Source organism: Rosa rugosa, chromosome 6 (genome assembly GCF_958449725.1).
Source record: "Rosa rugosa chromosome 6, drRosRugo1.1, whole genome shotgun sequence".
NCBI classification, from domain to species: Eukaryota; Viridiplantae; Streptophyta; class Magnoliopsida; order Rosales; family Rosaceae; genus Rosa; species Rosa rugosa.
Window position 1 is genome coordinate 54053855 of NC_084825.1, and position 68755 is coordinate 54122609.

A 68755-nucleotide genomic window follows, 5' to 3' on the forward strand; every position below is an offset into this window, starting at 1 on the left:
CGTTAAGTAAAAGTTGAAAATTTCTTAGCATCTGTTTTACTCTTCACATCTGCTCAATTGTTACTGAAATTTAAGAATAAAAAACTCTCAATCTCAATGCTATAAAATCAAGACATTATCTGCTTTAGAGGATAAAGGTCCTAGTGACTAAACTCTCAGTCTCCCAGTTGCAACATTTCACCTGCAATATAGAAACTAAATAACTGCATCTGTGGCTCATGACATAGATTTGCAGATATTGTTTCATTGACATAGATTTGCAAGTGATATCTGTTAATTTTGTAGACAACAGATGATAAGTGGCTTTCCGTTTTGGTGTTTTTGGCTTGGAAGCAGGGCAAAACAGGAAGTGGATTTGTAAGAAACATAAAATTTATTAAATGTAGATAGTGGGAAGTGAAGATTACAATTTGGGGGGAAAAACTCTCAATCTCAATGCTATAAAATCAAGACATTATCTTCTAAAGAGAATAGAGTTCCTGGTGACTGACTCAGTCTCAATGCCGCAGTTTTGCTAAATACAACTGTTACAATTTAGGCACAAATACTTCCATACTTGATGATAACGGCAAGTAGAAAAATATGGCAGGCAAGTTAGACAAGTAGAATAAGGAATTTATTGTCATCCTTTAAAGGAAGTTGGATAGATTTGACAATATATCACCCAAATAAATATAAAAAGATGTCAACAAAGATGCAATGCGAATGAAGTCCTCTATTCTGGCAGTTTTTACTTTTGAAGGGTTCCCTATTCTGGCGGTTGCAACATTGAACCTGCACTCTCCTTTACTTTTATTGTCTTCCAAAGTCGATGAACTTTAAGTTTTGGCCCGTACAGTCGGACAATCCTTTTCTTCTGGTTCAATATCCTTATTGTCTCTGGATTGGAAAATAAAACAACAATCAGCCATGATACTAATAATTCATCAATAGAAGCAGAGAATCACAATGTAAGAATAATATAAGGAAAACAACTTACGGTGTAAAGGCGAAGTTAACAGTAAAATAACCACCCTTGATGTTGACTTGATAAACAGATGAATGAAAGGTCCTGACCTCCACTGCTCCTCCTTTGCGAAGGATTTGAAATTTGGTGGCACACATATATTGATGCTCAAGAGAATATTCATTCTCGCCCGTCTGTATTAGGCAAAAGAATTGCCCCCCCAAATGAACCAAACAATTAGTTCTCCATCCATATAACGGGTTTGGTGGATGTGCGGTGTTCATTACTTGCAAAGACGTGGCGGGGCCAAGAAAACAATTACCATCTGAATCTCCGGAAAAAGAGAAGGCTATAACTTGGTTTTGACGCCAAGAAAGGGCATAGATCATACCATCTACAAGACTACAACCACTGCCCTCCCCCGGAAAGGATATGCGTCTTTGGACTGGCAGACTTGGACTGGATGCCACTTTTGTGTATCAATATGAAAAGCCATAGCTGAGGATTCCTGGCGGTTGTAAAATGAAATCAATATGTAGCCATAACAAACGGCAAAACCAAGTATTTACTTGCCTGGACCAGGCATTGTCTTATATGGACAAGGAGGCAAGCGTCGCCAAGAATTGGTGGCCGGATCATAACACTCAAACGACGGCTTTGGCATCTCAGGGGCGCATGATGGACATGCAAGATAATATAGCATCCCACATGCAGAAATAAAAACACTAACTGACTTAGCTGCTTTAGGTGGAGAGGTGCAGTGCTGGAGCTTTAAGGCTGAGATTGAGTTTGAGTTGACTGTGTCGAAAACAAAGCACTTGGGGATGGTGAGGCGCTTATTGTAAGGCCAAGGATTTCCATTTGCGATTAGATAGAACTTGGAGCTATCAAGCCTCGCACCCCCAAATAAACAATGTTTGGGAAGTGCTAAACTCTGATAAAAAAAACTTGAATACCGGATCAAGTACTGGCAAAGGGGAATCAACTCCAGCTTCACCCGCAGCTTCTTCAGATTCTTTACGCTCAAATTTTACTTCATATAGTGCCCCATCGTATGAGCAATCATGGCACTGCACCAGAACAAACACAGATATACCCATCTTCGTAGCCAAGCTGGAATGAAGGAGCCATATATATAGGGATTACAAAGTACATAATCTAGGAATACAAGGATTCCTACTCTAACTAGAACTCGGAATCTGGAACATTCTATCCTATTACACTAGAGTCAATATTCTTCAACAACTTTGAGTAAATTGGTCTGGGTCGTAAAGAGAAACAATTGGGTCAGTGGAGTTGCGAGCTGCCCAATATCAAACTCGGTTACAGACACCGACCAATTAAATTCATATATCGACTTCTCGATATGCTGGATTTTGTGGCCGGTAGTGGTGTGGTTTTTGGTGTACCAATATAAGTTGGTACGGTACATGATATCGCCATAGGCTCTGGTACCGAACCGAGCCCAGCCCTAGAAATCGCGGATATGTAAGTACTTACATTTGAAATTGATCTATGTACATTGTTTAACTATTTTTTTTTAGGATTAATTTCAGTTTACCCTGACGTTTGGGGGTGTCATCACACCCCCTCTACTCTCAATTTTGAATTTTTACCCCCCAAGCTTTCCAATTTCAGTCAGCCGTGTCCAATTTCTCAGATTTCGTCCAAATTGAATGTTAACTTTGACGATCTAACCTACTTTGAGGGCTAAAATGGTCATTTCAAGACAAAAAAACCCTATCTCTCTCTCTCTCTCTCTCTCTCTCTCTCACAGATCTGCAACTCCAAAAATGGAAATCAAAACCCAAACGAAGCAAAAGGCACAACCCATGGCAGCACTAGCATACAGCTATAAATCATCTCTTATTCTATTCATTCACACATTTAGTGTTTTCTCAATAACCACAATCGAATCGAAACACTAACATTGTTGTGAAAGATAGGCCATTGTTGTGTTTCTCGAGGAATACAGGCACGTCCTCGCCGAGGAGGCCTTTGGGGCCGAATCGGTGGGGATGAGGTGGCAGAGGGGGCTGAATTGGCTGCAAGACGTGTCGTTTTTGTCGCCGTCGTCTTCTCTGGCCTCGGCAGAGGTGACGAGGATCTTGATATCTTGGGCGCGGCAAATTTCTTGGAAGAATTGGCGGCAATGGCCACAGGGGGCGGCGGAGACGGCGACGTATTCGAGGCGGGGCTCCGACTGGATCGAGAGATTGGTGACGAGGAACTGCTCAGCGTGGACGGAGTAGTGGAAGGGGAGGCCCGAGAACTAGAGGTTGACTTCGAAGAAGACCCAACCCAAGGACCCGTACCCGAGGGCTCCGACAGGGAATTTGGAGATAGGGACCCGGGTGAGGGCCTTGGCGGGCTCGACGAAGGATGGGAGGAGCTGGACGATGGTGAGGCCCTTCTGCTTGGCCATTGACTCGGCCTCCGAGGCTTCGATTACAAATCTGGGTCGGTCCATTTTAGGGGAGAGGTGGTGTTTCTAGTCGATCTAGGTTTCGGGAGTAGGGGATTGGTTTTTGGATCAAAGTGAGGATGAGGAGGAAGAGCGAAGTGAGGGAATGTGTGCAAATTCGATTTTTGGAGTTGCAGATAGAGAGAGAGAGAGAGAGAGAGAGAGAGAGAAACCCCTGAAAGTGAAAAAGATTTTGAAATGACCATTTTAGCCTTCAGAGCGGACACGGTTGACTAAAATTGGAAAGCTTGGGGGGTAAAAATTCAAAATTGAGAGTGTCATTGACACCCCCAAACCTCAAAACTGAAATTAATCCTTTTTTTTATATGGATTGATGGATATGTGTAATATAACATCTTTATTTTGTTTTTGTTTTAGGGAATCGATATTTGAGAGGAATTTGCTGTGTATTCTCATTGATAATAGGGGCCTCTTTATATAGAGGATTACAATGCATAGAGTCTGAATCATACAAGAAAAGATAATCTCTAGATTCTTCTAATTAAACCCTATTACCATTAGGTCAAGTAACTTAGAGTTTGGGCCAAACACAAATTAGGGTTTTACTTGAACACTCCCCCTTGTATTGCCCAAACGCGGTGCTTCTCTCGTTGCCTCGCTAAAAACCTTACCGAGTAAAAAAAACCCAGTGGGACAAAAATAACCTCGGTCGAAGGGGAAAAAGAGCACAACACACCCTTCACGCTTCGAGACGAACATGTAGACATCTCCCCCTGATGACTACGATCATGGGAGTTCAGATAATTTCCGCAAGCCAATTCTTGCCACATGTTTCTCGAACATGGATTTAGGTAATGACTTAGTAAACAAGTCTGCCACATTGTCCTCAGATCGAACCTGGTTCACTTTGATCTTGAGGAGCTTCTGTTGTTGCTGATTGTCCTTGGTGTTATCGTTTTTGATCTTGACAAGTCTGCCACATTGTCCTCAGATCGAACCTTTGATCTTGAGGAGCTTCTGTTGTTGCTGATTGTCCTTGGTGTTATCGTTTTTGATCTTGACAAGTCTGCCACATTGTCCTCAGATCGAACCTGGTTCACTTTGATCTTGAGGAGCTTCTGTTATTGCTTTCAATTCCAGTCACTTTTCATAGCATGATAGTGCTTATATAGGCATCCAGAAGAGGGATCCTCTCGATGAAAAGGAAGTTTGACAAGTATTGGCTGCAACTTGAAGATTTAAACAAAATTCTTCTTATTGCCGTGGTTTTAGATCCAAGATACAAGCTATTGTATCTTGAATTCTTCTTCCCAAAGCTGCAAGCAGATCAAGGATGTGTGCAAGTGATGATCGATGACATGAGGACAACCTTGAGCTCACTGTTTGATTTTTATGCAGGTAACTCTTTACTGTTTTTTCTGTTTTCATATTTTTGATTTTATCTCAGTTTATAGTACAAGTATACACTAATTGAACAATTTTTTCTTGAATTGCAGACGAAGATCCAGCTGCTGCAGCAGCTTCAAGGAATGTGACAATGCCAAGGATCGAGTCTACACATCAGCAAGCTGATGAGGATAGTCATGCAGCTAATCTGCATCAGTTCAAGCTTTTGCGGCAAGAGAAAGATGTTGTGGTGATCAAGAATGAGCTGGACAAGTATCTATTGGAAGCTTCAGAAGACCCTTTGAACCCCAAGTTTGAAATTTTGGCTTGGTGGAAGGAGAATGCTCCAAGATACCCCATTTTGTCCCAAATTGCCAAGGATGTGTTCGCTGTACCTGCTTCAACCGTGGCGTCCGAATCTGCATTCAGCCTTGGAAAGAGAGTGGTGGACCCTTTTAGAGCTTCTCTTACCCCTAAAATGGTTGAAGGATTGGTTTGCTTAAGTGATTGGCTAAGGGGAGCGGGATTTGATGCATATAAGGAACCAACCAAAGATGAGCTGCAGCTTTATGAGGAGTTGGAAAAGCTGAAAATTGGTAAGAGTTTTCAACTTTTCATGTTTGCTGTTTTGCAATGGTATAATAATGGCTTGTTCAGTTTCTGTTTTGCACATGTATAATGAGTTCATTGAGCTGCAATGTTGGCTTACTTGTTTTTGTTTTTCTGTTTTGCAATTGTTGGGAATTTGATGGATAGATGGAGGAGCAAGTGTTGTTAGTGATACTGAGGAATGAAGTGAAAGGCTGGATTGCTTGGAGGAAGATGGAAGTCGGCACTCGGCGGCGCTGCAGTTTGGCATTTGCTTGTTTGTTCTTTGTCGGACTGCCATTTATTTTTCAGTTTTCTGCATTTGGTGAATTTAGACTTTGGGAATGGTCTGTAATTCCTTTTCTACATTTGGTTAATTTGAACTTTGGGAATGCTCTGTAATTTGAATCTATTCAGACTTTGAGTGTATTAGACTATTAGTAGTTGGTCTGTCCGTCTGTATGTTTCTTCTAGTGTTTGCTTATATTTTTTCCACATTTGGTTGATTAGTAGTTGGGAATTTGGTTTGCTGGAAGTAGAATGTTTCAAGTTTTAGTTGATTTTTTTTTCTTTCAAATTTGGAGGCTGCCAAATTTCCAGGTTTTAGTTGGATGTTTTACTATGCGGTTTGGGTGCAAACCGCACCGCACCGATAAAACGGTGCAACCGAAAATGTAGTCCAAACATTGTAAAAGCGGTTGCGGTGCGTAAAATGAGCCCACCGAATAATGCAGTGTGGTTGCGGTTTCAGGCCCAAACCGACTGAACCGCACCGAGCCCAACCCTAATTGAGATATATACTCTATATATCTAGCTAGATAGATGTTATCATCTCTTGATTCATCTAATATAGTCTTGTTCTGTTTTACATTGATTGCTTGCGTCATAAACCGGAGCGAGGTAGCCCCGCCGTGATAATCGACATCCACATTCCACCTCTATATATGTTGATGGTTTTTCCAAATTTAATTACTAGTTGGTGGTGTATTTATTAAACTTAAAAAGTCTTGAATGAAATTTGGGCACAAGTACGAGAAATGTTTATTAGCATCTGAAGTTCTGAACATAAAACAAGTGGTAGTGGTCTGTGGGTCCGCCACTGTCCCTACTTCTACAGCAGAATTCACAGCCAACGCCTCCACAAACTTCTCATTCTCGACGTACAGTATCCGGCAAAACCCCACCGCCCTCATCTCCCTCAGCAAAACCCTTCCCCGTAACCCATTTGTTCAAAAGTCCCCTCTACTCGTTTCTCTCTGAAAAAGGAGGAAGCTGTGCCGAAATGACGCCGTATAGAGCCAATCTAGATCTGGATCTCGCTCTCGTCGCTGTCTCTCTTCATGGGCTTCCAGTAGACTCCGACCAGTGGCATTGAAAAGGGTAAGGACGGGTTAGCTCTCCCTGTTTTTCTTATGGATCTTTGGACATGCTTACACTACTGACCTTTTCTTTTCTTTTTGTTTTTTTTTCTCTGAAAAGATACAAGCTTTTCAATAGCCTAAAGAGATCAATATCTGATCCATGAAGACACTATTTTTGAAAATATCAAGACCAAATATGAGCATACTCTCAACAAGAAAGAGGTATTGTCCTTTTTTTTTTTTTTTTTTTTTAAGAGATCGAAGGTATTGTCATGTTTTCATTTCGGGAAGAATAACAATTGACTGCTTAATTATAAACAGATAATCTTCCTAGCATAGGACAAGATATCCCTTTTATGTTCAAAAGTCAAAACCGACAAATGGGGACAAAGAAACTTTAGATTAAGTTTCAAAAAAGAAAAGAAAAATTCATGAAATGATTAGAGGAAAGTGTATTGGTGATAAGAGAGATGTAGTAGAGTCTGTGCTGTAGAGAAACTCAGCTTTTAAACAAATGATAAACACCAATGTTTATCTTCCTTCAAATAAGGATAAAACGTGTCATTTTGGTCAGTTAATAAAAGAAAGAAAAAGGGTATCACAGAGCAGCAAGCCCCTCTTTCATGAAATTTTTTCTGCAAAACCTTCAGACCACAAAGGCTTTTCATGCCACCCCCTAAATCCTCCCCTGCTAACATAACTCCATCACATGCAGTACCTTGACTCGCAACACCAGGGCCAAGTCCATCTATCTGAAATGGAAATCCCTTCTCTGGATACTTTGTGTATGCAGCATCATTACTTTCATGCATCCCACTCACACAACTCTTGGCCGCCCTCTCATGATCATGCTCTTTATGAACCCTCAACTCTTGACCCTCTTGTCTTTTACTACCTTGAAGAAGACGAGATATGAGGTCTAAATCCTGCTTCTGCTGGGGTTCTCCTCTCAGAATAGAGTCCGACCATTCCAACCTTTGTCATGTTTGATTGTATTAGTTATTTCCTGTGCATGTTAATGTGATAAGGTGGAGCATGATTGGAAAATTTTGTTATCTGTAGGTAATAACCTTAACCACCACAAGGTACGAGTTGCACAACTACAAGGCTTCAAAATCATACTTTACTGGGAAGATATTCAGTGCAGCTTCTAAGTTGAATGATGATGGAATTTTAGCGCCTCGATTCCTGAAGTATAATGAGCAGAAGAAAAGTTGGATTATGTGCTATGACAGATTTGATCATTTTCTGACTGCTGATGATGCAACAAACATATACACAGAATCATTTCAAAGATAAGGAAAAGACGCCGAATCACCGATTAGGTATGTGCAACAGTCTTTTGATCCCTTTTGATCTCTCTTGGATGCTTTTTATACTAATGATTGTGTATGCAGCAAGCTCATGATGTCTATGAAGTACATACATGGACGTCGACTTTTTCATGGGCATCTAAAGGAAAGATGCAATTACGTTCTGATATCTGGTGAAATCAAGATTGTTTTAGCTGGCAGCTTGCTTACTTGGGAGGACTTGAAAATTCCTAAAAATTCATCTGAGAGAAACGAGTAGAAAGTCAGAGTCTCCAAGACTTGACAGATTTTAGGGTCATGCTAAAAGATCTGATGTCGGATGCCAACATTGATTGGAAGAGTCAAGAAACATTCTTTCAATTTTTTGATAAGAATCCAGACTTTTGTTAAGAGACACACACGCATATGCTCAGTTAGTTTCTTTTATCATCTCTTATACGTAAAGCATACATACGTATTATTAACTTTACAATTTTCTTGTTTTAGGTACGGGTACGACCACTTTGTTGATAAACTGATCGAGCATCCATCTATGAAGAATTCCTTTGACAAGACAAAGTATTTTGAAAAAATAGAGTATGACATAGTAACAAATCAGCTTCGCAAACCTAATGTACATAAATCTTCCTAGCCTTATTCCCATCAGTACATTAGGTTTGCGAAGCTGATTTGTGACTATGTCATACTCTATTTTTTCAAAATACTTTGTGCTGTCAAAAGAATTCTTCATAGATGGATGCTCGATCAGTTTATCAACAAAGTGGTCGTACTCGTACCTAAAACAAGAAAATTGTAAAGTTAATAATACGTATATATGCTTTACGTATAAGAGATGATAAAGGAAACTAACTGAGCATATGCGCGTGTGTGTATCTTACCAAAAGTCTGGATTCTTATCAAAAAATTAAAAGAATGTTTCTCGACTCTTCCAATCAATGTTGGCATCCGACATCAGATCTTTTAGCATGTCCCTAAAATCTGTCAAGTCTTGGAGGCCTCTGACTTTCTACTCGTTTCTCCCAGATGAATTTTTAGGAATTTTCAAGTCCTCCCAAGTAAGCAAGCTGCCAGCTAAAACAATCTTGATTTCACCAGATACCACAACGTAATTGCATCTTTCCTTTAGACCCCTATGAAAAAGTCGACGTCCATGTATGTACTTCATAGATATCATGAGCTTGCTGCATACACAATAATTAGTATAAAAAGCATCCAAGAGAGATCAAAAGGCTGCTGCACGTACCTAATCGGTGATTCGGCATCTTTTCATTTTCTTTGAAATGATTCTGTGTATATGTTGGTTGCATCATCAGCAGTCAGAAAATGATCAAATCTGTCATAGCACATAATCCAACTTTTCTTCTGCTCATTATACTTCAGGAATCGAGGCGCTAAAATTTCATCATCATTCAACTTAGAAGCTGCACTGAATATCTTCTTAGCCCTATTCTCTGACATATTGGGTTACTTCTATGACCATGAAGATGTCGAGTACGACGGCGAAAGAGTGAGGGATCTTATCCAATTTCTGGCAAATGCATTCACGCATTTTGAGTCAGAAGACTTTATTTCACTTGACTGTGAGATCACGAGCTTATATCCCGACTTCTTGAATCGCTTGCACAAGTACTTATAAAGGTACAATTTATTTTCCATGTTCAAGGGTTTGGGGTATTTTTCTGGAATGAAAGTGTATCGCTAGGGAAAACAGAAGCTTCTGCATTTTGTTTTTGAACTAGTTTCTGTTTTAGGCTTCTGCAATTCTTTTTGAACTAGTGTTCTGTTTTAGTTGGATAGTGGTATGTTATGTGCCGGACCAGTAGATGGTGGCGCTTCTTTTTAAGTTTAGGAAGGGTGATTTGACATCTTGTTACTATGATTTGTTGTGCCAATTTCTAATGGTGAAATTGGTATTTGAGAAGTTAAGTTGATTAAATCAAATGTATGTGGTAAGAGATTCAAGTTGTTGCTTGAGCTGATGGACCTGAATTACTAGCTTAAGAGAAATGCAGGGTTTATGTATGTTTGCGTTTCTGAATGATGAGCCTTTATGTCACTCTTTGAACTGCCTAAGACACTTCTTTGGCTTCATGATATTCATCAACCTGAATAACAAGTTTCTGATAAATGCTATGTTTGTGTCATTATTGTATTTTTAGATGACAAACACTTGTATTCTGTAATTGGTTAAACATGGATTCCACTGAGCTATGTATGAACTATCTTTGATACTGTTGGCAATGTTAGGTTTATATTGTGTCCTGTCGTTGATGAATTATGGTGTTGCTCTGTCAGGTGAGAAAGGTGGATATGCTTGATGGTGTTTCTATCCTCCGATCTGAGAAGGTGAAGGATGAGCTGATATTGGATGGCAATGATATTGAACTAGTTTCTCTGTCTTGTGCTCAGTCATGTGTTCTCATGTTTGTTTTGACAGAAATGCCATGTCAAGAACAAGGATATCAGGAAGTTTCTTGATGGTATCTATGTTAGCGAGAGGGCAACCATCAATACCGAGGAATGAAGGCTGTATTTTTCTTATGTGGTTTTGTTGAAGTAGCCTTTACTTTACTCTTATGGATTTCGGTAGTTTTCCTAATGTTGCAAATTTCGTGGACAACCTCAAAATCTTGTTTCACATTGGATCTATAATGTTGTGTTTTGCAAATTATATTTCGTTAGATTTTTGGTGATTTTTATATGTAAGTGTTTGGTATGGTTGTTAATGCTTACTTAGTGGGAGTTTGGGACAAATATGCTGTGCGGTGCTCAGTCTATTAGCCTTATTTATATGACTTGCCAAATATTTTGATAGAATAGAAATGGTCAAATAGGTTTCATACACCACCTACAAAGAAAGCCAATTGCTCTGGAATGTATGGCTAGTCAGTCCTCTGAAGAATTTGGCATCTTGCAGTTCCTTTAAGCAATTTTATGGTCATCCATCATTGGCTCCTGGTATAAACTGGTTTGTACTCTTGCGTCAAGACTGGTTTGGTTGCTCATATAAAGTCGGCACAACCCTAATGCTTCTTTAGCGAATGTGGATTTTTGTGTCAATAAGATGATTGATTTGTCTTTGTCCCATCAATTCCAAATGATTGAAGAGTGACTGATTTCTGACCCAAAAGTTCAGAGATGCAAATTTGATATCCCTAATAATTGTGTTTTATGCGATTTGCTAATAAGGTGCCTGGTGCTGGTGGTCTATAACAAAAGCCATAAAGATCCAAAATGACATTTGTGGTGCCAAATTCATCTAGCTGAATTGCGACACAGACCATTGGTATGGAGACAAACAGGACTTGCCAGGTAACAACAGTCAACACTCCAAGATTGCAATAGGCATTCATGGTAGCTACACAAGCAAATACTATGCTGAATGGAATATCAGGATCTGTGATGCTCAGATCAGATGAAACCTAGGCATGAAACAATGCAGTACATAAAGCTATTAGTATATATCTTTCATGCCTGCTAGTCTATAAACCAAAGTTTCTATTTATAATGCATACTCGACTAAGTATCCTTCCCAGTGATGTTGAGTCATAGAATGATATGGCTGCACGAAAAAGGGAGTTTAGTAATTGTAAACAAAGACTTTGATGTCTCAAGACCCCCAACAACTGCTGCAACAGATCTAAACAAAACATCAAATTATTGCAAAGAATCCAATTGACAAGTAAACCACGAGCAGTCGCAATGTGCTAACATTCGGATTACCAACATTAGCAGCCATTCAAGAGTTCTGTGCAATCAGCTGACTCATAATGAAAGTGAAGTGTAGACAAATAGCGGTTGAGAAGTACAAGAACCCTTTGTTCTGTTTCAGATACAGTATATATGGCTTGAAACCTGTGTCTCCTGTCTCTCTCTCTTCTAGTTTAATCAGTTGATCACCTTTACTTGCTTTCAGTGGCTTCTCCACGTAAGTCTTCTTAATCTCTCTAGATGATATTCCAGAGTTTTGAGCAGAAGTGACATCTGAAAGCCTTTCAGAACCAGCAGTTTCTTTGTGTGCATTAACAAGGTCCTGAAATTTTTGGCTCGAGGCCATTAAATGATATAAGGAGCTGCTTGTAGGATCTCCCCATCCAACATCAACTGTTAACAAACCAACTTCTCTACTGATGTTAATATTCATGAATAACACAGAACATACCAGACATGACTAGCCCCATGTGCAAAATAAGTTTGAAGTATATTGGTAATGCGTAGGGAAGCAGCTCAAGGTCCTTTACTAGTGAGCATCTCTCAAGCGTCTCCCGGTATCTCTGACTATCCATACCAGAACCCCAAGAGAATATTCTCTTGTATTGTTCCTGACTGGAACCATGCTGTTTGAGAAACACAGGCATCTTCCCATAAACTTGAATCTGAAAGTCGATAAAGAAAATGATATGGTTATATTTATTACATTTTTCTTTTTAAAGAAATTTACAACTAGATTGACCCCATTTAGAAAGCTAACAGAGAAGAGTAGCAACTTACATTTCCTTGCACATTTGGAATTTCTCCAAGAATTGCAGCTAGAAGGCTTGATTTGCCTGAGCCAAATTCTCCACATATAGCCACCTTTTCACTAGGTCTGACCTCTAAATTTATATTTCTCAGTATGGAACTATGGATTCGAAAAATTCTCTTCCCATGAAAATTGGCTGACTTAATTTCAATGGAGTGAGCTACATTCTTCATGTTGCAGTTCCGGACATTTGAAGTTTCAGCTCAGGTGCCTCAAGGAATTTCACAATATGGGTAAATGGCTAAATGCAATCTTGGCTTGAATGACAACCGCAAAAACATCAGGTATGGATCGAATGGGGCCATGAACAAGCCGCAAAGTTGAGATGAAAGTGAATACATTATTTGCATGTAACGGAATTTTGAGAAAATAGCATGCTCCAAATGTTGCAGTAGAGACAAAAACAGGAGTTGACCAAACGAGATAAGTACTATATGCTCCCCTTAACAGCATTGAAGATATCCATTTGTGCTCCTCCTTCGTTAACTTTTCTATTGCCTTCTTGAAATGCATTCCCCATGCATATAACTTTAAGACCTTCATGTTCACTAGAGCCTCAGAAGTGGAAAGTCATCTTGTGCCTTCATAAGCTTAGTCTGGAACTTATGTTGTAGCTCAGCAATTGAAGCATAATAAATCACACTCAAAAGTATTCACTACCAAAAGGCTGCAAATGTAGCTAGCCGACTGCGCGTAAAGGATTACCAAAGAAAAACAGGGCTGGATGCTAGTAGTCCAAGTCTGATGGAACCAAAATGGAAACTCTCCAATCCCAAGCATCCACAGTAACATAATTCATTCATAATCTGACAGCCTGAATGTGTCAACTTAGCAGCATTAGATAATCTCAATTGCTTGTTGTCAATGGCTACTGTCGGCAAAGACCTAACTTTCAAAGCAATAAGCCTGCACCTGAAGTACCACTGCCTTCGTGCTCGGAACTTTCATTTCCCTTTGCAACCCTAATGAAGGCATTGAGAAGCAAAGGACCAGCAGTCCAGCACTTATAGTAAGTATCTTCAGCAAAGCAAACAAACCAGATAGTGAAATCTCCTTCCAGTGGAATAGGATTATAGTCTTTAACACTGATGACTGGGAAGATGGCTCAATTTGTTTCTGCTTCCTCAGTTGCTCCAAGAATTTCCCATGACAACTTTCTGCTCGATCTTCATCTCGCAACTTCGGTATATCTTCATCCTCCTGAGTTTTCTCCCTACCTTTTTTCATCAATGAATTTAACCACCAAAATGACATTTTACTGAACAATCCAGCTTTGCTAAATGGGGTTGCATGATCATTACCTTTACTAATTCCATTGGACTCACCATTAAGAGGGGTATAAAGGCCATTGTCACTAGATCTGATTATCTCATCACCATCTTCATACTTATACCCCTTGAAAACACATAACAGCAACAATGCCGCTCCTGGAAAAGTATCTAGTACCATCTTAACTGACATTTCATTTCAGAAAATGACGGCGAAGAGCAATAGAGCACAGACAACTCCAGAGAACAAAAATGCAAGGACGGACAACAGTCTGGATTATAGTCTTAGAGTTCAATATCAGCCTCCTCAACCTCTACCATTAGTCCATTACTTCATCCCTGTCACCTACCATAGGTTCCACCCCATTTGCGTCAGAGTGAAGTTTAGGTTCTTCACTTACTTTTTCTGATTCATCTGTCTTTTGCAATACTGAATGCGGACACGGATCCAGTGAAATAGTCAGCATAGATGTCACCAATAGGCTGTTCTACAATCAAGAAAAATACAAGTGGTAATGCTATGAAATAAAATATAAAATATAAAATACAAAATCTAATAAAATCAAACTAATTAATGAACTTTAGAAATGACACCCTTTAATTTACAGGGAGAAGTTTAACAATTTCCCCCTCAACTGTTGGTGTTTTGTCCTTTGCACTATCAACTAAACATTTAGCTCAGAAGCCTAAACTTTGAAAAGAAACTATTAAAGTGGAGGAAAACAGTGTAAGGTTTTGGGTTAATATACCTTTTCTAGAGCTAGAGCAAGCCTTGAGAGATTCGGGTAGATGCTGCGCGCATCCAATAGGATCTGCTTGACAAAAAATTCAAAACAAAAATTATATGTGGCAAACATATATTTTGTGTTTTTTAATCATATTTAACATATCAAATAAGCAAAAGACTTGCACTCATTATAACAGTCTACAATGAACTCAGAGGGTACCAAATGATATTGAAATACCACAGGCTTTTCAGTAAGAAATAATAGTGGAACCATCTAACGGGTGCACAAAGATGAAAGGAGAGACAGGGATAGCAGTTTCAGAAAGGTAGCTAATGTAGACAATTTAACACAACTATCAAAGTGCTTGAAAACTGTTAACAGTGAGACGCAGAACACAATAATTAAGAATACCTGCTGGACATTTTCATCACAAAAATACACACTATAAAGTTGAAGTGATCACCTCTCAAAGCCTCTGAAGGGTAAACGGAGGACCTTCGGTAAAACCATGAAGAGCTGCAATGAAGAAACATACTATAAACAATTGCCATAAAAACAAAAGTAACTGAAAATCCTATGAAACTATAAATCCCATAACACCATAAACTAAACTAGCTTATAAAAAAGAAAATATAAACTAAATTAAAAGAGAACTGCAGCTTCAAGTCTTCCACTGTGAACGATTATCCCCCTAGTCATCCAGTGTTTAGAAAGCCCAGATTCGATTATCAGTCAACCCAAGAACCCCGAACCTTGATTTGCCATTAGCAAGTACCATCCAACCCATTTTCACACAAACCCAGAATGGCCTAGATTGTCAGTACATGAGATAGTGTAGGGTGTAAAGATCACATGGCTCTCAAGGAGTAACAAAAGGGAGCAACAGATATAAGGACATAACAATAAATTGGATATCATATATGATACAGGCGAATGAGGATACCTTCATCCAACCTCTTCACCGGCCAGTTCTAGGTAGGTTTCTCCTAAAGTAGTATTTTGCTGCTCAATAGTCTTTTCTGCATCAGGATACTCTGACAGAACCTTCATAAATCAGACAATCAGGAAGAGAAATCATAATCTGGGAGATAGAGACAAGAAATAGAATCATGCTTGTGCCCGTGTGTACATGAATATATGCGACAACCATAAATACTTGAAGACCCACGTACCTGCTTCAGCTGAAAGGATAGCATGCTCTTTAATTGATTTGTCCCAATCATGCCTGTAAGATGTACATAACAAGAAAGTCAACAACCAAGCAAAAACAAATGTACGTTTCTTTTCCATGCATCTTAAGTCTTAACTGTTGAAATTCATGGTAAGGTTGATAAAAGCTAAAGAAATCTAGAAAGAAAAGCTATAGGAGCTACTGAGAATGAAGAAGAAGAAGAAGTTTTGTGTTCAAGTTCTATTTCACACTCTGCAGATAATAGCAAGGATCTAACTTTTTCTAAATCAATATTGTTTTCGCCTCTTATAATCTGCCTTGTATTACCATACTGAGTAGGGAGTCCAGCAAGAATCAAAGCCTTCATATCTTGATCAGATATTTGTACACCAAGCACAGCTAATTGATCCCTAACACTCTTGAATTTCAGCAGATATTTCTCTATAGAGTCACCACCCTTTCGTATATTATACAAAATAGATTTTAATTGCATAATATGAGCTTCTGAAACTGTAGCATATCTCTGCTTAAGTTTAAGCCATACCTCCATTGCAGATGAGCAACCAATTACCAAAGTGAGTGCTTCTGGTGACAAGGTATTTGCGATCACAAAACAAGAAATTGAGGCGGACAGGGATGAGAGCCATCCACAAACTTCAAAAAACCATGACCCCTAAGGCGATGCTGCATCAGGAAAACCCAGGTGGGGTAGTTCCCATGAGCTTTGATACCATGATAAAGTGATCTGGGGTTCACATCCAAAACCAATTGGCAATGGATGGAGTGGCCCAAACCCTTATAAACTCATAGGCAAGGTCCCATTTTTCCCATGTAGGATGTATATATTCTCAACACGCCCCCGCACGTGTGACGAATTTTCAAGCCATACACGTGGACAACTTTTGGGTGACGTGGAGCCCGTGTGGCCGTTAGGCATGCACACGTGGGTAACCCGCTCTGATACCATGAATACATTAACTAGTGTAAACAAATTAAAGACACCCAGAATAATGCATCAGTATGACAAACAAAAAGGAGGGAAATTTCAGATTGAGATAACAGCTTACCAAAATCTCCCAGTGGATGTAATCACCTTTAGTATGCCTCTAACTTCACCATCAGCAATCTCGTGCTTGGACTCCTTGGATCTACACTCTCATGTGCAACAGGATTAAAAAAAAATCAAAGATAAAAATAAGCAACATAACTGGGGTAATGATTTTTAAACCTTAATGCGGTTAAAAGGTGATACTCCTTTTAGTGTCTCAATCACAAGGGAAAAAAACTAATTATCCCTAAACGATTTTAATTCCATATATAACATAACATATAGTATTGAATCATTTTGCACCATATTTTTGAATTTCTACGAAACTGAATCCGTATCAAGTGATGTCAAGTTATGGTCACCTAACAGGTAAATCTTATGAATATCAACCTAATCCCTCACTTGGTGAATGTGAAACTTTTCTTATCAATAAAATGTCCCTCGAGGTCAATTATGCTTTTCAAATGATGAAAAGCTAAACTAATGATTAGAGACATCTATTTTTGAATTTCTATGAAACTGAATTCGTATCAAATGATGTCAAGTTATGGTCACCTAACAGCTTAAATAATGATTAGAGACATCTACTCATCTCGAACATAACTTAATTAACTAGCCATATTCATCACCTGGAAGGAAGTTCTGATGCTTGACCACTAGGAGACGGATTTGATGAATTGGAAGGACCATTATCTTGAGAGGGTGTGCCACCCCACTTCAGCTCTGCATCAGATGGTTCAACCACATGCACTGACCCGTCAGTCATGCCAACTGCAATCTGGTTAGGCTCAGATGGATGAGCTGCTACAACCAGAGGATAGGAGGGGTTGCCACCGCTGCAAATCTACAAATTAGGTTCAGTATAGTAAGAGAAAAAGACAGAAGGAACAGGGTTTCTATTCAACAAAGAGCATAATACTTTGTGCTCACCTGAGAGAAAATGATGGTATATAAGCAGAAGGCGCTATTCGACATCTGAGTCTTAAGCTATCAGCATCAAAAACTCCCACAGCACCGTCACAAAACTAGCATAAACCAACAAACCATATATTACACATGAAGTGCATCTTTGGGAGACCACTGCCAATATACGGGGGAAGGAAGAAAGAAAAGTCAAATTACAGTAAAGATGTACATATTTTACGTACTATTCTAGCTAAAAGATGATTGATTAAAATAAGTAAATCTCATTGTTCAAGACTTCAAGCATTTCTAGACAGATAACTTTTTACCTGAGTTAAACCCAAGAGATTCTGTAAATCGTTACATTACCGAGTAATGCTACAGTGAAAATAAAAATGTGCCTACCACAGAGTTTACATTGAAAAGGGAGATGATACATTGGCTTTGGCACAGAACATACTCTTCTAACCAAGTGTACACAAAATTTCATACAAATAGCTCATTTCTAACTTGTAAGAGTTGTTTTACCACCAAACCAATATTATCAACTTACACTTAGAAATTCAAGATACTGTCTAGTGAATAACTTACAAAGCGTAAACAATCAGGCTTGCTGTCATACATAGCAATTTGGCTTTCATCGGCAACCAATAGATGTGGATCTGGATCTGATCGAAGGTGGAAAAGAAGGATGGCTCTCAAGGTTGTTTGTTTTATAAGCTCACCTTTTCTTTTTTGTTTGTTTAAAAACGCCATTAAATGGTTTTTATGACATTATCTTTTTTTGTTTGTATAAAAACACCTTATCTTTTTTTGTTTGTTTAAAAACGCCATTGATATAATCTTGTGTAGTAGTGGTATATGTATATGAGATCTAGATGGCAAAGAATGATGGCTCTCAAGGTTGTTTGTTTTATAAGCTCACCTTATCTTTTTTTGTTTGTTTAAAAACGCCTTATCTTTTTTTGTTTGTTTAAAAACGCCATTGATATAATCTTGTGTAGTAGTGGTATATGTATATGTATGTGTATTTGTATGTGTATGTGTGTGTGTGTATGTATGTATGTATGTATGTATCTCTCTTCTTTTCTTCTATCTGTCAATCAATCTCATACGTTTCCAGGTCAAAAATCAACCAATCCCTCAACAAATCTCCTCACCCTCAACCTCCAAGGGGGCTCTTATGGCTGCAATTACAAAATGCAAGTCACTTACCTAGCGGTTTATCAGCACGGAACTTCTGGCTGTTCTGTTTCCGGCGATACGTCGGCGGCGTGCGGCTGGCGGCGCGAGTTGGACGGCAATTGCTAGGGTTTCAGTAGTGGGCTGGGCCTTTTATCGAGCCTATGCTTTTGGTTTTATTACTTTAAGGATTGATTTCCTGGGTCTGGCTCTCTTGGAGCTCAGGAGGAAATTAATTTTCCTTTCTAGTTCTTGTCTGATTGGGCTTGTCCAACAGATTGGTTAGGTATTTGTATTATCAGCCCATTGGGCTAGCTTTGGGGCAGCTTAATTGATCCCCTCTTCCAAAAAAAAAAAAATGTATGTATGTTTCTTGAAATAAGATTTTCCATTGTTGTGTTGGTAATTGTTTAATTCTAGGGCATTTTTGTCTGCCTGTATTGATTAGTTGCCTTATGATTAATCTCATTTTTTGCTTGATATAAAGTTTTTAACTAGTACCATGTGTATTCATCTTAATTTGAGGGTTGCAAAAACTAATCTCTACTTCTTTGTGTTGTTTGATGATAACATCACACATGGCTGATGATAAAAATTATATGCAGCGTCAGAAACAATTCTTAACTGATACTAAAGAGAAAATCAAGGCTAGACTCAACAAGAGTACGGTATGCAATTATTAAACAGTGTTGACTTTTTACTCTAGTTTTCTCTTCCGTGTTTGCGAGTATTATGAATCTATTTCAGTTTTCTCTGACTGGAACTTCTTCCGCAGCTCGTAGGTGCAAATATTATCAGATATGGATTCCTCTGTGATGGACCATCTCAAACCTTGTTTAATGGGAAAATAGTCTTTGAACATGGTGAAGAGAGGGAGGTTCGATTTTTGAAATTAGAAGAAGAAGTAGTAAATAAAATCTTTTCCGCAACTTATGATCTACATAATGAGGCAATATTGAAAGTGTGGTTCGCCTCTTACTGCGATGCAATAGAGAGTTGGATTTTGTGTTATGATCGATTTGATTGCCTTCTAGGTGATTGGGTAAAAAAACCAGATATTCAAAAGAAGATGAGACACGCTGATCTGTGACTTATTGATGTAGGCTGCTTATAAAAGCCAAAATATACGTGCATGAGCACGGTCTTTATCACAAGAGTTTAGACCAAACCGAAAACTACGTTGTTTTATCAGGCAAAGTCAAAATTATCAACATCGGCATGCACAGTTTGAAAGACGTTCCGGTGCCATGAGATGACACCCTGAGGATGAATGACTTTATGGCATTGAAAGACTTGTTAAAGATTCACATATTGCAGCCCGGGGTGGATTGGAGTGAACGAGATCTATTCCTTTCTGTCTTCGATTTGATGGCTGTAGTGGGGTATGATCAAATTTTATATTTGAACATTTGTATGAATTATGAATATAACTATCTTTCTTGTATGAAAATGATTTCATATACATATGTTGATCTTTTTTCTCAGGAACAATGAATTCATCAGTAAACTCATGACACATTCATTCTTTATGACTATTGCTGATGAGAGGATGAAATCTTTTTTTAACATAGTGCACGCTAAACTCTTAATGACGTTTCCCAAACGTATGCAAATTTTTTTTATGTTGAAACAAGAAGCATTTAAGCCGCGCTACTCGGGTTGGGATACTAAGATGGGACCTGATTTGAGAAGTGTCTTTGAGCACGAGGATGATAAGGGTTGAGTTAGATGTTATAATGGTCAAAGCGCATTGGACCTCCTTGAATTAATAAGAAATGCATATCGACATCCTGGGCAAAGCACGATGGAACGCCTTGACAAAGAAGTTAGAAATGATTATTCTGGTTTCTTGCGTTGCCTTCATGAGGTGGTATGCAGGTAGGTGTATTATCCATGATACGTGGTTTTCCTCAGTTTTTACTTTTTGTGGATGTAATCATTTAATTAAATCCATGTTTTCTTGCAGACTCGAGGGGCCTGGCCCTGAGCCTAAGGATGAGGGGAATGATTAGTAGATGTGTACATGCATCGATTTCAGAAAGAACTCGTGATTTCTGAGTAGTTAGTTAATGCTTTTCTACCTAATTTTTGGGCAGTTAATTAATGTTTTTGTAAATGTCCTTGTCAATTTGTTTTGACAAAGTTTTTTTTTTCCCTTCAATATTATCTATACCTCTCCTTGGCTACTCTCCATCCTCATTTGTCCTTGACTTTTTATTTCCAGCATCGATTTCAAAATCTAATGGTTCCTAATGATCCACGTCAGCAAATGACTCTTAAAGGGTCAATTTTTGGTTCTTCCAATACTGACAGTGTTATTCTGCTTCTCTCTCCATTATGGTGCGTTTGGATGAGAAAATTATTAAATTCGTAGGAATTTATAAATTTTACTACTATTAATATAATAAATGGAACCGGGCGTGGGGCTGAGCCTCCCAGCTAGGCTGGGTTCCAAACCCCCTATTCAAAAAAAATAAAAATAAATAAATGATAGAATCTTTAACTCCATCAATCTAAAATTCCATTAATTGTAATTTCTATTATTTGGTTGTATCTATTTAGGATTTGAAATGTGTAATAAATTAAGAAAGTTTAAAACAAATAAAAAATAAAATAGAAAAAAGCCTTGTTTTGGAAATGAAAATTGAATATTGGAAAGGAATTCGTAAATGACACCTATTTTAATGGAAATTGAAGTGCAGAATTTAAATAATGAATTCCTTCGTTTTCCTCCACAATGAAATTTAAAATTTCTGATCTGATAATGTCAAACGAGGGAATTGGCTATTTATCTTTGTAGAATAACAAATTATAAACGGAAGTGAAGTAGGGTAAAGGGTGCGCTTCCCTAAATAGACCAGGATCGCGGACTAGGGTTACTATAGAGATCGTATGTTGCAATATTAAAGTATATGTAGATTGTTGGTTTGGGCCTATAATACATTAATGGAATGTTTGGGTAGGGAATCTAAATGTTTCAATTAACTTCAAGATGATGAGATTTTAAAGTGAAGAGACTATGAGGTGATAAGAGGTTAAACATAATTTTTTTTGTCAGTTACTGATCAGAAGAACATTATGGCACGTTTACTTACTTGGAATGGAAAATAATCATGAATCGGAGACAAGTGGAATGGGAGAAGAAAGGAATCGGTATTGATTCCGGAGGAATGATTCCTAAACCCATCTCCCCCCTTCGTAATCGAATTCCTGAGTATTCAGGAATCGATTCCTGATAAGGAGGTGAGACCTACATCCATTCCGATTCCTTCATGTGTTAGTAAACGCATGAATTCTTTTATCCGGAATCATTCCGATTCCTTTATGTGTTAGTAAACGCATGAATGTTTTTACCCCGTAATCATTCCCTTTCCTTTCAAGTAAGTAAACATGCCCTTATTGTACAAAGTGGGTAGTGTCATAAATCTTTATTTATTAATTTATACTTTTTTTCTATATAGAGTTTGACATTTGTATTTTTAATCAAAAATTGGCATTCAAAGTATTTTAATACTAACCACGTGGTGTGGTGTGTTGGTCGAATGGCCTAGTCTGGAACCCCCAGATCTAGCGTTCGAATCCCAGCTCCATCCCGTGGCCAGCAGATTTGAGGGACCCTTTGGGTTCGTGCGTCTGCGGTGCAGTGGATTAGTCTGGCTTTGCCAGGCTTTCGCCGCAATGTCGGTGCAGGTGTCCTGGCGCTGGGATACTACTGCATAGGTGTGTGAGTTACTAACAACTAACCCGATCAAAAAAAAAAAAGTATTTTAATACTTGAAGGGTATTTACGTCTAAAAAACCCTTGGGTTTGGGTAACGAACTAATGATTGGGATAGGCCCAAACATTGGGCCCAATAAACCGCACCGAAACCCCCTCTCCCATCATATAATACACTACAGAGTGGCCATCATATATCCCTAATCCTCTGCTCTCTCTCTCTGCTCGCCTTTATCTCCAGACTTCCGACCAACCCCGAAAGATGTCGCCAGCGCTCGTCGAGGAGGAGCTCGTCGGAGAGGTCCCGTCCACCGAGCAATCCCTCAAGAACGGCCTTCAGGTCCGTCGCTTTTGTTCCCGGAATTGTGTGTTTGTGTTTTGTGTGAATAATTATACTTTTGGATGTGTTGCAGAACAAGGAAGAAGATGAGGTCGTGGTGGAGGATGTGAAGGACGACAAGGATGACGACGATGAGGACGATGATGACGAGGACGAGGACGAGGAAGATGGCGCTCAGGGTATATATGTTTTTATCTGAATAATTAGGGTTTTGATTGCTGTGTTGGTAATTTATCAGTTTTTACGGCTTGTTTGTGTTAGAACTGTATGACTGATTTACTGTAATGAGCATTTAGGATTGAAGATTTGAAGTAAAATGAATGCAAGTAATGGAAGCATTTAGTTGAGCTAAATTTGGATTTCGAAAGTTTTGAACTTGAATTTTTGGCCTTAGATTTGGTTACTTCGAGGGTTTTATTTTGATGCAGAGGATTTTGGTGTTTAAGTACAAATTTATGCTGGATGGTTTATGTATGTTGTCGACTTGACGAAAGAGTGTGTTCCAGGTGGAAATGAGTCTTCGAAGCAAAGCAGGAGTGAGAAGAAGAGTCGTAAGGCAATGCTGAAGCTGGGAATGAAGCAAGTCACTGGTGTTAGCAGGGTCACCATCAAGAGAACCAAAAACGTAAGCTGCTGTGTGTATTTCTGTACAATGTTTGGTTCGCTGTAAATGTGAAAATCGATATGGTTATGCAGTGCAAGGTTGTTGAATTGTTGATTATGTTTGTCTCTTTTCAGATTCTGTTTTTCATCTCGAAACCTGATGTCTTCAAGAGTCCAAACTCTGAGACCTATGTCATATTTGGTGAGGCCAAGATTGAGGATTTGAGCTCTCAGCTGCAGACACAGGCTGCCCAGCAGTTCAGGATGCCAGACATGAGTTCTGTGATGGCGAAACCAGAGATTTCTGGAGCTGGTGCTGGAGCCCAAGCAGATGAAGAGGAAGAAGAGATTGATGAAACCGGTGTTGAACCTCGGGACATTGATTTGGTCATGACACAGGCTGGGGTATCAAGGAGCAAGGCAGTCAAGGCTCTCAAGACGCACAGTGGGGACATTGTCAGTGCCATCATGGAGCTCACCACTTAATGTGGTTGAGGATTAATAATCTTCGGTATTTACTTGATCATGAGATTTTTGATTGATGTCGTCAGTTTCAGTAATTATCTAGTTATGCCGGATTGTGCTTTCATTTCTTTTTAGACTCGAAGACATTAACAGCACGGCTTCTGTTTTGCTGATATCTTTCTCATGATTTATGAAGGTTTTTATTATTCTTCATCGTTTAAGTGTTATCTGCTTCATAATTTGGCAAATTCTTGTATTTCTGTGCTAAAAGGCACTCAATTGATTTTGAGATAAAAAATGATAATACCTAACAGCAACATGCGTTAAGTGCTTATCACGTAATTATTAAACTAATAGGAGCACAATGAGACGATTGAGTAACTAGGATTAAAGGGCTGAAGCGTCTCCATCTTCGAGCTTTTAGGATAACCGTCCTCCTTGCTTTGTGCTAGTTAAAGACCCTGCACTTTGCCCGAATCTCACCAGCATTGCCAGTCAGGACACCGAGTCGTCCCATCTTCACCATTGCAGCAGCAAATTTGTTATTCCACAGGAAGGGATTCCTGGCATTTTGATTAACTTGGTTTGCGGTTGCAGAGTTTGTGATGAGAGTTTGGTCTGATGTGAACAAGCCTCGGTTTGCCAAAATGTCAGCGTAGTAGGATACATCGGTTGTGAAAGGGCTGAAAGGGTTCATGGCAACCACTAAGTTTGGATTTGTGTTGCCTTGTGGACATTGCTGCTTCAACTGCGCAGCGTACCGGGGATCTAAACTAGGGTCCTGCTTTGTTGTTGCATTGAAGTTGTACAATCTATTACTGAAAGAACTGCAGTGAGAGCGCCCAATTGTGTGTGCTCCTGTAAAATGCCACATTTTTATCATAAGAGATCATGATTGTTTAGCAAGGAACAATGAATTCAAAGCGGTTGATGGATTACCAGAGAGAGTGACCATTTCATCTTGCGTGAAACCCTTGTTTGAAAAAAGTTGTGTGAGTTGGTTGACATTGGCAGTTGGAGGAGGCAAGTTTGTGAATGTGTCTGAAGCTACTGAAACTCTGCCATCTCTTCTTCCAGCAGGAACGTCATAGCCAAGCCCTCCAGTCTGCATCGTGGCCACACATCAAGTCGTATCAGAATTGAGGCCTAAGAAAATTAAAGAAGAGGTGTTTGTATGTATGTCTTACAAGTTCAACGCTATCCCTTGCTGCAAAAGCAACTATATCAGCACATGATACGACACCTTTGCATATAGATTCAAGTCTGGCCTTGGCATTGTCGATGACTTCAAACCCTCGTAGACTCGGGTTGTTTGCTGGTGCATCTTTTTCTGCTGTGTTTGAGGAAGTTGAATCAATCAGCACTGATGCATCACAACCCTGAATAAGATGCAAGCAACAAATAAAAGGTTACGACAAAAGCTAGTGTATAATAATTAGTTAAAATCATTTCTTCACAATAAACTTAATCTCACCCTAACAAAGCAGTCATGAAAGTGCAGTCTCACAAGACCAGCTGCCACTCCTCGATTTCCAATCACCCCTTTTCGAACTTCCTCCTTCACAATGAACTCCGCTACGTTACATGAACTTATATAAAAGCCAACTTGGAGCTGTGAATCAACACCTGTTTGACATAACAGAACAGCAAATAAAACTATAAACACACTACTTAGATTCTGTGAACTCATTCTTCTGTACTGTTTGATTATCAGTTTATCACAGTACTTAAGTGAATGTTAATTATAGCATTATGGTTCACATTTATAGCTTGGAAAAGATCACGTGAAGTCGTTAATCGCAAATTAGTTTATTAATAAGGAGCTAGCTAACCAGGAAATTAAGCAACCCAGCTGCAGTGGCAAGTGAGAAGGCAACCACCAGCCAGCTAAGCTGCAATGTCATGGTTGCTAGCTCGTCAAAGCTAACACGTAATTTGAGCAAGTAGAAGAACAATACAAGTGGAATGGGGTTAACATAGATGACCTATAACCCTATTACTGAATCATATTAAAAGAAACCAGAAAGATTTCAGGCGTACCTGGATTAAAACTATGCAGCAAGGTTGACTCTAGAGCAAGAAACTCCAAGTGGTAGTAGTTAGAGATGTAGATTTTATATTTGATTTGCGTCTATATCAGTTTCACTGTTTCGGTCTTTTGGGAAAAAGCTTGAATCCCAAGGGAGCTTTTTAAGCATTGTTGTGTCTCTTGCTGCTTCCACCCTTCATATCAGGGATATTATAGCAAGTGAATATCTTGTCCCTAATGCTGGGTCCGGAAATAGACAATGAGGATCCTGCTTTTGAAAAGTTCTCAAGGAAATGGATAAGAAAATGATGTCTGTAATAAATCTCAGAGACCAGGTCGATACGAATACGATAGCTGTTATCCATGGAGATCCCTGGATTGCACTGTTTGCTGCACATTGAGGTCGGTAAAAGCTTTTGAGTTTCATTTTCCGGCGAAAGTGCAAAACCAAAACCATAGTGGAAGTCGTTTATAGCACCAACATACAGTATGCAATGCATGCGTGCTGATAATGCTTATGAACTTGTGACGATTTATAGAACATACGTTCATAACATCTACATAAGTTCAACTTTGTACATATCATACCAGAGTCATTTACACCCTTCGTAGTCGACGGTGATGATTTATCCTTTCACAAATTTGGACTTAGAAGTTTAGAGTCATTATATAATCATTCAAGTAACCAGCAAAACAATGTAAAACATAGTACATCCGCCATCAGGTTCAACAGTTGTGTCCCCAAACCTCCTCCTTCATGACATGTTCCCAATCTGATGAAGAGTTCCGATCAGGGCAACCGGCAGAGAGCTGATTCGCAGGCCTGTTGATGCTGTGGCTGGGATCATCCTCAACGAACAGACGGAACTCCTTTGCAGTCACAAACTTGCCTTCGTTATTGTCAGCTATGTGACTCTGCAAAACAGGTTGCTCTTTTACATCTGAACTTCCATCCTCTGATCTGTTGCAAATAATAGGCCTAAGGTTTCTCTTACCAGCATATCCAAGATCGACATTTTCCAGAGGTTGCTCTACTGTAGGCATGTCACTACTGTTGTCAACCCGAGATTTAAGGATATTAAATCTGGCCAAAACGGAATCCTCATACTGAAATGCATGGCCTGTTGTGGTCGAATCAAGGTAATCCTGAATATTTAACTCCTGAATTGAGCCATCATCATACTGATTTGCACGGCCGGTTGTGCTCGAAACAAGGTAATCCTGAATGCTAAACTCCTGAATTGAGCCATCATCACTTGTTACAGGTGCAACTTCCTCAGCCTTGTGTTCATGAGAGACCTTGGAGCTCACTGTATCCTCCACATTGGCATCACTAATGAATTTCGAGTTCTCGACCCGGTCTCTTAAAATATGAAATCTGGCCATAACAGAAGCCTCATAATCATTTGTCCGGCCAATTATGCTTGATGTGGGAGAGTCCTGGATGGAGATCCTAGGTGAGAGCCTAGCATCTGCATCAGGTGCAACCTCGTCGACCTTGTCAGGAACAGGAGAAAGACTTGAGCTGGATTCATCCCCATTGGTAGCATTCGTGGAATGTGAGTCCTCAATGCGGTTCCTTAAGATATGAAATCTTGCCATAACATCTTCATCTTCTCGGTTTAGAGTAGGAGACTCCTGGAGTTTAAACTTTGGACAACCCTGAACTTCAGGTGTCAACTTCTCAACTGGGCTTGAATTAGGGTAAACCTCAGACCTTGATTGCGTCATCATATCAGCAGTGTGTTCAAACACATCTGAAAAGATTCAAAAAAGAAAAAATGTAAAATAAATTTTAAGATGAAAAAGCCAAAAGATTTATACTTTTATGAGTTTATCGTTTATAGGTTAAGAACAACAAATGGGTAAACATAATAATATTTACCTTTGGATTGGTCAGCCTTGCACTTCTCCATTTCATTTTTCAGACGATTAAAACGAGCCTTGTAATTGGTGGAACATATTACAGCTTCAGCTTCAAGCCATAGATTCTTGTACAAGAGTGTCTGAGGGTGTGTATCCTCAGTATGGAAATTCTCACTGAGAATCTTCTTTACAGCCTATAAAATCATGGTCCATGAGAAATAAATGAAGTAAATCTTTTGTATTTCCTCATCCCTCAATGTCAATTTAGCACCATATCTTTTATGGTAGTAGAGTATACAAGACCAAGGGAGAGAGGGTACCTGAGTCATCTCATCTTGTTTCAGCAAGTCGATGTCACTTTTTGCAGAAACAGAACCTATAACTTCATTATCATTCTTAACAAAACTATCATACTTCTTTACTTTCTGAACACCCTCAAGATGAAGTGGATCCTGAAAGCTAGGAGCAAATATTTTGGTCAACTGCGGCCTGTCTGGACTCAAAACCTGAAGAATTTATTCAGCCAAGCAAAATATTATCATGGAGTATCAGGTATTAAGTAGTAAGCAACTGCTTGACAAAACGCCATTACTCATCTGAGAATGAAGTCTTGATATAAAATCAAATATTAGTGAAATACCTTATTTGGCTTGCATAAGTCTTCAATATACGTTAGAGTACTTTGCTGGAGAGGGGGTGATTCTTGCTCTTCAATATACTTGAGAGTAATTTGCTGGAAAGAGGTCGATTCTTGCGTTGACAACAAGTTTTCATCATGCTTCGATATGCAGCTATTCAAGTTATTGATTACAGCTTTTAGGGAGTCAAGATCTTTTTTCTTCAACTGACGTGAACTGTTTGAACAATTAACAAGCAGCAATTCTGACAAGCTATTCATTGTATTAACCAGCATCTGGACATCCATATTCATATTTGATTCTTCCCCATTTGATTTGGTGAGCTTTGTAGCAGCATCCTCTACAGAAGGAGAACGAAATATATTTTCGACAGCAGGAGAGGTATGAGATGAACCACATTCCAAGGTGTCATTGACATTCAATTCAACATCTGCACCGACACTCCATTTTGTGTTCTTTGCTTCAGTTGTTAATCCATCTTCTCCGTGACCTTGTTGCACAGTGTGAGAATGCTCAAAGAGACTTGAGGACTTGTCTCCACTCCCTGAATTAGGGGTATTAATGTAACCTTGAAGCCCTCTATCATGGCTTGATTCAGGGTAACAGGTAGTCTTCATGGTATCATCTAATTTATGTTCTCCAAAAGCAGAATTTGCCACCGAAGATTTCTTCAAATGAAGTGGCAAGCCATTTCCAAGCAAATCATTCCCCAGCCATCCAAATTCATGGTACTCAACCGGCTTTTGGGTGGAGATATTTTCATCTGTGTTTAGTGAGAAGATCATTGGCATCTTAAGATTCAAACCATTGCAGCCCTCTAGTTTCTTTATCTGTTCTCGACCTCCCTCTTCAGATGCTTTAAATGGAGAAAAACGGCTACCAGGAACTCCCTTCCAACAAGGTGAGTCCACAGCTGGATTGTTGGGATCCACATTCTCAGATGAATTCAGAAAAGAATTGATGGAATCATTGATATTAAGTGCCGCATCAAAACCATCAGGATTAACATGAGAATTTGGAAGTCCAGGTTTTACTTTAAACAAATGGTCCAAGGCATCATTGTTGATACTTCCATTATTTGACAGCTCTTTGTCTTTTGTTGATGAATATTCCACAGAGAAGGGATCATTCCTTCCTAGGTGAATGGCGAGTTGGCTTGAATCAAAAGGAACTTTGTCTTCAAATCTTCGTGGGAGATGAGACTCCAGTGAGGGAATATAACCACCATGATCTGCATTGGCTGCATCTCTTCCGGAATTCAATCTTTTGAATAGACCTATCTCTGGTTCTGAAGATTTAGTGCCTATAGCCGGTGGTCTGATGATAAAGGCAGGGGAAGACTTTGAAATAGGTGTGATATCATTCCAACTAGCATCATGCTGTCTTTTCTCACATGAGACACCAAATGTGGACTTCGCAACAAAAGGTGAAGATGGTGCCTTAGAAGGGGTTTCTGGAACCCCTGAAAGGGATCCGATAGTCGGTTTTGTAAAGTCAATGGGGCTGAATTTGGACTTTCTCCCCACAAAGGATTTATCACCTAAATGCTCTGCATTTACAGATCCATCCCAATCTGGGATATTGCAGGATGCTACTTCATTTACACCGTATGATTTCAAGCTATTGGAGGAATGAGGTTCTGCATATTGAAAAAGATAATCACATCGTCATCCTATCATTTTATAAATACAGTTGAAAATGCAGTATGGAAAGCAAACAGGAAAGAACTAAAGGTAAGTGTAGCAAATTATCAACACAATGAAAATAGAACTAACAAACATTACAGACATAAATAAGCCAATTAAATACACCAGTTTTAAATAACTTTAAGGAAATACATACCTTGGTTCAGGTAATTCTTATATGGAAAACTAGATACATCAGTCTCCTTTGGGCCGAAACTTCCATCAAATTGTCCCTGTTTACCCTGCTCCCACTCTGCTGGTCCATTCCATGAGCCACCCCACTGAGCTGTATACTTTGAAGAAGAGGGCCGTTGAGTGTACTCTTTGTGAGACGACCCATCCAAGGGAGCAAATTGAGAAGTAGATAGCCAATCATAACTAGATTGATCAGGAGCCACCATAGGACTATCACCATGAATTGTGGGCGATAAATAAGAGGGATAATACAGTTTCGCTTCCACAAAGCTAGTTGCCGCCACATCCAAGCCTTGATCATAAGTAAATGCATTGGACGAAGGTGTGGTAACAGTGTTCATCGGAGGCAGATTTGTACTGAATGAGTCAACAGCCGGCAAGCCTGCATATCTATAGGCATTGGATGAAGGCACTGAATCAAATGATGGGGTGGGGTTGGCGAAGAAATTGGACCCTGAACTGGGAGAGTGAGGGGGGAGCCAGTTGTGCAAAGAAGAATTCATAGGGGCAGCATAAGGTGGCGGCTCAGTCACCTCCACAAGTGGTGTGAAGGTCTCCACCAGTGGGCTCGAAATGGGCTTAGGAACAGGCCGCTCAACCGTAAAAGGTGGCGCCAGAGCTGATAAACTCGAAGATGATGATGATGACAAATAGGGTCCTCCATATCCATAAGTCCCAAATCCCATCATTCTTAAATTTTGGCTCTAACACAGAAATTAGGTAAACACCCACCAGATTTTACATCAAGTCAGAGCTTTCCAAATCACAATCAGAAGCTAAAAACTTCAAATACATGCCTACCAATATAACAAATGATCAACAGAAAATTCATCCAACATCATAAGGATCATAGAATGACATAGAAATCATATCACTGAACAAAAAGATTGATTCTTTTTCCACAATTATAAAGAAAAGATTCAATCTTTCATATGCAGAACAGCTGCTGTAAAAAAATTTAAGAACCAGTGACATAAAATTTGAATTCATTTCTACAACAACAATCACAAAACCAAACCAAAATTGAAGCAATTAAACACAACAGAAACAGAAAATTCAAAACCAATCTGCTTCATTTCTATTACCACTATACAAATCTTATTAGATTTCGTACAAAATCTGAGATTTTTATATGAATTGCAGGTCAAATTCATACCAAAACAGTGAGGAGAGACGGAGAGAGAGAGAGAGAGAGAGAGTCCGTGGTGGCAGTGTCCTCTGGGTCTACACCGTCCAAAACTAGGAACAGAAATTTGGTAGAAAGTCACTCTATTGTCTTTTGAGTTTTGGTATTCGGTTTGTGACTATTTACAAGAAGAGTGCCTATTGTTGGGAGTAAATGATTTACCTCCCCACACTTTTTGGTATTTTACTATTCTTCCTTATATTACCGTATTACATTTGATGAAATGTGAAATAGATCGGACTACCACGTGTCTCTGATTCGAGATTACCTTATTGATACGTATCGTCTTATTTTGATTATTTATGTCTGATTTTCTTCTTTCTTTTTATGTTCATTTTCTATTATTCCCTATTAAAATTTTATGTTTGACAAATTATCAAATAGTCTGGACTATCACGTGTCTTTGATTCGAGATTATCTTATTGATACGTGTTGTCTTATTTTGATTCCTTTCGTTTCATTTTTTTCTTCTTCCCTGCCCCTTTTTTTTTTTTTTTTTTTTGAATCAAACCCAAACCCAAAAGGCGGGTGGCAATATATTCATCTAAAGCCAGAATAGGCCGTTACATACCATTCCGCTGCCATCTATAGACAGACAAGAAGGTAGTGGTAGTACACACAGTGGTACATAGAAATAGACCTACCCATTAGACATTCATGAACGTAGATATAAAGGATATCCTCATTTGGTACTACTCCAGAGGCGCTAGAGAAACATAGAGTGCGCACAAACGCTTAGCTTCCTAAAATAAGGAATTATTGTAATTAGTGTACTTACATAGGCATTTGCAAGCATAATTAGCTATAATGAGCCACGCTCATGCTACCGCCAGCGGTACCAACTCCCGCCAAATGAGTGACCTACGGGTACACAGCCATGCGGGCTACCGCCTGAGCCCCGGCTTACCCCCATATCACCGCTGACGCGCCGCCACGCGCCGCGCCAAAACAGCATCAGAAGCTCCAGAAGCTGGGACTGAAGCATGTCAGTCCCACATCGAAAACATGAAGAAGATCAGCTTCTTCTTCACCTATAAAAGGTTCTCTCTTCTCTCCTCATTAATTACGCATTCAATACTTATCTACTGTTACTTTGTCAACATAAATACATTGACTAACTTAGGCATTGGAGAAGAGAAGACCGCCCAACGCGGTCTCCCTTTGACGCCCTCTGTATTTTACTTGACAGGTAGCGGAAACTTTGAGAACATCACAAGTATCGGTCCACCCATCGGACCAGCGTTATCAAAAGTTTAGCTACCGCTGAACTTTAAACGTTAACAATTAGACTAACTAAAAACATAAAGATGGGCCTAGGGCAAAAACCCTAGCCCAAAATACTGCAGTCCAAGTAGCCCAAGAAGAAGGCCCAGCAAGCTTGGCTTGGCTCGGCTCCAGCCATCACCTCCAGACCACCAAACTTCAAGCGCAGCTCCTCCCCGGTGCCTGCTCTATCATGTCCCCGCCGCCCCGAGTCCGCCACGACCAAAACCCGACGAAACCCGCCGCAACACGAAAACACAATGAGACCAGGCCGCCACAAGCTGCATCCCCACGAACCAGTCTCGACATCGCCACCGAATTCGAATCGCGCCATCGATCCACGCCTCTACCGACACAAGATCTACCGCCTCCCAGAGACTACCTGCCGGAAACACAAAAACCAAACTGCACCTGCCAAACTTGAACAACCCAATCATTCCCCGTCCGGTAGCAAAACCATATGACATCGGCGAGGCCAAGGCCAGTGGAGCTGCCAGGGCCGCCACCGGACGAGAGGTTAGCATAGGGACGCCGCCGAGTTGGGGTTTTCTCTCAAAGGGAGAGAGAAGGCTGGTAGGAAGATTTTTTAGGAAATTGGGAAAAAAAAAAAACTTCTTCCCTGCCCCTTGTATACACGTGATGTTGTTATAATCGTCAACACTATAAATTACTATAAAATTTTTATTTCTAACATAAGAGTTTTACATGTTAACACCAACACTAGGAAGTAAGACTCCCAAGACTTAGCTTCTTCATCAACAATAAATAAAAGTACTCTCTATTGTGTGGCAAGAAAAATTTCTGCCAAAGAGCGTGTTCAAATTTGTATAAACTCAACAAACCCATTCATTTATGTTCAGATGCTAATAAACATTTCTCGTATTTGTGCCCAAATTTATTTCATTCAAGACTTTAAGCATAGTAAATACACCACGAACTAGTAATTAAATTTGGAATTACCATCAACATATAGAGGTGGAAGGTGAATGTCGATTGTCACGGCAGGGCTACCTGGCTCCGGTTTATGACGCAATCAATCAATGTAAAACAGAACAAGACTATATTAGATGAATCAAGAGATGATGACATCTATCTAGCTAGATATATATATATATATATATATATATATATATATATATATATATATATATATATATATATATATATATATATATATATATATCTCAATGATGATGAGTTCTTCCATTTGTAATTTTGCATGTAGTATAATATATTAATATATATGGGGTCTTCTTTGAACAAAGGGGGTGCAGCAACGCATGTCACTCAGAAACATGTTTTGTTAATGTGCGTAAGTGGCCGGAGGAGTGGGCAGCCCGGTGTGAACTGTGAACGTGTTGAGGACAGTATTCTCATCATCAAAGGGATAATGCAGGCAGTGCATGAACCTACCTAGCTTGCTACATGAGTGTTTGAGATCCAATTATGAACAGAAGTTATCAACCGCTCCCCTTTGGCTAAATTTGGTTGAATAGAAATTCTATAAATCGATATTATTGAGCTTATGATGAGAACGAACCGGGGTCGACCCATCTATCTGTGATCATGTTGTCAGAAGAGAATTACATGATTGCCTGAAGAGAAAGACTTGTGTGGGGCACCTGCACCGCCACGTGGTGCGGCAGCCCTTATGCAAGAATTTCTCTTGCCTAAAACAGGCAACAGCCGATAGGGGCCAGAAATTAATAGCTAGCTAGGTGGAATATTAAATATTTTTTGAGAAACTTCAGCTTTCAGGTCCAATATTGGATATCTATCAGAATCTAAACAGAAATGATATCTCTTTGGATTGTATACATAGTAAATCCTTTTCGCAAAAGTCTGTGCACTGTATTATTAGAATATGTATACATTACATATATCTATCACAATTACTTAACTAGACAAAAAAAATTAAATAAACAAAGAATTTGGCATGCATTCGCCAACAAATTAATGAACGAAAGACTTGTAAACCAACCAAAAAAAAAAAAAGAAGAAGAAAGAAAGAAACAGGCATGTCTGCAATTCTTTGAACCAAGGACGACTGCAATTCTTTGAACCGAGGACGACTGAAGAGTTCTTAAAAGTAGAGATAGAAAGAAGAAGAAGAAGAAGCAGAGTCGTCGTCGTGGTGGTTGACCGGAGAAGGAGAAGGCAACAAACGAAGACTGGTGAGACCGTAGAATGGTACGTTGCGCGTTTGTGCAGGTAACAGTCGCTCCGTCATCCTCGCAACCGCTGCTGTGTATACTTCTAAAAGCTCTGCAGCAATGGCTACCGTTATCATTGTCGTATCTTCAGATGATGAGAGAGAGAGAGAGAGAGAGAGAGAGAGAGAGAGAGGAGCTTGTTGATATATATGTGTGGGTAGAGATAGGTGGCTAAAACCCTTTAAAGTCTTCAACAAGAAATTCAGAATGAAGGTGTCGTAAACGTGACTTTTAGGTGTTGTAAACGTGTGGACTTCAGCCAGTTTGGTTTTAGTTTGAACTTTGAAGGTGAGCTAGCTAGCTAACTTTGTACATACATAGCTAAGGTATATTACTTGAGTCAAAATGCATGATTAAGTGTCCCCTAAACAAACAGTAATGTGTAAGCAAAACACTTTATTGTTTGTCTTCCATATACAGTATATATAATAGGGTTGATTAGGCACTACTAAGATTACCATAGAAACTCGACCAAACTAGAGGTTCATTTTTTTCAATCGAATACTTGATGAAATTGGTCACTAAACGCGTAAATGGTAATCATTATAAAGTTTACTAATCCAGTTTTGTTCGGCTGGTTATAAGGGACACTTTTGTACGCTTTTCTTTAACCACGTTTGCAGTTTTTGTCGGCTAGCTTGAAAAACGTTTTGTAGTAAAAAAAACCAACTTTTTGTTGGCTGACGTGGCAATATCCCTTTGGAGGGTTTTGGATGGGATGAACCCCGTGTAGATTGGAGTCATTGGACCAATCTTCTGTTGATGCCAAATATAATCATATAATGCCATGTGATGTGTGCCTATATATCTAGCTTAATTATGCTGTGATTTGGTGAAGAGTAACTATCTCATGTTTGGATTATTTAGAATGCATTATTCATATGCAATTATGCATGTTACTTACTTAGCTTTTCAATTGATAATGTACACCGATTTTGGCCAATTTTAGTATTAGTGACATTAGGTCTGGCTGTCTGGGTTATAAATAGTAGTTGCTAATAGAATGAGCACATGTTCATGCTGATCCATGAAGATTATGATAATAGTCAAGGAATGAAACTTGAATGTCAAATCTTACCAATAGATTCATTCAAACTTGTCAATCTTGGCCGATTAGTTTGGTAAACTTCCACTCAATTTTAGCAGGAATTATAAACCAATTGGATTATATATAAGAGAGGAAGCGGCAGGAGCTAGCATTACTTCTCATCGATCTTGTTTTACAAATTACAACAATGAGTTGACATTGAAGTACTTTACTGCATGTATATGTAAATTGATTAACTCATGAGAATGAATGGGACCTGGTGAAGACCTTCATCCATGCTCTCAAGCTCAAAGAGCGAACCCTGGTGAGAGCCTTTAAAGAAGGCTGTCTTAATAAGTACTTTCTTTTTGCAATCGGTGGTGTTGAGTCGTCTGACTCCGACATCGTCACGGTCGGTGGTACCTCTGCTTCTTCCTCTCCGTCCTCTTCAATATCGTTGTCTTCAGGATTCCAAAAGCAAGCGTGTTTTCTCTTGGTCCTTATTGTGGCTAGTACATCGTATTTGTTGCATATTCCCCAAACCGTCACCTTTTGTTGGCTGCAGTCTACGTTCACCGAGTATATTCCTGTACGTGCACATACTTAAAATTTCTTCATTATTATAAACATAATTAAAATTCATTCTCTCCATAATCTCTTTTGTCATCTACAGAGTCCGGAGAACCCACCGTATTAATTAGATTTTTTCTGGGTGAGATTGACAATCAAGCAAACTTTGAAGTTCAAACTCTGGCCAGTTGAGCCATGCTCAAACAAAAATGGCACTATGGCAGCCCCACACTATACAGTCACTACAATTTAATTCAATGCTGCTAATTAGTCCCAACTGGACCAAGCCAGACTTAAGCTTAAGGCCCACAAAACTTGTTTCCTTGTAAAATTGATCGGGCCAATTAAGTAGCTAGGCAAACTAAACTAAGATTAGCCAGGATTAAGGATGCTAAAGATGTAAACGAAGAAGAGCGAGACTAGTACTTAACTAATGCAATTAAGTTCATACCTTTGAGGTGGGATAGGGCCTTCTTGACTTTCTTCTCGCACCCAGGAGAATAAAGAGGAACCATCATTTCCACATACTGCGCTTCCACACTAGTTTTTAAAGCCAGAACGATTTGCATATCAGCCATGATTAATCCAACTAGTACCAGCAGAACTAATACTCACTCCAAGTTAACAAACTCCAGATTATATTTGTGCATGCATGCAGGCTAATAAAGAGTACTGGTTCCCCTTGTTCTAATTTTCAACTACCTTGCTATATGTACAGATAACAGATCGAGCGTCTATAGCCATGCAAGAGTTGGTTTATAACTTTATCCCTTGCATCTTCTGTGAGGCTTTATATAGAGGCCAGGGTCAATTCACTAGAGTCTCAAATATGTGGTGGATCTCAGCTAAATTAATCAATATTCCAATTACTTAAGAGTCTTTACAAAAAGATCAAAAATAAAGCTATAGGCTGATGAGGCAGAAGGCATTTTAATTTCTCCGATGCTCACTGCTGCTTTACACACACACACACACTAGCTAAGCTAGCTTAAGTATGCATATATAGAGGTCGGCTTCAGTACTACTTAATTTTGATATTAAAGATACTTTTGCATATGAGAAAGCTTAATTGGGGTGGATCGAGGATGTGGAGTTATGACTGCTTTAGTGGTCGATGAAGTGGAATGCATATGCAGCTGGCTTTATACCAACCACACGGATGCACAAACCCTAAAGTGCCATGTATTTGATCTCTCAGCTCCCTTTTCATGCATGGGATGGATCCAGAAGCAGCAGTACTACTTTTAACTTGGATAGATATATAGTTTCAGATGGATCATATATATATGACTCCCATGTGGGTTTGTTTTCCTTATCGACCAAGTTTGGCTTTTCGATCATTGGAACTTGAATTCATGCATGCTACTTTAACTTGATCCAGACCTGCTGCTCTTTTAATTTTCAACGCTCTTTGATTTTCTTAACAGCTCATCAGAGTTCTCTTCAACCTAATTACCTAATAAGCCTCACATTCTCTCCCACTTTAGTTCCCAAAAATGAGATCGGCCAGGAAGGCCGTGTTCTGTTTTGTGCATAAGACAAACAGACAAATAGACAGGTGTTTGTGATGGAATACATCGCCATCCTCTCCACGTTAGAATCTCAAAAGAAATGGGTCCTCATCATCCAAGATGACTCGGATTTCAAATACAATTTGCACCCCACCATGTGAAATCCATGCCACTGATTTCTAATCAGGTGAAGAATCTCCATGGACCCGCAGTTTAATCATCTATAATGCATGTGACATGCACAAACACAATCATCACATAAAAATTAAGTTAATTTCAAAATTTTCAAACTATTTGTTCGACCTATCTTCATCTAAATGACAATTTTTAAAGAACTGTGAGGGCCAAGTGAATCAAGCAGCTGAACAGAAATGCACAGTTTTAAGTTATTATTATCTTGATTTTTAATTTAATACATGCAATTGAGATACATTTATCTCTTACTCTTACTGTCACTTAAAACTATTCTTTAAATGAACAACCATGCTATTTGTTTGATTTGTTGGGGCCATAAACTCTAAACAAATCGGTATATATGGTCATTTTGTTGCATATATATAATGCCACGTAAATATGCAACCTACTAATTGTAGTCGCACAAATTTTGTGGATCTTACTATCCTAGCATAGGTAAGGGATATGATTGAGGAAGGCCTATGAATGATTAAAACAGGATGATATGTACTATCGACAACAACCTAATCTGTGAAATAGTTTTGGGTACGTACAAAGTTATATGAAACTTTTTTTCCTGTTTTTTTCTTTCCTGCTGGAAAACTAGACGAAAGTTAACACATGCATCAACAATGCACAACTCTCATCTAATCCATTGTTGGATTATTTCAACTTTTCTTGACTAGAGAAAGTGAAACTTTGAATTAAGTTAATTATGAAGACGATGGTATCTACTAGCTGCGCTGTGGACTAATCGAGTTGTTTTTCACTGACTTAACCAATTAAATAATCTAAGCGTATTGATCTTAGGCCACAGTCGTTAAGGTTTGCTAAAATAGAAAGAAGGCAAGTTAAATTGTAGATAGGTTGAAACTTTGTAGCTAGCTAGTAACAAATTGTTAATCTCATTATTTTGTATGGCGTAATTTTTATGAACAAGACTTATTTATGTGATTAGAGACTTAGAAGAATGACTTCATTGATTCTCGAATTGTAGGAAAAAAGATTACTGTATCTGCTCTAAAGCCTCTAAGAGCAAGTGCACCGGTCTGGTATTGACCGGGCAAAAGCATGGAATTATGACGTGGTGACCGGGCATGTAGAGATTCATCCCTCCACCGGTTGGTTTTTGCCCAGCCAAAACTTGGCTTGGGATGACCGAGGGGAAGAAAAAGGGCAAAGCCCTGACTAATTTCTTGACCAGTCGAAGGAGAAGCCCAGCTGCCACGTTGGAAGGGGAGAGAACATGGCTGACGTCACAGAGCCTGGGTTGCTTCGATCTCGGCCTGGGTTGCTTCGATCTCCGCCTGGGTTGCTGCGATCTCGGCCTAGGGGCAGCGTCTGGGCGGTTTGACGCCACAGAGCGGCCGGACGAGGTGAGGCGACTTCGGGGGTGGCCGGGTCCTTGGCCGGAGGAAGATGGAGGCCGGAGAAAAATTCGGGTCGGGTCGGACGAAACCCGCCAGTTCTGGGGGCGCGCAAGAGAGAGAGACCAGAGGGGGAGGGGGGGAAATGAAAATAAGAAAAAATTTCGTCCTTTGAAATAAAATAGAATTTTTTTTTCTATTTATAGAAAATTTTCAGATTTCAAAAATTCATAATAAATTCATACAAAGTCCGATTTTTGCATTCCACATATGCACGAACTCGTATCGACGATCTCTATAACTTTCATGAATGAAGCTTTCCCAAATTATGTATGTGTAAAAAGTCGATTTTTGAGACCCCCCTAAAATTATATAATAATGAACAGTGTTGACCGGGCAATAAAAACAACGGGTGTAAACCCATGTCCAGTGGCAGTGAATAGTAACTTGACTGGTCGAATTCTCGACTTCTCGACTTTGCCTTTTCTTGACTACGGGTGCACTTGCTCTAATGATAAACTTTTTGCCATTGAGGGTCGCTCCATGCATGTTTTGGAATCATCCAAAATTCCTTTTGCTAAAAAAAAAGAAAAAGAAAAAGAAATCATCCAAAATTCCTCTATATAGTTTGGTGAGATTTATCATAGATTCATCGCGTATAAACCATAAACAAACAATCATTCACATGGAAATAGAGGATTGTCGCCATCATCCCATCACACAATAAACAACAAAAATAATATAATTGAGACCAGAATATAGAATCCCGTTTCTTGATATAATAATAATAATTATTATTATTAAAACATCAATTTGGATGAAATATTAATCCAAAATTGACACGTGCGTACATACCATCCCCACCTAACTTGTCTAAAATTTTAGTCACGAGTAGTGGTGGCACTTACTATAATATATAATCATAAAACTTACATGCATTTTATACATATTACGTGATGATTTAGTTAACTAACATAACAAACTTTAGTTTGTTTGAAACGATTCCCGTCACCAAATGAACGTTTTGCATGGAAGTTATGAAATGCAACATGCATTTGGATTCTCATCGCTGAAGAGCTGCGGCGGCGGGATTCTCTCAAACACGTAAAGCGGCTGATAATAGTGCTGCACCATCCTCTTCAATTCCTCCTCCGGTATACCATTAACGACGTCGTTGTGCTCTTCAATCTTGGTCTCCTCCTCTTTCTTTTCCTCACCCTCTTTATTACTTTCTCCACCGCCACCTTCTTCTTTCTTTGCCTCTTCTGCGGGCTTTTCCTCCTCTTTCTTCTCCGCATTCTCTTCCGGCTTTGCTTCTTCGGCTGGCTTCTCCGCCGCAGGTTCTTCTTTCTTCTCGGGTTCAGGCTCCGGTTGTGGTACGATTTTGGCTTGTTTTCTGGTTCGTCTGTAAACGTAGTCTACTAGTTTGTCGCCGTCCATTGTCCCCGTCACGGTCACCTTCCCGCTAGTATGATCAGTCACAGCATTTTGAACCCCTGCAGATCAATCACATCGTTAATTTTCTTTAAGGCATTCTATGAATGAAAATGAAATTGGAAAATTAAAAGTTGTATATAAAATGCATTTTTACCTCTCATTTTGAGTATCTTTTTCTTAAGTTGTTCTGCACAGGCCTCACAGTGCATGTTAACTTGGAGTTCCACAGTTGTTACTCCACTGACCTGAATTAATCATAAACAAATTGAGTTTTAGTTTTTTTTTTTTTTTTTTTGGTTGTGAATTTCATTAGTTCTGATCAATTAAGGATTTGTAGTGGTTTTGGACCTGAGAAGCAACAACTTCTGGAATAGGGTCACCCTCAGCAGCTGGTAATGGGGACAAGACTTGAGCCTTTCTCTTGGTTCTTTTCATGATTTTGTTGCACACTGCTTGAGGCTCCACTATTCCCTTTATGGTCACTTCATTCTTAGCCATGTCTATCACAACCCCTTCCACCCCTGCAAATTGATTAAGAAACAATATTAGCAAATTAAACCAAGTTAATTAGTGAAATGCATGCCAAGTATATATGATGAACATGATGGACCTCTGATATATTCAGGAAATGCATACCTGTAATTTTCATGATAGACCTCTCAATTTTCTTTGCACACCCCACACAATGCAAGTCCACAAATAGGACAAAAGGAGCTGGTGGTTTTGGCTCTTCCTTCTTCTCCTCCTCTGCCTTCTCTTCTTTCTTCTCTTCTGCTTTCTCCTCTGCATTCTCTTCTGGCTTAACCTCCTCTACCTTAGCTTCTTCCTATACAAAACAAATGAGCATGAATCAGTTATGAGCATTATGATTTAGATAAATGCTGAACCAAATGATCGAGAGCATGAATTCCTTACCGGCTTAGTTTCTTCACCCATTTTTTATGTAACTGAATAGTGATGTTCAAATTGAGTACTATTCTCAATAAGTTGGATAGGAAATTCAAGATAAAGGGAAGAAAGGGAGAGGGGCTTAACAAATGAAGAGGGAGTGATTATATATGTGAAGGATGGAGAGTATCAGATTATAATGGATGGACGGTGGGATTGTTATCATATAACTAAAGTGAGTATTGTGTTATTCTAGGCTACAGCACATGCAGTTCCACTAAAATACACAAAGGAAGCTCAATTTATATAATGCTTCTTTTTGATCTATTTTCTCAATCTCCAAGAATGAAAGAGCAAGAAAAGAGGGAAGGGGAGGTTTCAGTGGAGCAGATGACAGATTTATAGATTCACACAAAGTAAGTAAAGGTGAAATTCTGAGTTCTGGAAAGAAAAGGAAGAAAAAGAAAAAGAAAACCACAAACTGATGAAAAGGATAATACAATATCATGAGGTGGTTATGTGTCAGACATGTGTGAGATCCTTGTGAGGCCAACCTGTATACCTTGGCCCCAAAGCAATTAATTACTCTATCTAAAATTCTAAATCATACAAATCATCATCATCATGTCTTAATCAACCTAATTACTTGAGTTGATCAAACAAGTATAGTCTATTTTATGGTCAGTTCTGCAATTAGACCCCAAATTCCGACTTAGTCAATTTCCTCGTGGTCCTAAATTAGCCATTGATTGGGGGTTTTTTCTGCCGTCCATGGACTCTAACAAAAGTGCTTATATTCGACGTACTGTACTAATTAACCTCTTAAACAAGAATTTAGTAAGTACTTTGTCTACAAGGAAGCTTCTTGATTAAGCAAAGCAGTACTTGTACTTCCAATTTAATTTGCATGAATCAAAACTGAGTTTAGTTGGGATGGATGAATTGCGTGGGGATATACGAAATTTGCATTTTAAGTTATACTTGTAGTTAACTATATAAATATAGAAAACCCTACGTGCCACTAAAGTTGTTCTGAATCACATGGGTTGCTACCTCCATATATATCACAATGCTCTTATTTTAGTCTCTCTTTTCATCTTTGTCAATTCTTTCTTCCTTCTGCTGTATTCTTCATGTTATTGACAAGTATGATAGGTTAATCAAGTTAATGGTGATTAATTAATTAGTTCCCACTCGCCTGCAGCCATAGTTTTCCTAATTAATCAAGTATGATAGGTTAATTAGTTTGGTGCATATATACATATAGCTTCCTCTATAGAATCAAAGCTGCCAAGTAACTATATATCCTTTTGAGGACGGAAGGGTGAGAAAGGTAATGCTTCTGCTTTGCATGGTTTAGTTTTCCAAGGAAATTTGATGCAGAAACTTTGAGCAAAAATAATGAGCTTTCTTACCAAGACAGAAAGAGGAGGGCCAACTTACCAAGGTGGTCACACGTGGTAATGACTCAGCATGGGACACTAACAACAGAGAAAGCCACAATTAAGCTGAAAAAAGAGTTCGGTGGTTCATCACAATCACCAAGTTTCAACAACCAACTTGTCGATCTTTCCAGTTTGCTCGTATCATGCCCAAATTCTCAAAAGGAATTCTAGGCAGACCAAATAGAATTTAGGTTGACCAGCTTGATTATCTTTCTGCATTTTCAAATGATAAATTAAGGTGAATGAGGTTTATTAGGTTACGTGGGTGAGAATGATTTGCACTTGATTAATTGTAAGATAGTGCCCGGTTATGGTTTGAAGAATCTAGATTCATGATTAGGATTTGATTAGTTAGTAAAGTAATCACCCATAATTATCAACCACCAATTATTCTCTCTTTGTCGTGATTCCTAGTACGAAATTACATTAGCACTATTAAACACTCCTGAAAAGAGAGTATTATTAGGCCACCTGGCTTGCTGGTGTTGGATAGAGTCGATCTCATTTCTTACCAGAAAACTATTTGCATCACAGTTGAGATAGAGTGCATGTATGGCGCTGCATAGCTCGAATGTCGTCTTCTCCAACATGGTCTAATCAGTCTAGTGTGTTGTGGACCTGTTTCCTGTGGAAATAGTAATGTAAAGTTATAGCATTATTTGAGCTTTTCCACTTGGGAGCGAGTTATATGCAGTAGCATTGAATGCAAATTAGCTTGATTTGCCGACCAAATCATTCTATAACGTTACTCTTCTTTGAGAGAATTTGTCGAACACCTTATTCTCTATCATTTTTGAACAAAAAGAAATAATGAAATTTGTATGTAGTTTTGCCGGTGAACATAAAACAAATGGGAGCGGCTGCCTTAACTAGTTAGCCCTCTCTTCAAACTGCTGCCATTATTGGGGCAAAGGAAGCAGTAGCAGGTTAATGCTTCATAAGACATCAACATCTTTCATGGACTTCCCCTTTTTTTTCTCTTGGTTTGAACAACATGGGATGTTTATGGGGATGTTTTGGACTGCATACATTGTATCCTTTCAAGATTTTGCTGATCAGGTTACCCATGCTTTGGGTACCTTTTAGCAAATATGGGATCCTTTCTATTATGAGTATTATCACTCGATCAGTTTCAATTAACCATTTAGCCGGATGTATACAGTTGATCTCTCAGTACCCTATTGTATGATGAGGAAATTAAACTTTCATATCAAATTAGTCTTTACTTTCTACTAGTGGTGGATCCAGGATCCAATTGTTGTCTAGGCTAATTAGAAGTGCACAATTTTTTTTTTTTTTGAGGTTTGGAACTCAGTGGAAAACTTATTCTCACGCCTTTATTATTTTCAATCAAAACATACAACGGTCGGTAATTCTAGCCAACAAAAGCTCATTCACTTATTGTTACTTTCTTTTTTCTTTTTTCTAGCCAGTAATTTATCATCAAAGACATCAGTCGGTAATTCTAACTAAAAATACAATCATCATAGCCTCATAGGCTATCCACCGAGGCACCGACCATGATCAAGATCCTCAGCTAACATGGAATCTCTCTCTCCCTCCCCCCCCCTCAACTTATACACAAAAGCCCAACTCACAATTAGTCAATTACATCCACCACTGGCAATTAGCAAACAGAATCGGCGAGAGGAGATCTGAGATTTCTTTGAGAAAACCCCATTGGGAAAAACAGAGCAGGAAGAAGAACAGAGATGTATCAAAAATTCAAAACAGGGGAGATCGACAAAGCTTCATACCTTGTTTACGAGAAGGCGAAAGAAAGATTGTTGCTTTGGAGATTCCTTGGTCTGCGTCGCAGACTGAGAGGCTACTGGACAACAAGGGGTGAGATTTTCCACAAGAAGGGAATTTGGGTGTGGATTGTGTACACACTAGGGAAGTCTCAACTAAGTTTGGCACTGTCGGCTGGGCCCCATCGGTACTCCCATGTACTATGCCATGGGCCGGGTTTACGACCCACCATGGCGGGGCTCATCTGGGATGCCACCCCGGGCACCCAGGGCCCTGGGCAAGGCCAGCACAGCCCAACTATTTACACAACAGGAGGACTGATGGCATCAGAAGAACAACTAGTGTCCCACATCGAGGATGGGGGAGACTTCCTTCACATGCTCGAGTATAAAGGCATTAGCACAACTACCTTTTACGGGTAATAACTCCTTTATCCACTATTTACTTACTATACATCTATATTAGCTTCTCACTCAGGCATCGGAGAGGTATAAACCGTCCGGTACGGTTTATCCCTCTAAACATGTGTTATTGATACAGGATTTAGGAGTTGGATCGGTACCCCAGACGGTATAGCATTCTGTGTGAGGTACCCGGAGAAAGCCACCAGAAACATTGGCGCGCCAGATAGGGGGTCGCTATCATGACTGAGCCGGAAGGAACGGCAGGAGAGGGTAGAAGTGTCGCCCGGGCACTGATATTCTCTCCGGGTACTTCATCAGCAGAAGCGCCAGGTGTTGAAGAAATTCATGGTCTCGGATCCTTGGACCCGCATGTCCCGGACCCAGTGTCTCCGGTATCGGAATTGGAATCCATGCTGGCGGAGATAGTAGCCTTCAGGGAACAATCCAGGATCGATCGGGAACAACAGAGTACCGATAGGGAAACAAACCGCCTTACGCAACAGAAGATCCAGGATCTGGAAGATGAAAACACAGCGCTGGCCCGAGCATTGGACCGGAGGCACCAGCACAACGAGGCGCTCACCCAGGCCCTGGCTAGAGCATCCCAACCGGCAACAGGCGCGAACGCCGCCCAGCGGATAATCCAAGTACCGGTAGAATTATTCCCGGAAAGCTTGAGACATCTACCACCACCACCGTTACCACAGCCAGTATCGAATATCCCCCCGGTAACCGACGCAAACACGGCATTACTTGTACAAATGAGCAACTCTTTGCATGCTCTGCAGGCAAGGGTGCAGGCCACGGAAAACAGGGACACCTGGAGGGCCATGACCACCTACGAGGACCGCCCGGGTCCTTTCACCCAACAGGTCAGAAGAGCCATTCGAGCGGATATGTCGAAGCCACTGAAGATTGACTACACGGGGGTTGGAGACCCCTACCAGCATCTACAGGCCTTCCGCTCGCAAACAAACGCCAAGGGATATACGGATGAGGTGTGTTGTAACATGTTCCAGGAAACCTTGTCAGGGGAAGCTTTGAGTTGGTTCTACGAACTGCCGGTCGGTTCTGTAGGGAATTTCAAGGAGTTAGCTGACAAGTTTGTAGCTCGATTCATCTTACGCACCGATGGGATGCACACACCAAAGGGCCTGTTAAAGGTCCAGCAGGGAGAGAATGAAACTTTGAAGTCTTTTGTAAATCGGTGGCAGGCGGCTACCGCCAAGTGCCGGGACCTTAATAAGGAACTGGCCGAGCTGGCTTTCAGGAGAGGCTTAAGGCGCGGAGAATTTCTCTACGGGATTAACCATAATCCTCCAGCCAACTACGACGAGCTGATGGCCACTGCCATCAGACACGCCCAGGCCGAATTCGAAACCTACGGGGACACCCCCAGACCAGAGCTAAGGGTGCCAACCCCGGCCTCAACTGTCAGGGATGAGCCACGAAAGAGGGAGTGGGCCCATAGTCATGACAGGTCACCCCATACCTCGAGCAAAAGAAACAAAGAGTCCTCGTCCAGGACTAACAGTTATGGGACCACTCACCGTCAGCGGGAGCCAGGGGTACAACAGGCCCCGCGAACACCACCACCCCCCCGGTATGAGGTGTTCACAATCCTCAACGCTTCATACGAGACTATTTGGAACGAAAGTAAGGATGAGATACCGGGCCCACCCCCAAGGAAGTTCCCGAAGAGTAAACTTACCCAGCAAGATACCGGAAAGTTCTGCACTTATCATGAGGATGCCGGACACAATACTAATCTCTGTGTTGCTTTAAAAAATACTATCGAGTCCCTTATCCAGAGGGGCAAGCTTCAACGGTACCTGCCTGCTAAGGAGGTAGGAGCGGTGGACGTGTACGGCCAAATCTTCACGATCCACGGTGGGGGCCCGAAGGAATTACATCCCCAGAGGAAGAGGCGAAATTCTAGTTTCGGTCATCCGGAAGTTTTCAACTTCCACAAGGCCCCGCGGCAAGACGGGGGTACCGGATGGACATCGGTGACATTCCTGCAGGAAGAGGAAGCCGATCTGAAAATGCCCCATGATGATCCTTTCTTAATCACGCTCCAAATGGACCATTACATAATGTCCCGGGTGCTCGTGGACACCGGGGCCTCGGTTAGCGTATTATTTCGCGATGCGTACAAAGCTCTGAACAGAGGGAGAGCCAAGCTGTCGCAGGATAATGAGCCCCTCATTAGCTTTTCAGGGGATATTGTCCAACCACTCGGATCAGATTACCTATCGATCACGGTAGGCGAAAGTCCAAATTGTTCAACCATCAAAACAGAGTTCATCGTGGTGGACTGCGTCTCATCCTATAATGCTATCCTGGGCCGACCGGCACTTTGGCGTCTGAAAACCTTCATTGCAGGTCACATGCTGATGATGAAAGTGCCAACCCCGGTCGGCATTGCTACGATCCGGGGTGACCAGGTCGCAGCAAGGAAATGCTATTCTTTGACCGTATCTCGCGGTAGGGGAAAGTTTGAGATGTTGCCCGTGGCTACTAACCCTCTGACGGACAGGTACGAGGATCCCAGAGATGATACCGATTCAGACGAAGAACGGCCCGGTGCCGTAGAGGACATTGAGGAGGTGGTGCTATCAGAGCAGTTCCCGGACAGGACTGTTAAGATAGGTACTAAGCTGTCCCCGGTTATCAGGGAAGCGTTGATCTCGTTCCTCCGCTCAAACTCATCTGCATTCGCCTGGTCATATGAGGACATGCCCGGTATACCAATGGAGATAGCCACGCACAATCTTAGTATTGTCCCTTATTCAGCACCGGTAAGACAAAAGAGGAGGGCCTTCACACACGATAAGTACCGGGCTATCCAGGCTGAAGTAAAGAAGTTGATGGCCATCAACTTTGTCAGGGAAGTCACGTATCCCCGGTGGTTAGCCAACGTGGTCATGGTGCCAAAGAAATCTCAGGGATCATGGCGCATGTGTGTGGACTACACAAACCTCAACCGAGCATGCCCCAAGGATAGCTTCCCGCTCCCGCGAATTGACCAACTAATCGACTCCACTGCTGGGTACCGGTTACTCAGTTTCATGGATGCGTTCAGTGGGTACAACCAAATTCGAATGAACCCGGCAGACGAGGAGCACACTGCCTTCACCACAGACAAGGGTCTCTATTGTTACCAGGTCATGCCTTTCGGATTAAAAAACGCAGGTGCCACTTATCAGCGACTTGTCAACTCTATGTTCGAGGATGTTATCGGTACTATCATGGAAGTTTACGTGGACGATATGTTGGTAAAAAGTTTAACTCCGGAGGACCACGTAACCAACTTGTCAATCGTCTTCACCATCATATTACGCAATGGTATGCGGCTTAACCCGCAGAAGTGCATCTTCGGGGTCGAGGTAGGAAAGTTTCTCGGGTACATCATTAGCCACAGGGGGATCGAAGCCAACCCGGAGAAGGTGCAGGCTATATTAGACATGGTATCCCCAACCTACCGGAACGAGGTCCAATCTCTTACAGGCAAGGTGGCCGCCCTGTCAAGGTTCATCTCCAGGCTGACGGACAAGTGTACTCCTTTCTTCAAACTGCTAAAAACCCAGCACGTCGAGGTAATAGCCTGGACAGCTGAGCACGAGACTGCTTTTATTGGCTTGAAGGCGTACTTATCAGCGGTACCTCTACTTTACAAACCCGTTCCAGGAGAAATGCTCTACATATATCTGGCGGCATCTTCAACAGCTGTAAGCTCAGCTCTGATTAGGAAGGACTCCGATTGCGAGTACCCGGTGTACTATGCTGGAAAGGGGTACACTGGTGCAGAATCCAGGTACCCGGACATTGAAAAAATAGCACTGGCCCTCCTGGTATCGGCCCGGAAGCTTAGGCATTACTTCCAAGCACATTCAATCACCGTTTTCACTAATCACCCGCTGAGGCAGGTTTTGCAGAAACTAGAGACATCGGGCAGGTTAATTAAATGGGCCATCGAGCTGGGAGAGTTCAATATCAAGTACCAACCCCGGACAGCTATTAAGGGCCAGGCAGCGGCAGATTTTATTTCTGAGGCGATTCCCTCCCATAACCCGTCCCTGGAATCACCTGAACCACTAGCCCCGGATCCGCCTCCACCAAGCACTTGGCGATTATATGTTGATGGCGCATCCAACAAGAAAACCAGTGGAGCCGGTATCCTGCTAATTAGCCCGGACGATCAAGTCTACGAGTACGCCCTCAAATTTGCCTTCAAGGCATCCAACAACACCGCAGAATACGAGGCACTCATAGCAGGTCTGCAGATCGCCCGGGAACTAGGGGTGCAGCACCTTAGTATTTTCAGTGATTCCCAGTTGGTCGTAAACCAGGTCAGCGGTAACTTCGAGGCAAAGGAACCCCACATGTCCTCTTACCAGGCTCTGGCTCGGGCATTAGTTCAGAGATTTACCTCCTACATTTTTACCCAGATACCGAGGGCAGAAAACGACAAGGCAGACGCCCTTGCTAAGCTTGCATCAACTTCTCCAAGTCCTACCTATGGGGCCACTAAAGTCGAAATACTCGAGAGACCTAGCACTTCTAAAACTGTGTCAGAAATATTCGCTGTGGATCACACAGTTTCGTGGATGGACCCAATTTTGAAATACATGGTCGACGGCGTAGCACCGGACGATAAGATCGAGGCCAGAAGACTACAGTTAAGGTCAGCTCGATACACGATCATGAATGGCAAATTATACCGGAGAGGCCACTGCTTCCCGAATCTGGAGTGTGTAACCCCGGAGGAAGGTCACAAAATAATGAAGGACATACATGCTGGTGTATGCGGTAACCATGCCGGAGCACGATCTCTTGCACACAAGACCCTAAGGGCAGGATATTTCTGGCCAACCATGTCGGCCCTAGCCCAAACAATATCCAGTTCTTGCCACAAGTGCCAAATGTATGCAAATATCCCAAGGGCACCACCCATTGCCCTCTCCATCCTCCTTGCACCATGGCCGTTCTGTCAGTGGGGTTTGGACTTGATTGGTAAACTTCCCACAGCTGTGGGGTAATTCAAATACGCCATCGTCGCTGTGGACTATCAAACAAAGTGGGTTGAAGCAGAACCTCTTGTCGCCATCACCACGGAAAAGGTAAAAAATTTCCTGTGGAAGAACATCTACTGCAGGTTTGGAGTCCCGGACACCATAGTCACGGACAATGGTGCCCAGTTTGACAACGATGAGTTGAGGGCTTACACAGAGAACCTGGGCACCAGGATCCTATATGCATCCCCGGCTCACCCCCAGACCAACGGTCAGGTCGAGGCTGTCAACAAGATCATCAAGAAGATACTGAAAAAGAAGCTCGATGATGCCAAGGGTCTTTGGGCTGCTAAACTCCCGGAGGTGTTGTGGGCTATCAGGACCACGGCAATAGAGGCCACCGGAGAGACCCCGTTCTGCATGCATGGCTTTCGGGACAGAAGCGGTACTCCCTATTGAAACACAAGTCCAGAGTCCCCGGATCGAATACTTCGATGCGGGTACCAACTCGGAAGGCCTACAACTCGATGCCGATTTACTAGAGGAACGAAGGGATGTGGCACACATGCATAACTTGGCTAACAAGCGGAGGATAGCTCGCTACTACGATGCCAAGGTACAATCCCGCACACTGAAGTTGGGGGACTGGGTCATGAAGCAGGTCTACCCAGAGCCCCGGGGACTGGATCCATCCTGGACAGGCCCTTACGAGATCGTTGAAGAGGTAGGCCCCGCAACCTTTTTCATCCGGGACATGGACGGAGTCGTTTCCCGGCATCCATGGAATACCCAGCGCCTGCGGTACTATTACAAGTAGCTCCGGGAGCATCTTGTCCTAGCTTTTGCTTTTTGACCATACAGCTATGGCAAGCTACCCATCGGGTACTCATTCTGTATCTAACCACCATGTGGTATTTGAATGGAAAAATGAATTATTCAGACCATTTCTAGCATTTTTTTTACCTACCCCGGACATTCCCGGACATAGCTATTGTCAGTTACTCTATTCCGGTAATAAGTGATGCAAGTAAATGCTTAAGGTACAAAATCCTAGAAATTTTAATTCCTTTCCAATTCCCATTCAAATTCAAAAATTTTAATCCACAAAAGCCTGGACTACCAAGCACAGGAATTACGCCATTGTTCAAGGCAAGGATAACTTTTACTAAAAAAAAAATAAAAAAAAAAATATAACATATACAAAAAAAGGGGAATCCAAGTACTACTGCTCCTCACCGGTACTCTGGGATCCACCGGCACCAGACTTGGCTGCCGCCTCCATGTCTTTCTTCTTCTTCTCAAGAAGGCCCCGCCTGAATTTGGCCTCGTCCAAGTACCCAGCCGCCACCCATTCCTTGAATTTCATGATAATAGCTTTGTCTTGGGCAGCAGCCAGCATGGCAATGAGCTCTTCGGAGGCCTTGTACTCCTCTACGGCCTCGTGCTTCTCCGCGGGAAGACGCTCCTCCAGGTAGTCTGCTTTCTCCTTCCAGGATGTGGCAGACTCCGCAGCCTTTTTTTCGGAGTCCCGGGCACTTTTCATCTCTTCCCGGGCCTCAGAGATTTCAGATTCAAGCTCCGCGATTCGCTGCTTGGCCGCGTCCATCTCGGCAACCAGGGGAGTCAAAGACTCAACCTTCTTCCTCAAGGAGTCCCGCTCCTTCTCCAGCTTGACCTTCTCGCCATGAAGATACTTCACCTGCCCGGAGAGATTGCTAACCTCCTCCTTCAGTTGAGTATCTTCCTCGCTGGCATCCACCGCATACACATTGAAGAGTGCCTGCAAGCGCACCGATTAACATATATATGTAGTAATAAAGGGCTACAAGGGTAAAGCAAACCCGTACCCGCATCATGGATTCCCGGGCAAGACGGCGATTCTCTTTGGGAGTATTGTCTTTGGCCCGCACCCGGTCGAGATCAATGTCCTTCAGGTCACTAAGCATGGCCCGCACGAACTTCTCGTTAGCAACCCCGTACTCGCTCAGCAGCTGCTTGATGGGCTTCTTGGGGATTACCGGAAGGGCAGGAGACAACATGCCAAGCGAAAGCGACGACTCGGGTACCGGGTGATCCTTCTTCTGTCTCTTAGCACCGGACCCCTTAACATCCCGGCCGGTATACGTCACCTCATGCTTCTCGCTTCGGTGCCGATGCTTGTGAGATCTCCTCTTCTCACCTGGAAGCAAGGCCTCATCACTCCCAGTGGAGCGGGAAGAAATAGATACGGAGGCCGGTGCTTTTTCCTTCCCGGTATCAGCAATGGTAATGACGTCAGCAACCGACGGCTGCACGACTTGGGTCGCGGGAGCTTCAGGATCAGGTGCCCCATACGCCGCATCAGTGAGCTCCAGTAGGGTCTCTTCAACGGACCGACCCGTAGTTTTCGACCCTAGGTCGACTTCAATGTGAAGGGCGTCTTCTCCCTGCCCCATCAGCATATCCATCAGCTGGTTATCATCCATTTTGTCCTCCTCTTTGCCTCTCCGGGGTTTCCTCTTCGGTGCTTTCACTGCAGTAAGTTCGAAGTTAGTCAAGGAAAGAGGACAGGGTGACATGCAAAAAAAAAAAAACAAATAAAACCTTTCAGCCTCACCGGGAAGCCACCCTAGTCCTAGCCTAAAAAGTATAGAGTGCCGGATGAATCTATAAGAGCTCCTCTCCTTTTCACTCCAAACGGCATATACCCGGGCTATCCTCTTCCTTTCTACCTCAGACAAACTGTAGGCCTGGTCCCCGATGGCTTGGAAGGTACCGGTCAGCTGCCACTTCTTATTTTTGATTTGCCACCGGCCCCCAGCTAGAAACACTTTATTCCTCCACCTTTTGCTCATCGAGGAAGGCATATCGGTAACTAGTGGTTCGTAGTCCCTAGCAGCAAATGTCACCGTACCCGCACAGGACAGCTTCCTCGAGTACAGGACCCTGTGCACCGCGCGGAATTCATTTACGGAAGGCCACCCTTGTTGGCACAAGTCCCACATGGCCAACATACTATATATTTGGCGAATGGCATTCGGGGTCAACTGCCCCGGTGACAGGTTCAGCATCCGCAATAGATACTGTAGGCACCGGGGCAGAGGTAGCGATAACCCTTGGTGGAACTGGTTCTCGTGCAGCGCCACCCACCCCGGAGCAGGATTTGCGGCCATCTCTCCATCCTTGAGAGGCCTAAGCTCTACTGAATCCGGTATTCCCCACTTCAGTCGCATGCCGATGATCTCCTTCATCGTCATACTTCTCCCGGGTTCGTCGCATACGGTCCCGTCCGCCAGTGTATACCTAGGCATCGGTATGCCCTCGGGAATTGCCACCGTGACTACCGGGGCCTCCGCCGACCCTCCCTCGCTCTCACCCTCGTCGGACTCCTCACTGCTCTCCGAGAACACCCCAGTCGAGGATCCGGTATTCTCTGCTAATTGACTTACTTGCGCTAAGTACCGATCGATGTCCACTTCAGCTTGCCTGGCAGAAGACTGGTACGACGATCCCGCATCCCCACCCTTGGTTTCTGATTCCATCCTAACTACGATACCGGGGACCTCAAAACTCGATATATCTGGAATCAGAAGCACAAGGGTTAGCCTAGCCAGATCTAAGACCATGTTGAAGCGCGGATCACTCCCCACTTCAAGAAAAACCCAGAAATTCCCAGAAATTCAAACAGAAAAACCCAGAATTCCCAGAAATTCAAAACAAACCCACAACTCTAAAACAAGAAACAAACCGACACTAGTATTATTCGTGTTCTTTCTTTACGCAAACAAACAGAAAAACCCAGAAATTCCCAGAAACGCAAACAAAAAACCCAGGAAACACACAAGAAAAACCAAAAACCAAACCACATTCCCTTACCTCTTTTCCTGCAGTCGCTAAATCCGGCCAAGGCCTTCTCTGTGATCGCACCTCAAGGCTTTCGTCTCCACTCCTCACAGCAACAGAGGCACACAGTGAGAAAGTCAAAAGCAAAACTCGCAAATTCTCAGAACTTTGGAAAAAGTGAGAAGGGAAACAGTCTGTTTCCCTCTTAAATTCAATCTCCAAAGCATCAGGGCCGTTGAAGACGAAAAGCCCTCAACCGCAAGATCGCTACACGTGTCCCACGTCTTGAAAACCGTCAGTGGAGGGGACGGGCATTTATTGCACTCAGTCTGCCCCACGTGGCTGACATGCACCGCTTACCCCATTGGGTACCGGAGGCTCACATCCTCTACCCCACCGGGTATCAGAGCCAGATCCTCTCTCTACCCCATCGGGTATCAGAGTCAAGTCCTCTCTACCCCATTGGGTACCGGAGGCTCACATCCTCTACCCCATCGGGTATCAGAGTCAAGTCCTCTCTACCCCATTGGGTACCGGAGGCTCACATCCTCTACCCCACCGGGTATCAGAGCCAAATCCTCTCTCTACCCGATGGGGTATCAGAGTCAAGTCCTCTCTACCCCATTGGGTACCGGAGGCTCACATCCTCTACCCCACCGGGTATCAGAGCCAAATCCTCTCTCTACCCCATCGGGTATCAGAGTCAAGTCCTCTCTACCCCATTGGGTACCGAAGGCTCACATCCTCTTCCCCATCGGGTATCAGAGTCAAGTCCTCTCTACCCCATTGGGTACCGGAGGCTCACATCCTCTACCCCACCGGGTATCAGAGCCAAATCCTCTCTCTACCCCATCGGGTATCAGAGTCAAGTCCTCTCTACCCCATTGGGTACCGGAGGCTCACATCCTCTACCCCATCGGGTATGAGAGTCAAGTCCTCTCTACCCCATTGGGTACCGGAGGCTCACATCCTCTACCCCACCGGGTATCAGAGCCAAATCCTCTCTCTACCCCATCGGGTATCAGAGTCAAGTCCTCTCTACCCCATTGGGTACCGGAGGCTCACATCCTCTACCCCATCGGGTATTAGAGTCAAGTCCTCTCTACCCCATTGGGTACCGGAGGCTCACATCCTCTACCCCATCGGGTATCAGGGTCAAGTCCCCTCTACCCTATCAGGTACCGGAGGCTCAACCCTCACCCTATCGTAGCGTGTAGATTAGCTACCTACAGCGTAACCCGCTCAAGATATCCCTTGAACGGGAACTTGGGGGACTCCTTATAGGCACACTAGTGCCAAACTTCCGAGACAATAATAAGTCCCCACCCAAGAAACATCTTGAACGGGAACTTGGGGGACTTGTACACACTAGGGAAGTCTCAACTAAGTTTGGCATTGTCGGCTGGGCCCCATCGGTACTCCCATGTACTATGCCATGGGCCGGGTTTACGACCCACCATGGCGGGGCTCATCTGGGATGCCACCCCGGGCACCCAGGGCCCTGGGCAAGGCCAGCACAGCCCAACTATTTACACAACAGGAGGACTGATGGCATCAGAAGAACAACTAGTGTCCCACATCGAGGATGGGGGAGACTTCCTTCACATGCTCGAGTATAAAGGCATTAGCACAACTACCTTTTACGGGTAATAACTCCTTTATCCACTATTTACTTACTATACATCTATATTAGCTTCTCACTCAGGCATCGGAGAGGTATAAACCGTCCGGTACGGTTTATCCCTCTAAACGTGTGTTATTGATACAGGATTTAGGAGTTGGATCGGTACCCCAGACGGTATAGCATTCTGTGTGAGGTACCCGGAGAAAGCCACCAGAAACAGATTGCTTGAAGCATTTCGCTTTCGAAGAGAGACTTAGCCACTTAGGGGAGTTGTTTCATCGAAACGCACAAATCTGACATACTGAGTGTCTGAGTAGTGTGACTCTGTGAGCTGTTGTGGGAGACTGGGAATACACGCGACTTTGGTGGATAATTTTTTTTTTCTTTGGGCTGGTATGGGCTGAAAGGTAGAGATATATATATACCTAAAGGTTTTTAGCCCAAAATCTCATCTAGACTTGAGCCCATATAACCTTCCACATCCTTCCGCCACTGCTTTCTACTTGAAAATTTTCATTTTCTGTGACATTTCTTTTACAAACAAGTTTACCACTAAACGAAAACATATCTATCTATATAGTTTGTTTAACAAAAAAAAATTACATTTCCTTTTCCTGCCTACAGAGCACTACATAAGATAGCACCCAATTAAAGCAGTAGGAATCATCAAGATTTCTCTAGAACTATGCTCTGAAATTTTCACTGAGCGGAATGTTGGTGCTCGTTCAAGTAAATCTCAGCCAAGGCAGTATGTAATGCTGCCCCGACGGGAAGGACGTCCTCATCAAGAAAGAAGTAAGGGGAGTGCGGTGAGTAAACTGAACCCACTTCCTCATTTCTTATTCCGATGCCGATCATGATTCCAGGAATCGATTCTTGATAGAAAGCAAAGTCTTCACCTGCCATCACTTTTTTGCCGACCTTCACATTCTCAGGACCAAGCACAAGTTTTCCAACCCTCTTTACATGCGAATTCAAGCTTTCGTCATTGAAAACAGCAGGGTATGGGGGAAACTCTTCACTTTTCATGTCAACGTATGCAATACATCTATGCACAGCTGCCTGCCCTTCAATAACCTGCAAGAAATCCCAAAAATTTAGGCATCACCAACTTAAAAAATATGAATAATCTGCATAACTTATTTCTTTCTCTAAATTTTTGATTCAAGCTGGTTGATAACCTACTTACATAGTGATGAAAGAACATCCAGCAAGAATTTTTGTAATAATAATATGGTGATGACAGTACGACAACCAAGTCTACCGGGAAAAGGTTAATAAATGCCGCATACCTCTTTCAATCGCCTCATGAGTTGGTACAAGCCTTCCGTTGTAAGACTCCTCAATGTGCCCCCAAATTCAACATAGGCCGGAATTACATTGGATGCCGTCCCTCCTCGAACATAAGTGACAGACAGAACCTTCATCAGAAAACTAGCTATTAGGACCTTACTGCAGTCAAGGTTCTTATGTTTTCATTACTGTCATATGCATACTCAACCCGCAGAAATTTTTATAACTAAGAAAACATAGGTGGGTTACTGCAAATACTGTCAGTACAAATAAATTTTGCAATGACTCTGCACCTTACAATGGAGCAATTGCATATTAAAGCTGACCAATTGAAATAGAAAAAGACTTAAACTGAGATTATGTAGAGGCATAACATAAGTATGCTTTCAAACATTTCAAGCAAGAGTCCTGTATATATCTTCACTTCCTCCATTGACAAACAAGGAAAAATGTGAAAACTGCATGGTATTTTATCTTTTGAAAAGGGACTCACTTGACTTTGGAGGGGATCAGTTTCTCTTGAGATGAGCTGCTGCAATGCTGAAATTGCAAAAGAGGCAGCGAGTATTGGGTCAGTAGTGATATGGGGAGCTGCAGCATGCCCACCTTCACCGATTATTTTTGCTTCAAAGAAGCTAACAGCAGCCAAGTGTGGCCCTGCCATGGATGCTATGCTTCCTGTGGGTATCATATAATCGACGTGCATCCCAAATATTGCTTCCGCTTCACCAAGAGCACCCTCTTTTATCATCTCGGCTGCTCCAGCACCTCCCTCCTCAGCAGGTTGAAAAATAAGTCTAACAGTACCCTTCAACACCATATCAAGAAAAAACTGTCTGAATTAAAAATCAAGAACCCTCTTCTATCAAATATTGCATTCATTGCTAAATTTCCAGAGAAAGAATGAAACTTTGTGCTCAGATAGACATTCATTTTGGGTGCACAACATGACAGTATGAAAGATTTCAACAGAAACATGCATACTTTCATCAACAAACTTTACGATTTCAACACACAGATTGAATTATTGAAACTTGTGTTAATATGGACATTCATTCTTGTTGCACAACAAGTGAGTAAGTTAGATTTCAACACAAGATTGCATATTTTCATCAATGAACACTATGCTATCAACTGAAAGAATTGAAACTTGTGCTCAGATTAACATTCATTTTGGTCACACAATCACATGAATGTATGGAACTCACTGACCTGAAGTTTCTCTTTTCGTTGACTAAGCAACTTAGCAGCACCTAGAAGCATAGCGGTGTGAGCATCATGACCACAACCGTGCATTTTCCCATCAATCTTACTCTTGTGCTCCCAATCAACAAGCTCCTACACACATCAAACAAAACCAAAATCGCAAGATCATGACAAGAAGTTAATTTCCCGATAGCAAAAGGAAAGTTTTCAATTACTTGCATAGGGAGGGCGTCCATGTCAGCCCGAAGAGCAACAACTGGGGCAGAACCGGACCCAATTTGGGCCACAATACCAGTTTTGGCAATTGGGTACGAGTAAGAGATGCCAAGTTGGTCCAGCTCTCTGCGTAGAAGAGCACTGGTGTTGTGCTCTTGGAATCTGAGTTCTGGGTTTTCATGGATTTGCCTTCTTATTGAGACCAACCAGTTTTTGTCTTTCTGGGCTGCGTTTAGAATCTCTTCTCCGTAGTTTTGGTCCCGAGTGCCATGGATGACACAAAAGGAAGAAAGTGAGAGATGAAAAACTAGAAGTGAATTGAAAATCGAACAAGGATTCATATCATGAATCTGCTTGTATTGCTGGGATTTGCTAAGAAAGATGATAGTAGTGGCAGCCTGTAATTGATAGAGAAGAGGGGCTCGTTGACTGAAAGAGAGTGTAATACTAATGCTCACGCTTCTGAAGCTGTACGTGCATTTGTATCTAGCACTATATTTACTGTAATAATAAGAGGGGTTATCATTCGGCCGCGGGCCTAAAAGCTCATGGGCGCCTGGCCGGCCCAATATGTAAAATTTTGGTCCAGTCCGACCTACAGCAAAGCTCATCTCAGAATACTAGAATTGAATATTTTTTTATGCAATTATTAGTTGAATATGTGAATTAATTATTGCTATCTAGGGAAATATGGCTGCTGGCTCTGAATCAAAACAAGGATTCAACGTCGTTAACAAAAGGCCGAGTCAGAGGCGGGTAGAGCAGAAGCCGGGAAGGCAGAAGCTTCACCCATTTTAGTCGACCCAGAAAAAAGTAGCAAAGGGAGGCAGCATCCAGTGGATCAGCGTCAAAGGCGGATTGAATCAGATCCAATTGACCCAGTGGGCGGATACAGCTGCATCTAAGCTAATGAATTAGTACCAATTCATGAACAAAAATTCACATGCGAAGATGCGAAACTTCCCGAGTTCCATCCAGTGACTATAAAAAATGCTATATTAGTTGCGTGTTGTTACTTGTGTAAAGAGAGGAAAGCGATTCATTCACAAAAAGCCATGTTAAGTAGGGATGGGAGGACATCATATATATATAACACATACACATGGAAACGAGAATAGAATTGAAACTAATGACATTAATATTATTGATCAATTCAACTAATTACTAAACATCGACTTGGGGGGACTAATCACGTTTGTCACTACTACTACTTGTTGTAACAAACTATTTATTATCTGAAACTAATTAAAGAAACTAGTTGTTTGAAACGACTACTCGATCTCCAAAGTTGTCAACCTTGATGGTTCTTCTCGCACTTGTTGTAGCAAGGACCCAAATAGTTATTTCCTCTATGAGCATCTGCATGCATCCAGCAAACATATATCACAAACTTAATTTTAGGATAAAATTAACTTTATGAGAATAGACATATCAAAATAATTATGAAATTGCAATATATACCTGAACCAGTTAATTTTGTTTTAGCAGCAAACTTATAAGCACATCCAAGTGTACAATGATAGAGCTCAGGCTTCACATTCCCCTGGTTCATGGTGCACTCTAGCATGCATGTACCAAAACAAAAAGCTCCACCAAAATGAATTTTGGGAAAGCGAAACTTATCCGGTGAAATCAGGGATGCCTTGCGACCAAAACACTTAGCACCACATTGAATGGCACATAGACCTACATCGACTAAACCCTCCGGTTCAGCAGAACCCGAACCATCTGATGATGGCGATGGCGGATTTGGAGAGCGAATCGGAGGCGTTGCATGATCGTTACCTTCATTATGAGCAAGAGCTGCTGCTGCTAGCACTAGTACTAGTAGCAAAATAATGGAAACCCTGCTGTCTGTTGCGAATGCCATGGCTAACAACTACTCTAGCTCTCTATATTCTTTAGCTATGAACTTTGGTTATGATCCATGTTGAACAGAGACTCGGTATTTATAGTATATTGCTGGTCTAGGGTTCTTCGTCCATGTATGGTAATATTAGAAGAAAATATTTGAGAGCACATAATTCATAATTAATTAGTTGGATAAGATTGTGGTTGGCTGGAGATTGATCTGGATATCTTGCTACGTACAGAATAATTCGATCCATTATTCCATGCACGATGAATATGAACATGACGACATGATGTATATACCTACATGTATCTATAATGTACATAACAGTATTGACCACCAATTTGATTTAATTATCATCAAAGATTCATTTAGCTGGATAATTAATACGACAATCAAGCTACTTTGATTTTTAAATTGATTGACGGCCTGATTGACATGGATATGGTATATATTTATGGTACAATATATCATGAATTTACAAATTTTACACCACCTTTATTGATAGATTGGGATAGCTTATGATTGACATGCTTGTATTAATGGAAACAATTTTCCTAATTATCTAATCTTTCATTAATTTGTGTAATTTAGTATTCAATTAGCTACATTCTAAAAAAAAAAAAAAGTATTAAATTAGCTAGCTTGATAATGCTTGCAAGCAATCTAGCGACTTAAATTTTTTTTGGTTGATTGATGGCTTGTTGCATGAGAAATTTGTTCAGGTAACCGCCAAAGCATGGAAATTGGAAAGATTCTTGAATAGTTGTCGGGTCCGATAGGTTAAAATTAGGTTTAAAAAAAAAAACCTGTTCTCAAAAACCTTGATTTCTCATCTAAAATTGTGGAATTTTGGCCACCATCGCATTTTCTTATTTGCTCATTAAAATTTTTTCACACTTAAATAGTAAGAATTTATGAAATTGAGGAACTAAAAAATTAAGACACAATTTTTTTTTTTTTTTAGGATTTTTCTAAGTAAAAAAAAATACAAATTAAATAGGAGATGTGCAGCAAGTACTGAAGTTCATAATCTTATTTATCAAACAAAAGAACTCCTCAAAATGGTTTGCTGTTGTACATAAACTCGGCTTGTCTGGGATAGCTCTTCATGTTTTTGTTAGCTTGCGCTTCTTCTATTGCAAGTGTACAAGCTGTACGTGATAAGTCTTTGCTGATATCAGCTGTTTGTATCCAGAGCCGGCCTAGCGCAAGGCAGATAAGCAACTGCCTTATGCCCTTGCTTGGGGAAGATAGATTCCACCTTTTTTTTTTATTAGAATCTAGCAAGCGAGCCTTATTTAATTTAGTAAAGGCCTCACTTTGAAATAAGTCATTTGAACTTATACAGGCCTTGCAGAACTAGACCTCTTACCTTTACGTCGATTTTTTTTCTTCTCTTTTTCTACAACAAACTTTCTTGTATATTTTGTAATTGTCTATCTTTGGCTAACTGAAATTAGGCCTCCATATACAAGTTATGTTATTCTAATTTTCATAGTTGAGATCCAAAATTATTTAGTACAAGACTTCGTTTGTAAAATAGCAAGGATGCACTAAAATAAAATAAAATAAAGGAAAAAAAAAAGTTATTATTTTTACCTTAGGCCTCATTTATCATTGAGAAAATGGTATGTACGGTACTCCGTCTTTGCCTTCTTATAACTTTTGGTACCTGAACAAAAAAAAAAAGGATTAAATTCTGCTTATTACCTTGTACTTTCAAGGGTTCATCAGTTCAGTCCCTGCACTTCTAATTTAATCAGAAAAGTTTTTGTACTCTCTAATTTCATCAAATCAATCCAATCTCTCTCTCTCTCTCTCTCTACACACACATATAATAGTTCTTATTTAAAATTAAAACCGCTAGTTTGCTTGCAAGCATAATCAAGCTGGCTAATTGAATGCAAATTACACAAATGACAGATTAGTTATATAATTAGGACAATTATTTCCATTAATACAATGGAAATTATTCTATGCACCGACGGTGCAAGTGACCCAACCCTTATAAAATAATCTCAACCCTTGATATTTATTATCAACTTTATTTTTAATAAACAAAAAATGTATTTAATGCAATCTAACCATTCATTTATGTTGGTGCAAGTGCACGGCGGTGCTCTGAATGAAATAACAATCCTTAATGACGAGCGATTCCACGGTCCAAGCTTGAATGAAATCTTCTTGTGATGATAACCTCATAATAACATGTCTTGGATCGAGTAATTCATCTCAATCCATCAATACAGGTGGTGTAAAATTTGTAAATTCATGATATATAGTACCATAAATATATACCTTATCCATGTCAATCCAGCCGTCAATCAAATTTCTTGATTGTCATATTAATTATCCAGCGAAGTGAATCTTTGATTGATAAATCAAACTGGTGCTTAGCATTGATCAATATTGTTATGTACATTATAGATACATATGTAGGTATATACATCATGTCGTTTGTTCATATTCATCGTGCATGGAATAATAGATCGAATTATTCTGTACGTAGCAAGATTGTATCAGTATACATGATCTATCTTCAGCCAACCACGATTTTATCTAACTAATTAATTATGAATTATGTGCTCTCAAATATTTTCTTCTAATATTACCATACATGGACGAAGAACCCTAGACCAGCAATATGCTATAAATACCGAGTCTCTGTTCAATATGGATCATAACCAAAGTTCATAGCTAAAGAATATAGAGAGCTAGAGTAGTTGTTAGCCATGGCATTCGCAACAGACAGTAGGGTTTCCATTTTCGTGCTACTAATACTAGTGCTAGCAGCAGCAGCTTTTGCTCACAATGAAGGTGATGATCATGCAACGCCTCCGATTCGGTCTCCAAATCCATTATCGCCATCATCAGATGGTTCGGGTTCTGCTGAACCGGAGGGTTTAGTCGATGTAGGTCTATGTGCCATTCAATGTGGTGCTAAGTGTTTTGGTCGCAAGGCATCCCTGATTTCACCTGATAAGTTTCACTTTCCCAAAATTCATTTTCGTGGACCTGTTTGTTTTGGTACATGCATGCTAGAGTGCACCATGAATCAGGGGAATGTGAAGCCAGAGCTCTATCATTGTACACTTGGATGTGCTTATAAGTTTGCTGCTAAAACAAAATCAACTGGTTCAGGTATATATTGCAATTTCATTACTTTGATATGTGTATTCTCATAAAGTTAATTTCATCCTAAAATTAAGTATATGTTTGCTGGATGCAGATGCTCATAGAGGGAATAACTATTTGGGTTCTTGCTACAACAAGTGCGAGAAGAACTATCAAGGTTGACAACTTTGGAGATCGAGTAGTCGTTTCAAACAATTAATTTGTTTAGTTTCAGATAATAACTAGTTTGTTACAATAAGCAGTAGTAGTTACAAACGTGATTAGTCCGCCCAAGTCGATGTTTAGCTTAGTTGAATTGATCAATAATATAGTTTGAATTTTATTCTCGTTTCCATGTGTGTGTTATATCATATCTCCCATCCCTACTTGACATAGCTTTTGTGAATGGACCGGTTTTCCTCCCTTTACACTAGTAACAACACGCAACCAATATAGCAATTTTTACAATCACTGGATGGAACCCGGGAAGTTCCACATCTTCGCCTGTGAATTTTTGTTCATAAATTGGTACTAACAACGTTGAATCTTTGTTTTGATTCAGAGTCATCGACCATATTTCCCTAGATAGCCAACCGTCAAACCATGTAAAGATCTTTGAATAGTTATGGGGTCTGATATGTTTTTTTTTTTGAGAATGGGGATCTGATATGTTAAAATTAAGAGAGGGCAAAAAAAATAAGAAAAAGGAAAAAAGAATTTTTTTTGAAAACCTTGATTTCTCACCTAAAATTGTGGACTTCTGGCCAAAATCGCATTTTCTTATGTGCTCACTAAAATTCTTCCACTCTCGAATAGTAAGAATTTATCAAACTGAGAAACTTAAAAATTAAGACAGATTATTTTTTTTTAGGATTTTTCTAAGTCATGAAACAATACAATTTCAAATAGGAGATGTGCAGCAAGTACTGAAGTTCATATAATCTTATTTATCAAACAAAAGAACTCCTCAAAATGGTTTGCTGCTGTACATAAACTCGGTCTGTCTAGGATAGACTACACAAAATTTAAGTAGAGATACTAATCCTATAAGCCTATCAAAGCACCCCGGCCCTCTTAAAAATCTGGGGCTCCAACCATATGCATGGCAAAAGGTCTTCAAGCAGCTTCAAAACTTATGAAATCCCCACATGCTAGCAAATATCATAAACAAAATTGCACCCACAACTACTCTAAACATAAAGGCAAATGACCAAATAGAATGGCCAGCAGGAGTGGCCTTCAAGACCACAGAAGGAACCTTTTTGCCTGTCAAAATGCTCCCCATTGATGTGATATTTGGTGCGGCGGAAATAGTCTGGTTACTGGACTCGACAATGAGTGTCTCCAGGGGTTCATCCAAAGCATTACCAGCATCAAAAGCAGTATCACTACTAGCTATCTTTTCTGGATCTCTCGACTCCTGCAAGCAGCATTAAAAGGATTATCAACCCCTGAACAAATCTCACCAGATTTTGACATTGTTTGCGCTTCTCACCTCCACAGCGATTAGTTTTCTTTCATGGTCTTCTGGTCTATAATGCAGGTCTTGAGACATATTCCTGCACTGAATTGACCCTATTTGAAGTGTTTTCTGGTACATTAATCTTCTTGGTGCTTCACCCTGTGTCATAATACTCTGTCTCACAGTGCTAGTTGGAGGTGTTTGGCGAGTCATAATCCTAATTCCAGTGCCACCACTGGGACTGAGAAGTGCATTTGAATGATTGCTTGACACCTCAACCCTTGAGGATTGTTCTGCAAAAAACAAATGGCAACATATTAATTTCATAACATTCATCTAGTAAAGAACCCACACATCTCCCACACTCATTGATGTCAATATCCGAAGATTCATACCATAATTTTGCGGAGTTGTTGCAATCTGCATGGGGCCCTTTCTATCAATATTCCCCTCCAACCAAATAGGGGTTTGAAGCTCTTCCATGTACTGTATGAGATGAAACAATGGAAAATTAATTTTTAGAGATAATCATTTAAAAGAATATCACACAGAAATCAAATATTTTTGGTAAATTCCATACCCTCGACAATGTCAGATCGGAGGCAAAACTAGGAAAGGGCACATAGTCATGAAAAAAGAAAATTATCTTGAAAGCTTCTACTCACCAGTACTTCATTCAGTTTTGCGTCTGCATCATTGCATGATCCATAGTCCTTAATGGAGACAACATTCTTGGTCTCACAAATCTGAGTGTCCAAATCTTCGAAGGAGTATTCCTCTGAACTGTTGAATATTGTGCTCAGGAACTCAGAAATTTCTGCATCTTGATCATTGCTGTCATTAGGAAACTGCAACCCTCTATGACCATTGTTTAAGCCAATGCTACCAGGGTAACAATGCTCCACTTCCATATGTGAGTGCATAGGGGGAAAAAGTGGCTCTTCCTCAGGGTCATAAAATCTGCTTAAATATTCCTCGAGCGGCAGATCCAGTTGACCTGGTCCATCATAATCATTGCAGCTGTTGCTAGGGCACTCACTAATTGGTAGAGGGTCTGATGCCATCCCATCATAATTATCGGCATTAGTACATTCTGCTCTAGTAGGAAGCTTTTCAGGTTGCACTTGACATGATGGTGATGGTGGAACCAGTGCTTGAGCAGACTGCGTGTCTTCAAGAGGAGATTTGACAACGCTAGGGGAGGATACAGCTGGTTCAGTTTCATCACAGTTTGAAATTTCGATACTCTCATCTTGTTTTTTAAACAGACGACAAAGGACAAAAGGACTCTGCATAATACAACACCAGAACCATCTCATTAATGCTTTTGAACATCTAGTCATTTTATATGGCAGGTCAGTGATTTGTGCATGTGTGTGGCGGATAAGTGAAAACAAAATGCAACATAAATCCCTCCACTCCTGAACCAACTAAAGAATTTGCATGGAAAAAGTAACCTAATTTCTAGGCAAAGAGACTCAAATAAAGGTTAAGACTTGTTAACTGCTTCTTACTACATAAACCATCAGCTTTCATGCCAACAAAGAATATATGAGATTTCACCGGACACCAGGTTAATTAGATTATGAGGTTCTTGCTAAATTATACATTTTACATTTAATTGGTTTACTCAAAATGTGACCTTTTAAGACTGTTGAGTGCAAATATGCTCAAAACAAGTAAAATGCTCATATAATAACTAACCAAGAAACTTATACAGGGTGAAGGAAAAACCAACCTGGCCAGGATGAGTGCCATCAAGCTCCTGCTGCGTAGCACGGTACTCGTGCATAACCCAATTCGTCCTCTTACCCTTGGGAGCACGCCCAGTATGGAAGACCAGGGTCTTTTTCATTCCAACCAAGTTTGCTCCAGACTTGATTCTACGATCTTTACCGGTGGCCTTCCAGTACCCTGCACTTGTAGCCCTGTTCAACCTGAACCCATTTGGGTACTTCTTGTCCTGTGGACAGAAGAAGAACCACTCCGGATCCTGTGTCTGTATCACTGACAAATCTGCATAAACAAAAACACAAATCTTTCAACATTTAGCAAGAAAAAAAATTAAAACTTTGAACACCCAACAACTGATAATTCAAGAAAGTGCACTTCATTTTCACTAATTGTTCATTCAAAATTACTAAATGATCAAATCTTTTTCCACTAACCGATCAAAAATTCTCACTGATTACTCATTTCTTGCTAATTGTTCATTCAAATTACAATCCTTTTCACTTTTATGCCTCTAATTCTCAAAAGCTCAAATCTTTTCTACCAACTGTTCATTCAAATCAAACCCCATTAACAAAAACAGATCAGAAATTACAGCACAAGGTGAAAATTTTTACCAGGCAAATCCCAGGGCTCCCATTTGCAAACATCAATTTCCCGAATAACGCTGACTTGTTTATGATTTCCATTGATTTTCGATCTCAGATAAAAATCAATCAGCTCCTCATCCGTTGGCCTGAATCTGAATCCCAGAGGCAGAGAGGACAGAGACACCACTCCCATATCCATCACCATTCAACCCAGAAATTAAAAGTCAATCAATATGTAAAAGAAACCCCTAAATTAAACCCTAGAAATCAAATCGATCAGATTGGGAATTGGGGATTCAGGTCTGGCCCATCAGCTTTTTTCTTTGTTCTTTGAGTCTGAAAAGAGAGAACTCAGCTCAGCTCTGAGTTAGCGTCCTTCGCTTTTATATGCACTGGACTCTTAAGCAAGCCGCGTTTAAATTCCGGGTGGAGACCGCGTCCGATTAAATCTAGGGGCGTGCATAATGCCACCGGTTTTGTTCATAATTTCGGTAATACCACTGTTTGTCTCGAAACAGATTCAAAGCACCTACATGCACTTTTAGTAAAAGCAATTTCACTCGTTGGGTCACTGTGTCAGACAGTATTTACTGCTTTTCTATGTTTGTTTCCGCCAGTTAGGTTTGAAAACTGACATAGGTGACTCGGTTTGTTCGTAGGTCAGGAAACTAACGCACACAGTGTTCCAGAGTGACCCAGTGACCCAAAATCCAAATAGTTGAAATAAACATAAAAAAGCAGTGAACAGTATTTGATCCAGTGACCTAATGACATAACGACCCTGGTCCAAGTACTCAACGGGTGAACTTTTTTTTTTTTTTTGTCTAAAGATGATCAAATGATTTCACTCCTACCCCCATGGTGACTCGAACCCATGACTTCGTCATTAGGTAGTGGGTGCTCAACGGGTGAACTTGCTGTAACAATATACAGCTAAATAACATCAAGTATACTTTCTAATTACTAAAAAAAAATTAATTACATCAATGGTTAATCTAGCACTGTTGAACTATCGATGCGTAGAACAAATTTTGCGTCTAACTCCTAAGGAGAACTTATGTTAAAAAAATAATAATAATAATAAATTAAAAAATAAAAAAAATTGCTAGAGAAAACTAAAGGACAGGGAGTGTAGTTTGGAGAAAGAGTAGGGGTATAATGGATAACTGACGAAGCGTCGCAACGAAGGTAACGCGGGAGGGGTTGAGTA

At 40.9% G+C, this 68755-nt stretch overlaps 8 protein-coding genes, 1 long non-coding RNA gene and 2 pseudogenes across 11 annotated transcripts; 2 read left to right on the forward strand and 9 right to left on the reverse strand.

Annotated features, from left to right (window-relative positions):
- Window positions 1-2844: 2844 nt before the first annotated feature.
- On the reverse strand, window positions 2845-3486 carry LOC133717033 (cytidine deaminase 1-like; annotated as a pseudogene).
- A 2855-nt stretch (window positions 3487-6341) lies between these two features.
- Window positions 6342-10718, forward strand: LOC133713853 (uncharacterized). Its single transcript, XR_009848282.1, has 4 exons — window positions 6342-6725; window positions 6825-6928; window positions 7769-9657; window positions 10315-10718. It is a non-coding gene; the product is annotated as an uncharacterized LOC133713853 (long non-coding RNA).
- Window positions 10719-11300: 582 nt separating this feature from the next.
- Window positions 11301-16537, reverse strand: LOC133717396 (ABC transporter C family member 10-like; annotated as a pseudogene).
- A 6203-nt stretch (window positions 16538-22740) lies between these two features.
- LOC133715275 (nascent polypeptide-associated complex subunit alpha-like protein 2) lies at window positions 22741-24180 on the forward strand. The gene is made up of 4 exons (XM_062141715.1): window positions 22741-22899; window positions 22973-23078; window positions 23406-23524; window positions 23638-24180. The coding sequence occupies exons 1-4, from the start codon at window positions 22822-22824 to the stop codon at window positions 23986-23988; spliced, it is 654 nt and encodes a 217-aa protein (XP_061997699.1). The 5' UTR covers window positions 22741-22821; the 3' UTR covers window positions 23989-24180.
- Window positions 24181-24258: 78 nt separating this feature from the next.
- LOC133715274 (peroxidase 5-like) lies at window positions 24259-25769 on the reverse strand. The gene is made up of 4 exons (XM_062141714.1): window positions 25442-25769; window positions 25155-25346; window positions 24907-25072; window positions 24259-24825 (listed from the first exon to the last, which is right to left on the reverse strand). Exons 1-4 carry the CDS (start codon window positions 25655-25657, stop codon window positions 24416-24418), a joined length of 984 nt encoding a protein of 327 aa, XP_061997698.1. The 5' UTR covers window positions 25658-25769; the 3' UTR covers window positions 24259-24415.
- Window positions 25770-26505: 736 nt separating this feature from the next.
- On the reverse strand, window positions 26506-31695 carry LOC133715273 (uncharacterized). 3 transcript variants are annotated; one of them, XM_062141713.1, is made up of 7 exons: window positions 31537-31695; window positions 30343-31084; window positions 28503-30139; window positions 28183-28368; window positions 27882-28056; window positions 26992-27753; window positions 26748-26911 (listed from the first exon to the last, which is right to left on the reverse strand). In XM_062141713.1, exons 2-7 carry the CDS (start codon window positions 31067-31069, stop codon window positions 26898-26900), a joined length of 3501 nt encoding a protein of 1166 aa, XP_061997697.1. In that variant the 5' UTR covers window positions 31070-31084; window positions 31537-31695; the 3' UTR covers window positions 26748-26897. The 3 variants fall into 3 exon arrangements, with proteins under 3 accessions (XP_061997695.1, XP_061997696.1, XP_061997697.1); XM_062141711.1 differs by having other exon boundaries at window positions 26506-27753; XM_062141712.1 differs by having other exon boundaries at window positions 26506-27753; window positions 30343-31177; window positions 31537-31661.
- A 4536-nt stretch (window positions 31696-36231) lies between these two features.
- LOC133716046 (uncharacterized) lies at window positions 36232-37596 on the reverse strand. Its single transcript, XM_062142783.1, has 2 exons — window positions 37091-37596; window positions 36232-36656 (listed from the first exon to the last, which is right to left on the reverse strand). Exons 1-2 carry the CDS (start codon window positions 37215-37217, stop codon window positions 36328-36330), a joined length of 456 nt encoding a protein of 151 aa, XP_061998767.1. The 5' UTR covers window positions 37218-37596; the 3' UTR covers window positions 36232-36327.
- A 2852-nt stretch (window positions 37597-40448) lies between these two features.
- LOC133715164 (heavy metal-associated isoprenylated plant protein 9) lies at window positions 40449-42455 on the reverse strand. Its single transcript, XM_062141551.1, has 5 exons — window positions 42044-42455; window positions 41765-41954; window positions 41477-41649; window positions 41283-41373; window positions 40449-41187 (listed from the first exon to the last, which is right to left on the reverse strand). Exons 1-5 carry the CDS (start codon window positions 42062-42064, stop codon window positions 40727-40729), a joined length of 936 nt encoding a protein of 311 aa, XP_061997535.1. The 5' UTR covers window positions 42065-42455; the 3' UTR covers window positions 40449-40726.
- A 14168-nt stretch (window positions 42456-56623) lies between these two features.
- LOC133717820 (IAA-amino acid hydrolase ILR1-like 5) lies at window positions 56624-59271 on the reverse strand. Its single transcript, XM_062144564.1, has 5 exons — window positions 58793-59271; window positions 58584-58709; window positions 57865-58179; window positions 57371-57499; window positions 56624-57155 (listed from the first exon to the last, which is right to left on the reverse strand). Exons 1-5 carry the CDS (start codon window positions 59132-59134, stop codon window positions 56778-56780), a joined length of 1290 nt encoding a protein of 429 aa, XP_062000548.1. The 5' UTR covers window positions 59135-59271; the 3' UTR covers window positions 56624-56777.
- Window positions 59272-59976: 705 nt separating this feature from the next.
- On the reverse strand, window positions 59977-60785 carry LOC133714351 (uncharacterized). The gene is made up of 2 exons (XM_062140449.1): window positions 60255-60785; window positions 59977-60152 (listed from the first exon to the last, which is right to left on the reverse strand). The coding sequence occupies exons 1-2, from the start codon at window positions 60661-60663 to the stop codon at window positions 60085-60087; spliced, it is 477 nt and encodes a 158-aa protein (XP_061996433.1). The 5' UTR covers window positions 60664-60785; the 3' UTR covers window positions 59977-60084.
- Window positions 60786-64686: 3901 nt separating this feature from the next.
- On the reverse strand, window positions 64687-67911 carry LOC133714739 (NAC domain-containing protein 91-like). The gene is made up of 6 exons (XM_062140993.1): window positions 67573-67911; window positions 66963-67240; window positions 65890-66513; window positions 65620-65710; window positions 65258-65517; window positions 64687-65182 (listed from the first exon to the last, which is right to left on the reverse strand). Exons 1-6 carry the CDS (start codon window positions 67748-67750, stop codon window positions 64889-64891), a joined length of 1725 nt encoding a protein of 574 aa, XP_061996977.1. The 5' UTR covers window positions 67751-67911; the 3' UTR covers window positions 64687-64888.
- Between the last annotated feature and the right edge of the window lie 844 nt (window positions 67912-68755).

Coding starts and splice junctions, on each gene's coding strand:
- LOC133715275 (XM_062141715.1), top strand. CDS start 22,822: ATGTCGCCAGCGCTCGTCGAGGAGGAGCTCGTCGGAGAGGTCCCGTCC. Junction 22,900..22,972: donor CCCTCAAGAACGGCCTTCAG/GTCCGTCGCTTT, acceptor GATGTGTTGCAG/AACAAGGAAGAAGATGAGGT. Junction 23,079..23,405: donor CGAGGAAGATGGCGCTCAGG/GTATATATGTTT, acceptor AGTGTGTTCCAG/GTGGAAATGAGTCTTCGAAG.
- LOC133715274 (XM_062141714.1), bottom strand. CDS start 25,657: ATGAGTTCACAGAATCTAAGTAGTGTGTTTATAGTTTTATTTGCTGTT. Junction 25,347..25,441: donor TTCATGACTGCTTTGTTAGG/GTGAGATTAAGT, acceptor CATCTTATTCAG/GGTTGTGATGCATCAGTGCT. Junction 24,826..24,906: donor TGAAATGGTCACTCTCTCTG/GTAATCCATCAA, acceptor GGCATTTTACAG/GAGCACACACAATTGGGCGC.
- LOC133715273 (XM_062141711.1), bottom strand. CDS start 31,069: ATGATGGGATTTGGGACTTATGGATATGGAGGACCCTATTTGTCATCA. Junction 28,369..28,502: donor ACTTATGCAAGCCAAATAAG/GTATTTCACTAA, acceptor TAAATTCTTCAG/GTTTTGAGTCCAGACAGGCC. Junction 28,057..28,182: donor AACAAGATGAGATGACTCAG/GTACCCTCTCTC, acceptor ATGATTTTATAG/GCTGTAAAGAAGATTCTCAG.
- LOC133716046 (XM_062142783.1), bottom strand. CDS start 37,217: ATGGCTGATATGCAAATCGTTCTGGCTTTAAAAACTAGTGTGGAAGCG. Junction 36,657..37,090: donor GGCCCTATCCCACCTCAAAG/GTATGAACTTAA, acceptor GTGCACGTACAG/GAATATACTCGGTGAACGTA.
- LOC133715164 (XM_062141551.1), bottom strand. CDS start 42,064: ATGGGTGAAGAAACTAAGCCG. Junction 41,650..41,764: donor GTCTATCATGAAAATTACAG/GTATGCATTTCC, acceptor ATCAATTTGCAG/GGGTGGAAGGGGTTGTGATA. Junction 41,374..41,476: donor CAGAAGTTGTTGCTTCTCAG/GTCCAAAACCAC, acceptor TGATTAATTCAG/GTCAGTGGAGTAACAACTGT.
- LOC133717820 (XM_062144564.1), bottom strand. CDS start 59,134: ATGAATCCTTGTTCGATTTTCAATTCACTTCTAGTTTTTCATCTCTCA. Junction 57,500..57,864: donor CTGATCCCCTCCAAAGTCAA/GTGAGTCCCTTT, acceptor TTTCTGATGAAG/GTTCTGTCTGTCACTTATGT. Junction 57,156..57,370: donor TCATGAGGCGATTGAAAGAG/GTATGCGGCATT, acceptor GATTTCTTGCAG/GTTATTGAAGGGCAGGCAGC.
- LOC133714351 (XM_062140449.1), bottom strand. CDS start 60,663: ATGGCATTCGCAACAGACAGCAGGGTTTCCATTATTTTGCTACTAGTA. Junction 60,153..60,254: donor AACAAAATTAACTGGTTCAG/GTATATATTGCA, acceptor GGATGCATGCAG/ATGCTCATAGAGGAAATAAC.
- LOC133714739 (XM_062140993.1), bottom strand. CDS start 67,750: ATGGTGATGGATATGGGAGTGGTGTCTCTGTCCTCTCTGCCTCTGGGA. Junction 65,711..65,889: donor CAAAACTGAATGAAGTACTG/GTGAGTAGAAGC, acceptor CATCTCATACAG/TACATGGAAGAGCTTCAAAC. Junction 65,518..65,619: donor AACAACTCCGCAAAATTATG/GTATGAATCTTC, acceptor TGTTTTTTGCAG/AACAATCCTCAAGGGTTGAG.